General features: G+C 46.6%; 4 protein-coding genes across 4 annotated transcripts; all 4 read left to right on the top strand.

Annotated features, from left to right (window-relative positions):
- The first annotated feature begins 12460 nt into the window (after positions 1 to 12460).
- On the top strand, positions 12461 to 29954 carry LOC119444694 (cytochrome P450 18a1). Its single transcript, XM_049664705.1, has 8 exons — positions 12461 to 12481; positions 16330 to 16363; positions 17918 to 18178; positions 21428 to 21602; positions 24494 to 25008; positions 25741 to 26011; positions 26695 to 26867; positions 27552 to 29954. The coding sequence occupies exons 1-8, from the start codon at positions 12461 to 12463 to the stop codon at positions 27791 to 27793; spliced, it is 1692 nt and encodes a 563-aa protein (XP_049520662.1). The 3' UTR covers positions 27794 to 29954.
- A 6455-nt stretch (positions 29955 to 36409) lies between these two features.
- On the top strand, positions 36410 to 40031 carry LOC119445729 (piggyBac transposable element-derived protein 3). Its single transcript, XM_037710016.2, has 2 exons — positions 36410 to 36605; positions 38158 to 40031. The coding sequence occupies exons 1-2, from the start codon at positions 36410 to 36412 to the stop codon at positions 40029 to 40031; spliced, it is 2070 nt and encodes a 689-aa protein (XP_037565944.2).
- A 4712-nt stretch (positions 40032 to 44743) lies between these two features.
- LOC119444693 (tigger transposable element-derived protein 6) lies at positions 44744 to 59309 on the top strand. The gene is made up of 2 exons (XM_037709054.2): positions 44744 to 45992; positions 58780 to 59309. The coding sequence occupies exons 1-2, from the start codon at positions 44744 to 44746 to the stop codon at positions 59307 to 59309; spliced, it is 1779 nt and encodes a 592-aa protein (XP_037564982.2).
- Positions 59310 to 62062: 2753 nt separating this feature from the next.
- LOC125944330 (uncharacterized) lies at positions 62063 to 71713 on the top strand. The gene is given in 4 exon segments (XM_049664703.1): positions 62063 to 63256; positions 63258 to 63375; positions 63406 to 63870; positions 71693 to 71713. Coding segments are annotated over 4 exon segments (1539 nt in total). The 5' UTR covers positions 62063 to 62321.
- Positions 71714 to 72089: the final 376 nt, after the last annotated feature.

Raw genomic sequence — 72089 nt, 5'->3', positions numbered from 1 at the left:
TGCTCAACAGTAGTGCACTATGATCATTCACAGGCAATGTTTTCCCACGATCCTCAGGAAAACAAACACAACTTAAATAACATGGTCAAACCTAGTAGCCTATCGGTTTTTATATAAACCTCAAATCTCTATTAGGGGCGTAAATACAAATAACTCGCCAGAATATTTCACTCACGGTAAAATCGACAACAATCAGGCGTCCTATTTCACACACTGTCACTGCTTCCACAGGTGAACTTGAGCTATTGCGCAAAAAAAAAAATAGCACAACGTCCCGATGTGCCTGCCGCATGACAGACGCATATATACATTGTAACGCGGAAAGAATGATTGCACCATGCGATCCGTTTGCCCTCGACTCGCTATCTTGGTCTCCTGAACGGCATTTATATCGAGATCGTTTTCCAGAAACATACGACTCAGTTGATATTGCCGTCGCCTTGCGCTTAGTCCTCGAACGTTAAGCGTGGTACTACGGATCGCCGTGTTTAGTTTGCCTTCCATTATGATGAAGAACAATCGGGTCGGATAGCGCTTACCTTGAACGGCCCAGTCACTAAGCGCAATTTGGTATCCGCTATTCTGTAGTGGCTGGGCTTTACGTAAGCGATGAAGTGCAGTCGGATGCTGCTAATACACAAGTTAATTCGACCCGCCTCTTTCGTTCGGCCGTGTTCGAAAATTCCAAAAAGCACTCATGCATGCTAGGCAGTTCTTTTTATTTGCACAAAGTATAATTCTACATAATGGTGTACAGAGCGGTCCACGCTTAAAGGGAACACCCTGTTCAATCTTACAGTTGAGATACAAGAGGAAGACACCCAACCTATACGTACTCTCATGTATGGATGTCCGCCTAGCTCTTTCGACGAGACTTTCATTTCCGGTAAAGTTGAATAAATGTTGCTGTTATGTTCTCTTTATTGCTTGCCGTACAGCGTGAATCACACTGTACGTCTCGTCACCATTGAATCAAGGGACGTCGACTCTCACAAGCACTAGAGATGCGCAACATTCCCTCGATGGACTCAATCGGTGAAAAGGTGAGACCGAAAATGCTGAACGTGTCAAAGCCAAGCTCAAGTGTGTGCCACATGGTTGCAGAGTGTTCAGCCGATAAACACCCAGCAACGCAGCAAAGCTTCGAAGAAGCTGCAGTAGCTAGTCCTTCGACAACGGTAATAAGTAACTTAACTGCGTGCGCAAGATGTATCACTTGCGATGTTTTCTCCCAAGCGAAAATGAAATAGCGACAGACGCACGTTAGGGCCGTTCATGAGACATGTGGAACGTAGGCGTAAAGAAGGTTATCCATATACCCTTGTCGTCGGGGTGGTTGTTTTCTCGCCAAAGTAACTCGGCCTCTCCACAACTCAAGGGCCTCAGTCGAGCACAGGCGAAGGCTGAGATAATCATCGTTAATAATAACCCTGGAGTCGTCTCTTTATATATCATGATTGTGCAGTTGACAGCCTACAAGTGCGAACTTAAGTAAGAGTTGTTCATGAAGAATGTAAGCCAGAATTTGCGGCTCTCGCACATACGTTGCTTCAATAAGGACGTATACGCTTTCCTGCCAGATAGGACAGACAGGCAGGGAAGCTTGACCCAAAGGCGCCCGTCACCAGAAATGCATGATCGTGCGGGTATTCCTCGCCAAGGGGATCATTGTGCGCAAATGACGAGCGTGTCCAAAAGTTCAACAAAAGCACGTGAATTTCACAATGTAGATCTCTTGGGGTGCCTTTGATTTGACCTTTAGGAAGCATAGATGCCTCGTTAGAGTAAAAGACGCGAGCAAGGCAACTACAAACTCTGCTCTAAATAGCGGTGTTTCTCACGCATCCGCCGACAGTATTGAGGGAAGAAGAGTAAATTTAGTTTTTGTTGCTTCTTACATCGTTTTAGCTTGTTGATTTGGAAAAGACCATATTAAAAAGATCTTCGTAAACAGGTCATTCAAGAAGGTCATAACAACAATGAGTACACATGGCCCGGACAGCTTACAAGTCTGGCCCTTTCAGCCTTCACTTAGAAAAACTACAGGCTCACGCGAGACGATCTAGTCAGCCTGAGAACTACGAGTGTTAAGGAGACAGAACGGAGCTACCAAGTGCTTCTTTCACATTTGCATTGACGTGCCTATCTCACCGAGTTGGACCATACGTCTTCAGCTTTGCGCCCACACAAGCGCGTTCTAGTTCGTACTCCCCTTACGTTCTCCGTCAGCTCAGCTCGATCCAGCGCATTGCGCGCTGGCGCCGTGCCGTGGCGCATTTCAATGCGCGCACGTTGCGACAGCGCGTGGGTGCCGCGGTATTCGCCAGCAATCGGAAGAATCCGCAACAGGTGCGCGCTGTAGGGCAGGGCGACGCGGTATCGACGCGGCAGTCCCCTCCCCACCGGGCGGCGTACCAGTGGAAGAAAGCGCGCGGGCAGGCCGCTACTACGCAGGTTCGTTGACCTCGGCTTCTCCGCGCTCCTTGCCTGCCGGCCGGTCGTCGTCAATCCACGTCTCCCGGGGAGAAAACCGCCGCAGCCCGCAGGTGATCGGTGGGGCCGCCGAGGAGAAGCGCGCGCCGGTACGCAAGTGGAACGCGGCTCGCCGAGGAAGGCCGGGATTTCCTGGCCACCGGAAGGGGTGCCGTCGCCGACGCGCCGCTACTCCTTTGGAGCCATGACCCACTCCCGGCCTCCGCGGCAGGGGTCGACGACCGCCGCGCACATCACCTGGCCGCCGCAGAAAGGCGCCGCTGTTGCTGTTTCCCCCGAGGCGTTGCATCGCCTTCCCTGCTGTTGCGCGCCCCTCTCTCCTGCCCTCGGGAGGGCAATAGCGGGCGATGTCTCTCCAGTCGGTGCAACTGGAGTGGACGTCAGCCGCTTTCGGGAGACACCCGACAGTTAATCTCCTGGAAGCTTTAACGAAGCCGATGCACGCGTAACCTCGTGCGGATGCTACAGCGCATCGAGATGGTTCGGGTGTTTTGTCAAATCCTGAAACATGCGTATTCGCTCAAGGGGGTGGTGGCAAAGCAGAGCATAATTTTTCTGCGGTCATTTAGGATATTGAATGTTCTAGAACGTGGGCTCCTCCGAATAAGCTGCGTCCTTTACCAAGTCATCGTCCTTTCTAAAGCCCATTTGTGTAAGGGATAGCCACACTAAGGCATTAATGTCTTCCGTGCAGCCTTTCGAGGATTTCGAAGTCAAATGACTTCTGGAGTGGTACGCAGAAACATCAAAATCATCTGCAAAGCCTACAGCGTAGGTCGGCAAGCTCATTCATGAGTCGACTCAGTCAGACGCCTCAGTTGACTCAGTCAATCCACCCGTTAGTCTGAGTATACATATCAGTGAGCACGGCTGAGTAGGACTTTGTGAGTCTGAGTGAGCCCTAAGCAAAATATATTTTGTGACTGAGTATGAGGACTTCTGTTTATTTTGGCGACCTATGGCCTAGCGTTCGTCCGAAGTCAACTTGTTAATGGAGTTGGAGCGCCTAAACGCTCGTAATTTCTCGTGCAGTCTGCCTCGGTGTTGTGGGGTTCTAGCACATGGGATCAGCGCCCAGAAAATCTAATTAACTTACTGCCTTTCCTTACGAACAAGCCAGCCTCTTTCACTCATTCTGCCAAGAGCATTGGAATAGTTCCCCAATGCATCATCACCATTGCTTGCAAATGCTGTCATGAGATGTAGAAGAAACTTCTTCCTCTGCTGGTGGCCCTTTATAGAAACATCATTGTTTGTGGTGCCTGTGAACTGATCTGAAGCCCATTAGCTTACGGATTGCCACATCATAGCCTATCCGCCATCACAATGTCTTTCGTGGTGGGCGTGAAAAATTATAAAGCCGATAAAGCGTCCTTACAGATTCGGCATACCAAAGCGTAAAACTCTTCTGCCAAGCGCTGAGATCGTTCACACATTACAGATTGACGGGTCTAACGCCCCAATTCCGCACCTGCTTTAAGAAACACCTAATAGAAAGCTCCGGATTATTTTTTGCCACATTGCTTTCTTTATACCGGCCACTCAGATTTCAGTAAACGGATATGTGCTTACACTCTGTCCCCTTCGTATTCAACCGCCGTGGCCAGAAATATAGTGCTTAGTTCTAGAAAGACACAGATGCTGAGATACAGCAATGGGCGTTCGTGAATGATGCCAAAAACTGTGAAAATTTGTTTCCCTGATTGGGCAAATTGTGGTACATCAGTCACCGCTAGTGTCTTTCACCTATGTGCTAAGCCCACCCGCTCATTGTTTCACACATCAGGTCATTTTGTTTTTGTTTTCTTTTGTCGTGCAATTTGCCGATAATTGCAATGCACCGGAACGTCCACGCATAAGTGAATACAGTTACTGGTTTCCAAATCTATTCCTCTTCACGTTAGGCAGTTCTAAAATATCGGCGTTGTTAGCATAGCTCATCAAAGTCCCCAAAGTCGTCTGGTACGATCATTACAAATGATCTGAATCTTCCGTGCAATCTTTCCGTGGTTCAGCAATCTGCTAACTTCTTGAGCACATTTACCCCAGCGTAAAGCTTTCTTCTGAATCTATCCAATAAACATCCGTTACTGATGGGGTGGTGACAACGAAGCATCCAAATGCGTGGTAATTTTTCTGTCAATTGTTCACACGACCATCCGCCCCTGACGTCAATATTCCTGAACATTAGCACTGTTCGAAAAGGGGCATGAATCTCGTCAATTTCCTTTCCCGAATTCGCAATGTAAGTTACCGTCTGCAAGTCTAAAGATTCCAAAGAACTGAGTACCGATAATTGACTGTTCTCCTCAGACAAGTTGCAGCGTGTGAGCGAGCCCGCAGGAATCCACTCCGAATGTGCGGCAGTGCATCTATCCTCCGAGCCACCCGGCCTGTCGGAGAAAACGGTACGGCCGTGGTGTTCCCTTCCTCTATCTCGTTCTCGCTTGTTGCCCCCGCGACCGCTGTGCGCCCGGCCGGCACTAGTAACCTTCTTCGGCATACCTTCTCGCATGCCCGACTCTACCGCTACGCGAACGAATGTGCAGTGGCCGTACCTTGGGTGTTCAGCATCCAGCAGTATTGGGTGTTCAGCAGGGTACGAAGCGTGCAAGTTGTGATGCAAGATTCTCCCAATACAATTCCGATTCCACTGCTGACGCCCGTGACGACACACTACTTGCATGCTCGAGACTTCTGTTATAGTGTGTGCTTTGTTGGTTTAATTGTTCTGTTATTTGATATTTCAACTCGTTTTCTCCATGTTTTTTCTGAGTAGTGATTGGAAGGTAGGTGCTAAAAAAACCTACTTTCCCATCTTTCTTCACTTAATAATAATGTAGATCGATACAAGCAAGACCGATGTTCACACGAAGATTTCCAGCTTGAGGGGATATATAGTGGTCGAACAAGGAATATCGATGGAGCCAACGTAGTCGTCGAAATGTTTCGACAACGTTCCAGGGTAGTCGACCAACGTTTCAACACTTAAGTCCCCTTGTCGAAACGCTGGCTTCAGCGACATTCCTTGTTCGACAGCTGTTGATCGCACTAAGAATGAAACGGTTCCGAATAGTACCATCCTTTTCTGATCGACAAAGACTTCGCACGCAGCGTCGTAAAACCGACTTTGGAGTAAGGTGCGTGGCAATGCACGGCTTCCGATATGCTGCCCCAAGCACGCGGCGTATGCCCGCAGCCTCGGTTCAGTCTCTGCTGAAAGTTTCTGCACTTCTTGAAGCGTTTTCATTGGCCAAACACTTGGGCATTGTCCACTTTGACCTCTTACGTCCCTCCAGGTATTCTTCCCGCATTGCGAAGCGCACAAAATCAAAAAGACTATATCCGATTGAGGACAAATCCTAGTCACGTCATGGCAAGTGTAGCACAAGGCTGCAGGCAGGACATTCCGAGTGATGAGCGGCTAAAGACCGCCACGAGAAGCTATGGCCAAACGGCTGTTTCTGGCCAAACTCAGTAGCCTAGGCTTAGACGGCACTTTCTAGAAGTTATTACCTGCAGGCAGAGAATGCTGCATGCAGGCGACGCATATAAGCAGACGGCGACGCATGACGCATGCAGTACTCAAACGGCCAGCAGTCTTACTGCGGCCGAGTCGCTCAAGGAGAACAGGAGATTATAAAGCGGGGTGATGTCCGCGGCGCAGATGGCAGGAGAGGGTTCGCAATCTACATGTCCCGCATGAATCTTCGGCCCCGTTCATAATCGCGACTTCGTCCTTCCTGGCTCCTATATTACCGGTTGCGTACCTCCACACGGCAACGCTTAGCGGGAGCACCCGACGACCCAATCGAGATACAAGCGGCGAGAAAAGAAAAGAAGTGAGTGAAAAAAAAAAAGAAAGAACGCAGCACCAATGTCAGTGCCCCCGGCAGCCGCGGCTGAAGTGGCGGTTGTGCTGGGGCGAAGCGCGCGGGCCGTCCTCTCGCTTCGCCCCAAGCGGCCCGGTGGCCCGCATGGCGACCGTTCAACCCGCTGCCGGCCTTGGCTGACGGCGAAAGCGAAAGTGCGCCGCCGCTGCCGCCCCTTGCGTCACCAGCGAAGCGGTCGTTGGGAGGGGGGGGGGGGGGGGGGGGGCGGTGCGCTTAACGGGCCTGCCAACGCTGTCGGCACGCCAGTCTCCCTCCCAGCCAGACCCAGTCAGTATCGGCAGAGTTGCGTGCACCGCAACCATATAGCTGCAACGCCACGAAGAATGCTCTCGGAGACGGAATAAAAACGTGGAGAGCGAATTCTGCATTGTGTAATGACACTCGTTTAATCCAGCACCTCCGCTGCTGTCTCTCTCGGAAATGGCTTGCACTCGAATCTTTCAGTCACCGAAATAACAACTCCACCGGAACACACGAACCTACTCTGTACATACTTGCAACCTGTTTTCTTTGCTCACGGCAGTGTCCTCGAGAAAGATCGAGAAATTTCGGAGGGTTTCCCCACGCCTACGAACTCAATTTCAACTCATCCTGCTACGTCGCGAGTCCTTTACATAACGTTAACACTGCTAAAGTTCTAAGGTTATCCAGGCGTTACTGGACTTTTCAGAAAGTACGGGCCTGGACTGTAGGCTTTGAGCATGCCAAATTGCTTGCCATATGTTTTACATCCTCTTTCTCTCATCATCGTCACCCATCATGCGCCTCTTTCTTCCCTCTTCCCCTTCCCCCAACGCCGAGTAGCTGGCTAGAGGAATATACCTCAGGGCGACCTCTCTGCATTTCGTATCATTAAACTTCTCTCTCTCTCTCTCTCTGCTAACGTTGCACTGAGAGTACACATGAGCACCTTAAGCTTCTCGCGATTTGTGCTGTCAGTGCTGCGAGCAACTAAACAGCTTGCCGTCCGTTCAGAAAGCATTGCCTGTTGCCGCGGCGGTCACGCACCGACGTCGCCTCGGGGATCTGCCGCCGGTTGCCGCTGAAGCCCGGTTGCCGCGTCTTGCGCTGGCAACGACCAGCGCGGCTGCGTGGCCTCGCCGCGCGGTGATTCATTCGTGTCCTTTGGCGGCGCTAATCGTACCGCTGGTTACGCCAAACTTTAACCTTCCGGGTGAACGCAACCTTCGAGGGAACGCAACCCGGCCTCTACACAACGCTGCGCGCCACAACAGGCGGGTTTATGGGCGCGCCAGCCTTGCAGGAACGGGAATATAGAGAAGCAGCCACAAGAACGGCTTAGTGCGGCAGGATGCATAAGGGTGAGACCGGGACAGACCAAGGGGTGCCTGGCTTAGCCGACATTGTCATCCCTCCAGACTAAGGGCCCACTCACACTTGCGACTAGGCGAGGTCGCGCGACCAAATCTGTCGCAAAGCGACCAGTCGCAAGTATAGTTGCAAATGGTCGCTTTTCTCGAAATGCGACCGTTTCGGGCCAGTCGCTCACTGCTCGATTTTTCAGTCGCGCGACCGCAGTAGCAGAACAGCTGAACCAATCAGATGTGAAGGAACAGGACGTCTGTATACGCTGACGCTTATTTTACGCGGCGATGATATTTCAAGCAGACGTGAACGGCTATCGTGAAACATTTCGGTTTAGCGACTCGTCGGTCGCATTTGTCAATGCGAACATCGTTCGTCTTGAGTAGCTTTCTGGTCGCCAGTCGCAATCGGTCGCGCGACTAACACCACAACAAAGTGATGATGCCGTAGATGAACTAGTCAACAACGGGGGCTCTGCAGCGCCTAGTGGAATGGGTATTCAACATGAAAATATATGGATATTCTGTGCTAAAAAGCTGCTCTGCGTCGTTGGAAGTGTTGAGTTGCAAAGCATTACGCTGCGGTTAGAATCATCACCAGGGCTGTGCCTGAACGTTCGGTGCACACCTGCAACACTGAGAAACCAGTGGTGATTTGACTCTTGAATATGATTAGCACTAAAGACGCTGACTCGCTTAGAGATCGGTTGTTCATGTTTCAGGTCTGATGAAACCCTCACGAGCCTTGAGAAGAAAGGCCCTTTACTGTATGAAATGCTAGGTTATCGATGCTAAAATCCCACTGAAATGAGAACGAACTATAGGATATGCATTGCCTAGAAGAGCGGGTTGACTGAGCTCGATTCTCGCTTCAACCCAAACCCTGATCACTAAATTGTGTATAGGTATCGCCAAGAAGTGTCGTTTGTAAATGATGGAGCCTCGCTGACACTTTATAAGTTCTGAACACTAAAGGGTGTGCGTTGCCTGAAGATATGGATTGTCGATGCCCGAGTCTCATTTAAACACTACAGATTTTGACGAACGCTCTAGTCTCACTGAAACGTTACAAACCCTGAACTCGAACGGCTGTGCATTGCCTAACATGGCGGATGGGTTCTCAAAGCTTATCAAAGCATAAGTCTAGCTAACACCGTAGAGACAATGAGCATTAAACGCTGTGCATGGATGAGAAGAATGGGTTATCGCGGCTCGTGTCCTAGTGAAGCCTTACAAACCATGAGAACTAAAGCCCTGAATTGCCTAAAAAATTGGAATATCTAAGCTTTGATCTTACTTAAACCATAAAATAGTTTCATCGCTAGACGCTGTACATTGCTAATTGTCGGTTGTCAGCCCTGCAGTCTCACTCCAATCTTACAGCCCTTAATTGAACTATTGAGGCATTGTTTAGAAGGGTGGGTTGTCCGCGCTCAAGTTTCATCAATGCCCTACAAATCATGAGCGTCAAAAATCGTGTATGCGGTAAAAGAATGCGTTGTCAAGTTCAAGTCTGAGTGATGGCTTGCAAGCACTAAAGCCGATACATTGCCTTCAAGAGTAAGTGCCAACGCTCGAATCTGATAGAAACCTTATTGACTGCGGCACTAAAGGTGACGCCTTGTCAGGAAGTGTGAGTTGTCAACGCGCTAATGTCACTGAAGCCTTAGAAGTTTTAATGTTCAAGGCTGGGAATTGCCCAGAAGAAAGGATTCTCGATGCACGAATCTGACTGAAATTCTGGGGACCTTGAGCAGTAAAGGCTGTGTATTACCTTAAAGAGTGACTTGTCAGCGCTATCGGTACCCTGAGCACTAGATACATTGCCCTGAAGAGTGGGCTGTTGATGCTCAATTTTCACTGAAACCTAACAATCCCCCAGTACATGGCGTTGTTCACTGACAAAAAGTAAGAGTTGTAAACGCAGAAAAAATTACAGGCTTGATGTCACAAATGCAACTAACTTGTTTTAGAGGCACCGCAGTGAGTATAGGGAGTCTCCGAATTTCTTTCGATCACATGAAGTCTTATAGCGTGCACATAAATATAAGCTCACGAGCATTTTTGTTTGTTTGTTTGTTTGTTTGTTTGTTTGTTTGTTTGTTTGTTTGTTTGTTTGTTTGTTTGTTTGTTTGTTTGTTTGTTTGTTTGTTTGTTTGTTTGTTTTGCGACCATCAGCATACGACCACTGCGGCAGGCAACTAAACCTGTGACGCCGTGCTCAACCCTGTAAAAGCTGGAGTCTCACTGAAGTCTCTGAACAACAAAAGCTCTGATTGCCTATTAAACTGGGTTGTGATAATGCTCAAGGCTGATTCAAACCGCACAGACATTGAATAATAAAGGATTTGATGACTTGAAGAGTGGAATGTCAGTGCTGTCAGTGCCTTAAGCACAAAAAGGTCGTGCATTCCTAGAGAAATATGATGTCTATGCTCGATTCTCAGCGAGACCGTACAAATCCTGAACATGAAAACCTGATAATTGCCTAGAAAATCGGGTTTCCAATGCTCGAGTCTCATTAAAACCCTACAAACCCTGAGCAATAAATGCTGTGCAGAGGTTAGAAGAATAGGTTCTCAGTGCTGAAGTCTCACTGAAGCTTGCAAACCCCGAACTATAAATGATATGCCTAGAAGAGTGTGTTGTCGATGCTCTAGTTTCATTGCAGATCTTGAACACTAACATTTGTGCAGCTCCTTGGAGAGACGGCTGTCAAAGCTCAAGTCTCACTGAACCCTTAGAGGTGACCAGCACGAAAGGCTTGTGCGCCGCATGAAAATGCGGGTTTCAGAAACCCGAGTCCTCATTGCGTTACAAAGTCTGGAAATGAGACTTCGTGTGTGGCGTAGATGATCGTGTTGCCAAAATCCCAATACAGGCTTGAAATTCACAGCTGCTGAGCAGCTCAGGGCTGTGCAACGGTTGGAAGAATCTGATGCTATAATGTCTATATCTTTACTGAATATTTACTCGACCCGAGTGCCTAAAGGCTCAGCAGTGCCTTGCAGAATTATAACTCTACGTAATTTCGGATGCTCAGAGCATAAGCCAATGCCACAGCGGATTAAGTATCCACCCGCGATCGACCCTGATAGGGGAAGCCCGAGCTTCAAGTGGAGGCTAAAAACCATTCAGCACTAAGAACTTTACAGTGATTAGATGTGTAGGCTACCATGGTTTTAACATATTTAAACTATGCTTTAAAATATATCTTACCGGATATCCTGAACTAATTAAAGTGTTTTCTTTACTTGAGCAAAGGTCATAGATTTATGAGCAAAGTTATGCCTGGGGTTTAGAATCTCATTCGTCGTGAAAATATGGATACTCGGCGCTGACTGTATATTCAAGTGAGACCAACAGAGAATGGCGCTCTGCATACAAAAGAAGTCAATACAGCTTGAACAAGACCGATCTCGAGAAAAAGGGATCATTATCTTAAAGGTTACACGAGACCTGCAAGTGCCAAGCAATAAGCCGAACGAAGGATCCCATCATGCAATATGCCACCCAGTGCGCAAGTGACCTGGAAGATATTTAACTATCACCCTTCACGTTAGGTGCTATTGCCTTAAACGTGTGAACCTGAAGCAAGCAAGTTAAAGTTATACCTCGTTATAAATTCTACTCGCTATAAAAGGACAAAAAAAAAAAGAAGAAAGCAAACATTGCTATTCACACGGAGCTCTCTTGACGACTACAAGCAGCCCATTGGCCGACTAAAATGGGATGCTGGCAAGACTTATCCGATGTCGTAAAAACGCAGCCAAATTCGTCCTATCGAAACGGCCTCGGCGTGCTACTACGGCACACCGGCGCGGGACACGAAGTTGGGGTCATTGACCGATCCGTACGCGCCTTTCCTCGCTCAGCTGATCGTACAGCCGACGAGAGCTGAGCAAGGAGAGGAGAGGCCGGTAAGAGGCAAAAAAGCACCCCTAAGTGCTTACACACACCTCCGCGCACGAAATCCACGAAGAGAAGAAAAAAAAAGAAAACAAGAAATAATTACTGCCTTATTCCAGAGGCACTCCCGTCTCATGTCCACGCACCCTCTTTGGTCGCGATGCGGACGACGTTTCCTCTTCCGTCCGGAAACAAGGAAGAGGGAACACTCGAGCTACACGACGAAGCGAGGAGCCCGAAAAAAAAAACGAGCGGCATCTCGATGAGGCGAGCGGGCTGTGGTGGCGAGCAGCCGACCCGTGCGGTGAAGCCAAGCGACGGCCGGCCCGGTCGCAGCAGGGGGCCCTGTAGGGTGGGAGGGAACAGCCCGCGAGGTCCTTGCACCGGGACAGTGCAACAGCGCCCTTGTTGCGGACGGCGATGCAAAGCGCTCCAGAAAGCACGTGGCGCCTGCGCGGGCGGCTAGCCGGGCCGATCGATCTGACCGACAAAAGCCGTCGCGAGCTCGGCTGCCGGCCTTTACAACGCCACGACGCTTGCCTCCTTAGAAGGGGCGCCTGGCCACCGCAGTTTGTGGGACTGGGTCGTAGGCGCTGGCCGTGGCTACGGACTTTGCTTTAGCGGAATGGCGGGCTAGGAACGCCGTCCGAATGCAGACGGGTGGTCTTGGCTGTAAAATTCAAGGGGCGTAGCTTCGAGAGCGAGAAAAAGAGCGTGCCACAACCGAGTCGATATCAGAAGCCGGTTACGCCTAGTTACGACATCTTTAAAACTGGATACTCGAACGCGATAGTGCGCTAAAGATGTGTTACATTCCAAATTATGTACGTAATTCTAAGTATGTCTGCACGAGGCATACTGGTGCAGGCACACGTACACCACAAGGGCAATTTGAAGGCCGCGCATATATATCTTCCACTGTGACTGGCACCATGCTCTCAGAACATGGCGCGTGAGTAAGTACCCCGCGTTTTGCGCACGCACGAACCGTTGTCTGTACTCATGATTACAGGAGTTTGCGCATTTGTAAACTGATCTGTGTGCTCGACTCAACAGTTCACCACGAGGCGGCATCTAAAGCAAGGCTAGCATCCCCAGCTTCCTTGCTTCATATTAAAAGACAGACATCACACCTCATTTCACTCGCTGCACTGCAGTAAACGATTAGCCTTAACACATTCACCAAGACAACTGGTCACCGCCTAATCTGTAGTTCTTGCGCGTATAGTACATAAAACTAAAACAGTGCGCACCATACCTGTCGTGCAACCTTTTTAATGCTATTAGCACTCTTTGTGAACTTGTTACGCTCTTCATTGACACTCTCTGACGCTATCTTGGTTAGCGGGCTATTTTTCACTCGGTATGTGGCGCTCTTCAAAAAAATGTATTTGATTCTAACTTGGGTCGGGTATGTGTCACCTTTCAATGACACTCTTTCACTTCAACAGTTAACTGAGTATGTGCCACTGTGTATGTACCGCACTTCAATGAACCTTTTTGACACCAACCTGGGTCACACGGTATTTGCCATTGGGTATGTTGCCGCCTGTCTTAATAATCACTATATAAAACATATCATCACCATTTACCCATCAACCATAACATAGATTGCTAAAAGCATGAAAGTCACCAATCAGGATGGATGCACAGCCAACGTTTTTCGCTTCCTTCGTTCTGGTTTCACTTTTTTCACGTACACCAATGTCCTAGAAATTTCGCCTGCACCCACTCCTTTCCAGTCATGGCAGCAGATCTTTCACAACCTTATACCTACGGTGACATAGGCGGCTTGCACTCGAGCAGTGAATTAGTGCTCTCCCTGCCCGCCCTAGACAGATCTCGAGTGCGCGACGACAGTCTAGGCAAGGCCAACAGCATCCAGTGGAAGCTTGAATGTCTGCGTCAGTCTCGACAAATTTCTTATATAGGCTGCTTATAGTATGCATCGGCGTTTGAAATTGGCTTCGCGTTAATGCAACCAGCGTACAAAAAATTGCCACAGATTAATTTCGCGCCAGGCTGACTTAATGAGCCACGCCCTTTACACGGCAAGGTTTGTTCCCAATCAGAGCAATGTACGTATTTTTTTTTAAAGAACACTCTATATCAAAGCAAACAGTGTGCGTAGCCTCGCGAAACCGAAGCGCTATCAGTTGGGGGCAATCTGCAAGGCCACACAGCCTTGAACCTCCAGTCAGATATGTCATTTCGGTACAACAGAAACGTCCTTTAGTCAGTGTCTCACTGAAAACAGTAGTTATATAAGTTCGACAGCATTTAGCCATGTAGCAAAGAATATTAAAACAATCATAACACATCCTGATTTAAGCGTATTAGTTTCCGCTAATCGTTCACCGCGGATTTTATGTGCATCGGTCAGTGAATTCTTATCTACTTGATAACAAATTCCACTGAACTCTGTTTCTGTGTAACAACAAATTACCAATTGCCTAAGGCACTGACGCTCTAATGTAAGTTTCAAAATGGGTCATACAGTGAAGGTTATTGTATTTGTTATTCTCGCTGGCCGAGGCCAAGTTATGTTGGCGTAGTTAGGTTCGTCAGCCGTTGAAAATTCATCGAAGATCCGCGCAAGGGGACGTCAGCCGTAAGGACGAAATTTGTTTTCGGAAATCCTGTCTTTAGCGAGTCGCCAACCGTGTCGTTTAAGACGGTCACGACTAGTAAGTGCGGTCTTGAAATGTAATACAGCACTGTGCACTTGCTTGTGATACAAGCACGGAATTGCCGCACAACATGGTTGAATAGGCGCCCGCAATTTGATACACAGGTGCATTTTTGGCGTATAGTATGCATGGTGTTCCACGCAATTTGGGCCAAACATTTAAAATATGCAAATGCTACGTAGCTGGACAGAACCAAGGTACGTTTTTTGCCGTCGCTTGGAGATACTCAGATTATTTTTTGCATTCCGCCCAATTACATATTTAGTCTATTAATTAATAAACTTCTCAATTATTATAACTAGATGAAAAGTGTTAATGAGAAAATTGTAGAGCAACATGAGAAACTCCCGATACGGCTTTCTGTTGCTCAATACGTGCTACATAAAAGTCTTTCCGAGCGTGAAAGAAGCCCGCGAATACACGCAAAATTGCCAAGCGACTGGCCGCTCGAGACGCTTTGCGTGTATTCGCGGTCTCCTTTCACGCTCGGAAACACTTTTATGTAGCACGTATTGAGCAACAGAAAGCTGTATCGGGAGTTTCTGATGTTGCTCTACAATTTTCTCATTGACACTTTTCATCTAGTTATAATAACTGAGAAGTTTATTAATTAATTAAGACTATGTAATTGGGCGGAATGCAAAAAATAATCTGAGTATCTCCAAGCGACGGCAAACAACGTACCTTGGTGCTGTCCAGCTACGTAGCATTTGCATATTTTTAAAGTTTGGCCCAAGTTCAGTGAAACACCCTGTATATATAGTCCTTAAGTCCCATTTCCTGAATGAAGGCGATAATGGAACAAAAGCAAAACGTCAGCTGTAAAACACGGTTTTCTGTGGCAATGGCCGCGCTGTATACTACATGATCAGTATTCTATAGTTGGCACTCACAACAGCGTCCATGGGCACGAGCGGCGATGGTTATCCCCACAAGAGGACGCAGGTAACATTGTAGCTCCTAAATTAGGGCTGCTCTCGGGGCGACTCCCACCAGAAAAATGAACGCGAGCTCTCGAGCGATGTCGCGTACGCACGGACGGAAGCGCCGAAGGCGAATGCTACGGGGCTAATGAAAACACACACAAACACACACACACACACACACACACACACACAAAACGACACGCAAGAGAGAGATGGATGCTCGGATCGAGAACGAAAGTGAGCGTCTGCGCTGCTCCAAGGTTGCTTCGCCCAGCACCCCGGGGCCAGCATTTCTTTCCACTGGCCGCACGGTACTTTTCCAGGGAAGTGTGCGACCAGGCTCACGTACCCGTCCCACAACCCCGGACCGGTGGAGCAGCGACCAACGCCTCAAGTGCGTGAGTATTTATTGGGAGGCGCGCCCTACAAAGTACTGGACGCTGTACAGCGGCTCTGCGAAGTAAGACACGAGAAAAAAAACGGGCCATGGGAAGAAGAGGGGGCGATCCTAATAAGAGTGGCACGCTCCAGCGTTGGAGCCTTACTCCTTGGCTCGCTTTACTGCCCGGCCGCTTACGGTAATGACCGTCATATAGCCCTTCGACGACGCTAGCAACGCACCCCTGACCCGTGTCACCGAATGCGTGTTGGTGTTTACATGTTTTTTTTTTTTTTTTTTACCGGTTCTTTGACGGCGACACTGCTTCGCGCACTAAATGCTGCGCATTCGTCCCAGCACTGCGGAACAAAGGCCGATCGACACAGCGGATGCACTTACTATACGGCAATACTCGCAACACGAGTAAGCGGCTGTACACGAAAAGGTGGATGTATAAAAAGGTAAGTGTCAGGGACTTCAGAAGTGTATTTATTGAGTGTGGAGGCTTGAGCCGGAGCTCAATTCGCCTACACACTTTTTTTTATTGTGCAACCAATCATTAATTCAATATATAGGACGTGGGTTGGCCATCGAGCTTGCAAGGGGGGGGGGGGGGGGGATAGCCGGTAAGGGGGACTGTACCCCCCCCCCCCCCCCGGTTTCGGAGGCCCTGGCTAAGTTAAATTCAAATTCGCTGATAGGAACGTCAAATAGGTCTTTCTACTGTCATCGCTGGTGTCGCTACTCGGCACTAATGGGCGTTTTTTCGTCGCAAGACAAGATAGGCAACATGAGTTGCTTCTGCTTCGTTAAGCGCGCGAGGTCCATGGAAGTGTGATCCGAGAGGCACGCAGATCTCTGGTACACTATATTCGGCTTTTGTCGAGCTGGCAGTAGCTCGTCTTTGTTTATGAATAAAATGCAGCGACTGAAGTTCTAGAACTGTGTTCTCTCGTGGTTTTCATTCAAAGCAGCGTTTTCATCATTACCATCATCAGCCTATTTATGTCCTTCAAGAACAGAGGCCTCCACCGGCGATCTCCTATTACTCCTGAAGCATTTTAGCCTTACGACCATGCTCTCAGTGAAGACTACACCTGATGAAAACTAGTTCAAGACAGTGCACTGGGACTTGAATCAGAAGATTGCTCTCATCCGGAAACAATGCATCGATTCCACTTCCACAAATAATGTATACGAGTTAAGTGCGGCCGGTCACATTAATAGAATATTTCGTTGATTGGCGCCGAGCTGCGAGAAGGATCAGTACAGTGCAGCTACAGTGACTCTCCGCACACCTGTTGCAAAATTTCCCTGGGCATCATCATACTGAAAGTTGTGTTGATGGCAGCGCGCGAATTGCGCGCAAATAGCGCGGAAGGTGTTTTTTTTTTTTTTTTTCCAGGCGATAGCGTCGGCATACAGAGAACACACGTGCTTCGCTCGCGCAATGTAAACAATCGCGCACTAAACATCCGTGTCCCTCTTCCGTGTCATTGCGTCAAGAGCTTTCCTCTCGCCTGAAATCGCCAAGCACGTTCCGTATGTCAGAGCAATAAGCCAAGAGTATACCCGGTGGATTGTGTACGACGGCGTTTACCTCGGGCTCAGGACGCGCGCAGTTTCTCTCAGGTCGTTTTGCACAAAGCGTTGGAAAGAGCGAACAGGGAAAAAAAAAAGAAAAGCAGAGGCAAAGAAACGTCCCAGGAGGAGTCTCCCACCGCCTCTGCGAGCACCCTCCTCTTCCCACACGAACGCCGATTGAACGCCGCGGGAATCAGATAGCGGCGAAAAAGTGCGCGCAAGCCAGCGAGAGAATCGCGTGCATACGCGGACGCACACGCACCGCCAACGGCCGGCGAGTGACTATGCGTGCACCCTCGCCCCCACCTCGAAGGCACACTTGTTACGGCGGAAGGCGGCGGCACAGAAACGGAAACAAGGCGGGCACTCGGGCGGCCGGTGGCGACCGCTGTGCGGCGGGGAGGCGAGACCGACCCCCGGCAGGGGGTTGGGTGGCTGGGGGGGGGGGCATCGACTTGCCTCCTCTCTCAGACCCTGGGGTCCCCCGCTTATATAAAAGGGGGCGGCCTCCCCATTCGGAAGCCCCCGACCAGCAGCAGCAGCAGTCAAAGCAGCTCAGAGCAGCGGCACAACGCAGTCGCGGCAGTGGTACCGTATAGCTAGAGGCCAACACACGCCGCGTCATGTCCCTCCTGCTATTCTCGCCGTGGCCCGAAATCACGCTGCCCACATGGCTCGCCGTGTTCGTCGCCGTGCTGCTGGTCAGCCGCCGGTTCCTGACCTGGGGTCGCGAGCCAGCTACCGCTGCCTCCGGGACCCTGGGGATTGCCCCTGGTGGGCTTTCTCCCGTTCCTCGGCAAGGAGTTCCACCGTACCTTGCAGTCATTGGCGGTCACCTACGGCCCCATATACCAGATATTCCTGGGCTCCAAGCGGGTCGTGGTCATCAGCGACCCCAAGCTGGTGCGTCAAGCCTTCAGCAAGGCCGCCTTCTCCGGACGGCCCGACACGGAACTCACCAAGCTCCTTCAGGGATACGGTGAGGACCTGCTGGATTATGGACGCGCGGTCCCGTGTGGACGCGCTACCGTGGCCACCCTGCGCGATACCGTTCCGTGCACGTTGGGCGGCGTCTCGGAGGGTGGCGCGGTGACAGCCGACGCGACCGGCGGGCGATGGGGGGCGTGGCTGGCCGCCGCAGTCGAGGACCAGACTGCGGACCAGCCTGTTCTTCCGCGTCTACGCAGCGGAACGTCCGGCACTCGCTGCTGTGACGTCGTGCCACCAAGCCCGATAGTCCTTATTTGACCGGTATACGACCAGGAAGATACCATCAGTTCCTACTGTCGCGAGTTTGAGGAGGTCGAGATTCAGATTATCTTTTTCGGAAATACATTAGGGATCGGGAACAGTGTCATCTTCGCTGAACAGCAAGCCAAGCGCACATTCCTCGCACGTTCGATCACTTGATCTCGCAGTAAGGCTACGTTCGACAATGCAGTCTTGACCCACTCAGCTACATGAAATATGTCAAATTGGTCTTGTGGAGCCTTATCATTATCTGTGCTGAAAAAAAAAATGAATAGGCGTGAAGTGAACACGAATTGTACGTGCATTTTATAGCATGTACACTGAGGACGTGACATCCACGGAAGTCACTGCTCGCGCATGCAAAAGTGGCGTGTCGTTGTTGTTCCTTAAAATCGAGTAAATGTGACGATGTGATAGCGCACGCGATCACGAAAATACCGCTCTGGGTCTGCAATCTTCGAATTTTTTTTAAACACACCCTCCGGAACTAGTTCACGAGACGACCACCATTCCGGCACTGTTGGCAGCAGCAAGGAAAACGTAGGATGCATAAAAAAGAGGTGAGCGCTCGGTCTGGTCGCGAGGATCTACAAATCTTGCGCAAACGCTAGCGTGCATATACCTACAGTCAGATTATTTCGCCTTTCTCGAAAAGAGCAAAGTTCACATCGAATAGGAAAGCAGTCGCAAATTCTTATGGCTATACTCAGCGCTTCGACTCGCGGGTGGGGTCGAATCTCACAAATGAGCGTCACGCTAGCTCGTGTCCATTGTACTTCGATAGCACCCTTGTAACACAAGCGTGACTTCGATTAGTTCTTTTGACGGCCAATCAGCAGTGAGTCTATGATTGCATGTGCTGTGTATAGATCCCAGTATAGACGCAGTCCTTATCATGTATGTGTGCAGCGTTTGAATGCAGCGCAACGTATATCGCTGCTCCCGTGTATCTGTCTGACTGTCGGGGGCCGAAACAGCGGCACACTGCGTGGACCGCTGTTTTCTGTGCTTCACAAAAAAAGTGTTTCAAAGCCTAGCAGACACCGGCAGATATTGCCGCTGAACTAATGAGCGAGTCACTCGCGATCACTGCACATTAGCGTGAATCGGGCTGTACATGCGAACAAACGGTATGATGGATTACATAGTCGGATACAGCTTTACATTGGAACTGGTCGCGGTATAGGAACGAGCTGCGTCGTCTTCCCGATTCATTCCATGGAACTCGTGTACACAAAGAACACCGAAGCGGAACAAACAGAGCAAGGAGATCGATTTACAAAATGGCTAGAACTGGGGTTGGCGACACTTCGCAACGCATCTGGTTACATCGGATAACTGTTATCATGCTAACAATATTAATAAAGGTGCGCATTCAGACAAAAGAGGTTGACCGTGCTAGTTTTGATGTTTCGGTTACGTCTTTTCTTATCTAAAACGCCATGGGCAGCTGCATGAAGTAAAATTTACAGGAGGAATATGTAGGCAACTGCCGGTTCAAACACCTTGGTCTGACATGGCCCCAAAGCAGCGCCTGGGGCCGCAGTTACCGATTAGAATGCTCCAGTAACTTTTTTAAAATAAATCTTTAGACCTATGGAATAATTAGCCAGAGGCAACATGAAAAGCCACGGCTTTTGTTGTTATTTAAAGCAAGGAGCAGCTGCTATCTACAAATGTGGAAATCTGCACTGTTATAAAGGGTCATGATAAAAGTGCACCCATCATTTTGTTATCGATGTGACATCGTGAAATAAAGCAGGACGGCACCTCAGGATCGTTCTGCGACATGTATTACTGTAGCAATGCTAGTGCACCAGCATTCGCTCACTCGCTTCATGGAGTTTAACGTCCCAATGGCTGTGTTACAATGGCTGTGTGACCAAGCCGTCATGGGGCAAGACTGAATTTGACACTGTGCAGTGTTCGGTATACAGTAATTGTGAATCAAACAACTTTCGTGGACTTTAAAGGCCGACACATGTACAGCACTTTCGAGAGTTCAATCAGAATTGTCAGAAAAAAAGTACTGTATCTTCAATAGTAATAATTTTCATTGCATTCAAGCAACGTACATGTAAAAAGTAGTGGGAGCAAATTCGACAACCGAAGCCAACTGACTTCACTTTTGTACTGCACTAACTTTTGTGGCCAGATGTCTAAAGAGAAATTAACTAACCTAAGCAAAAAAAAAAAAAAACAGAAAAACAATTTCAAGGACATTTAAGCTTATCGTGAAATTCCAGGGCCTTAGAGGACTCAAAAATGACATTTCGGTTCAAGGGTCTCCGAGGGAACGGAACCCTACATATTGGGCCAGACAACGAGTATCTAAATCAAGTACACACGTATTTTCCGTACTGCCCAAGCACTTTGAAAGAAAAGATTACCGCAGAAATCAATACGCTCACTCGATCTCGTGAGTTTCACTTACCAACAGAGAAACAAAAATTAACACTGTGAGAACATGGCAGAGCATTACATTAGTCTATCGTCATTTCTTATAGAGCGCGCTTGAAGGCGAGTACGACTACTTATGCATGCCTGGTGTAACAAACGATTGTCTACATGGAAACGGTGAAGAAAAAAAAAATCAAACGGATATTTAGATAATGCGACATATGTTTGCACGCTTTATAGAGATTCGAATAAAAAACGATCGATCTCTGATATTTCTAAGGTCTCACGCGTTGCTTTCAGATGTCGATTATAATTGTACTTCGCCACGTCATCTGCTACAGCCTCGTGATTGCACTTCGGTTGATCTAGAGTAGTAACGGTGGTGGCACTATAGTTTGGGCGCTGGGCCAAGAAAAATGTTGCCAGTCAACCACGTGCTTCCAGCACAAAAGCGAAAGGGTTTCCGAAGAGGACACGGACTGTATTTTACATTTGTCTTTCTATCTTTTGTATGTGTGAAAGCAGTACGTTCAGACAAAAACGCTAACCTGACCAACCCCCCAACTGTCTCCCGCAGGGATCATCAACTCTGCAGGCGCCCTATGGCGTGAACAGCGTGCGTTCCTGCATCGCGTGTTCAGGGACTTCGTGCCTCGACACGGAAGGCCCGGCAGCGTGGCACTCGAGCAGAAGATGCAGGTGCGTTGCACAGCCGCTATTTACGCGCTCGTCAAATCCCACGCTCCTCGAAAGTTGTAGCGCAGAGCTGCGTGCAAGGGGCGCCAGCCACATGCAATGTTTTTGCGATCAAGTCGACGCGGTTTCGGTTGTTCAGCGGTAGCCGCAGCGATCGCACTTGTCAAGTAGTGGTTACCACCGAACAACCAAAGCGACGCCAGATCACGTGACGCTTATGAGCCACGCGACGGCTGGCGTATAGCGCGCGCAGAGTTTCACTTGTGGCTGGCGCTTCATGAATATGCGCGTGTTCAAAGGTCTGTAATAAGATCACAAATGAAAAATGAAAGCGTCTCATGTTACTGGCTCTTTCGTCCTACACCTACTCGTACAGTTAAGCGGCTACTACGTACGTGAAACGCATTTGAGGTGTGTTTTCGGTACGGCGTCAATAGGTCTGTTTTATCTCGCTCAGAGCTGTTATAAACGACTTAAATGTGTTCCGCGTTGTTCCCGGTTGCGATGGCAACCACGTGGTATGTCATTCAGGCTCGATTACAGTGTGGACATTGTGGGGGCTGATACTGACGCGATTACGGCACGCCCGATAACGTCGGAAATGGCCTCCACATGGTTGTCGTTTTACTGCCGGAAGGAGAGAAGAGGCCGCATTATCGATCGACCATTTTTCTTGAACTTTTTTGCGATATCGCTAATTTCCGTGCGTGCTGATCTAGTAAAACTGTATAAGTGAGCGTGACGAAGTGAGCGTGACACAGTCCATGACCGTTATTTCCGTAGCTGTCCAGTGCGTCGGACGCCCGTCGGTCGAGAGAGCCGTCATGCTCGACGTGACGTCATGCTAAAGTAAAAAAAAAATATATCCCTCAAGGTTACCGAATCGACATAAGATCCTCAGAAGGTGTTCGCAATCTTGGGGGTGCGGAAGCAATATACGGTGCTTTTGTACCGTTAGGTGTATTTTATAACGGTTTCAGCGTGCATTGTGGAACCAGGATGTTCTCTGAATTCGGCGCATATGTCATCCGCGCGCTGCACGTTTACGCCACGAAAAAAAAAAAAAAGGGGGGGGGGGGGGGGGGCTTTTTCGCAGCAATCATGCTATCCGTTTTCCCGGTGCTCACTGCGCGCGGTTGAGGACATACTGCAATTGAGTATCAGTACAGTTATTAATAATCTGCTACTAAATGCAGCTTGCTGATTAATCCGGCAAGCAATGTCTGCCTGTTCGAATAGTACAGCTGAATTGGTGATGTAAGCACTCTTTGAAGTTTTCCCGATGAAGCAAATGTTGGTTGAAGGTAATTTTTTTTAAAACTCAAGTGTGAAACTGACTACAATGACAAATATTATTTTAGAACATTCTGTTGGCGTGGTTCTTTCACGTGGCACCATAAGTGAACATATTCACGAATTGTCCGCGTTTCAACTGGCTCAGTAAAGAAAAAGCAAAATATTGCGCATTTGGACAGTTTTTTCGCATGAAAATCGTTGATGCTTCAGCCGCAATACCACTTTTATCATTTTTTCCCAGACTATTTTACAGAAGCGTTTAGGTGCCACCATCTTGGGCTGTTAACGCTGCTGTTTTCTGTCTTTAACAACAAAGTGTACGTTACTACAGTCGATTCGCAAGCATGAAAATAGTTGTATAAATGCGTTCAGCGCCCATGACCACGTTATGTGACTTAACTGCTCATAAAACTTGCAAAATGATTGCGTAACAGCCCAAGATGGCTGCGCCCATGAACCAAATATAAAATCGTGTATAGTTTATATGTAGGTATGTAAAAACGTTATTTTTTATCCGGCAAGTTAATAGGGTGGGCTTCACCCTGCCTAGGCATCCGCCACGAGCCCTTGGGCTCTGGCGGCGTCGTCGGCCTGCTGGACTGCCCACAGTTGATCTGAGGCTGAGCTGAGCAGCACAGTACACCAACGCGCGCGAAGGCTTTCGCTAGAGGCTGTTTCCCCGTTGCTACTCGTCAGCCCTTTGCATTCCCACAGCATATGCTCAAAAGTTGCTCTTGAGCCGCATAACTCACATTCGTTTGTCTTGTATATATATCTGGATAAAGTATATTCCACATTACTGGATTACAGTATGTCCTTGTTTGTAACGGCTGTCACTGGAAAGACTAAGATTTATTTAGTTTTTGATGAGGTGGTGCACTTATGCTCAAAATAATTTTCCACTATGAGATCAACTACTTATACAGAAATTACTTCCGATGTTGCCAAAAAAAGTCACTTTCTGACGATCTTCAGACCTAAAATAAGCATTAGGGCCTCCATATAAAAAATACTTGAGATAGCGCATTACACGCACTAACTCAGTTAGTTTGCGCCTGTGTTCGTCTTCCTTTCTGTTGTGCCGTCCCATTGCGCGCTATTTCAAGATGGTTCTCATGTCTAATACCAACTAGACCAACATTCAACTCTTTTAGAATATTCTAAAGTAACATTTGTTATTGTACCCAGTTTCATACTTGAGTTAAACAATTTACCTTCAACCAACAGTTGCTTCTTCCGGAAAACTTCAAGAGCGCTTACGTCACCATTTTTTTTTTCCGCGAAAAACTTTAGTGAAACCTCATTCACACAATAGCCAACTAGCCCGAATTTTTCCTAGAGAATTGGAATGCTCACGTTTAGCTTCTGGGCGTTTCGCACGGAATGACCCTAAATATAAACAGTGAAGAAGTCGCTACATGAGAGGACGGGTGGTGCAATCGCCAGAAAAGCAAAGAAACGCCTTTGTTCGAAACGCACTCGTTCGCTTTTATTCATAGATGGCCACCACCGCTGTTACGTTGACCTGTTACAATAATCGGGACAGGGAACACACATATGACAAGGGGAGGGGAGGGGGGGGGGTTGCACCGTTGACCCGTTAAAGGTAACGTTTAACGCAGCAGCGATGGAGGCCCACTGCAATAATTAGAAGCCCTGTCGGCTGCAACAAGTGTCTAAGCGTCAGCATGAGGCGTGCCTTTGCCACAGTGAGTGACCCGGTGCAAACCAATTGCGCGCAGGTGCACATCGGCGAGTTCCTGTCGTCGCTGGGTCCGTTCGAAGGCAACTCGCTGCACGTGCGGCGGTCGCTCGCGCGCGCCGTCAGCAACATCCTCGGCTCGTTCCTCATGAGCGTCACGTACTCGTCGCGCGACTCCAAGTTCGATCAGCTGCTCGCGCTCTTCGAGGAAGGATTCCGGCTGCTCACGCTCGCCGTGCCCGTGAACTTCATACCAGCGCTGCGCTACGTGCCGGGCTCCAACTGGGCCTACCGGCGCATTAAGCGCAACCGGCACCAGACGGCCGACTACTTCCGGCGCATCGCCGACGCGCACCGGTCGTCGTACGTCGAGGGCACCGTTCGCGACATCGTCGACGCGTACCTGGTCCAGCTGCGGAGGGACAAGGCCAGAGGCATCCAGCGGGAGGACACGTACTTCTCCGGTGAGGAAACCAGTCCGGTCTCTCCCTATCTCGCCAAAAAGCGTCGTCGTCGTATAGCCTGAATTCCCAATACTTTGGATTTCGTGTCCTCCAAAGTTCGTAGCAGTTTGAAGCGAAGATATGGCTCGGCCTGGACTGCTATGACGTCTTTCGGAGGTCGCGAACGCTAAGACGGACCACCAGTGTTATTGCAGCCACGTGCGTGCTCCATAGGGACAGGCCAAGGGCTTTCCATTAAATGAGACAAGGGACAGGCGTACAATTTCGGAGGAATAGCCGTTTCCTTGATTGAAAGCCTAGTGCAACGCGTTTGTCATCGTTACCCATCACCTTGCCTTGAAGTAAATGCGCTAAAGAGGTCAAGATCACGTATTTTCACTTCCGAACCATCTGCCCTCAATTTCAATAACGAGCATCAATGGCGGAGTGACGGTTTGTCAGGAAGCCCGTGCGCACGTTTTGGGGCGAGGAGGGTGACGCGTCACGTGGCAGTAACCTTGTTACATTATAGATTGTATTGTTCCTGGAACCGTCGGAACAAAATATGTTCTTCAGCGTCAGTACCCAAACCAAGTGCGATGTAGACACCCAGGTTTATGATTCGTGTACTTATCCCTCTGCCAGAATATTCACACCGGGATCACTCTCCCGTCCTTGCTTGTCGCGCTACCCTCACTGTACTGTGTCTCCTAACCCATTCCTTCCTGCCTCGTCTTCTCTACCTATGCGCAGAGGAGCAGTTGGTGCAAGTGCTGATGGACATCTTCAGCGCCGGCCTGGAGACCGTCACCTCGACCCTAGAGTGGGCCATCCTTTTGCTGGTGCGTCACCCGCACGTCCAGCGACGCCTCCAAGAGGAGCTGGACGCCCACCTGGCGTCTGAAGGCGAAAGGCCCGCCAGCATGGCCGACCTACCCGCCCTCCCTTACGCACAAGCCACCATCCTCGAGGTGCTGCGACGGGCCAACGTCATAGCGCTCGGAAACGCCCACGCCACAACCTGGTGAGCACGAAATGACCCTTGAACAACTCAAAGGTTTAGCTGTTAAAGCGCGTGTAGCGGCGCGCATAATATAAAAACAAGATCGCGGTTATACACCCAAAGTGAAAACAGTAAAACTATTTCATGCACGTCTTCACCGATTATGGTGGTGGCTGGTTCGGTTCTCGAAACAGGGAGAACCTTTCAGCAACAAAATTTGTCGAGGGAGTTGTACCGGTTCTCTTCGAAGTAGATGCACGCAGTAGGTGCACATATTAGGTGGATGACATAAATGTTTATTTCACGTGTCAAAGTTTTGCAACATAAGCGCTACCGGGGAGAGAAAAAGAAAGGACCACAATGTAAATCAGAGTACACTTTATGTATAGAGCGGTAGCAGGCGCCATTCTTAATGTATAATATGTAGAGGCCCGTAGACCAGCAACTTGAGCAACGCAAATACAGCCTTTCGAGCGGAGTTCCTTTATGAGCAGTGGCTTAGAACTTCTGTTGTTGTTGTTGTTCTGATCGGAACAGACAGATAGGCAGGCGCATTGTCGTTCTCTTCGATCTTTATTCTTCTCTACCATCATATGACGCTGGCAGAGAAAATTTATTGATGGGAATGCGTGCAGCAGCTAAAGCTGGCTTGAAGATGAGCAACGCAAGCGCATTGTACTCAACAACTCACGTAATTTGTGCAGCGACGTTGAGCTGGCGGGCTACCGTATACCAGCGGACACTCACGTCGTCTCCAACCTGTGGGCCATCCACATGGACCCTGACCTGTGGGAGGACCCGGAAGAATTCCGGCCAGAGCGCTTCTTGGTGAACGGACAAGTCCAAAAGCCGGATTACTTCATGCCCTTCTCCGTCGGTGAGTACAGTTACTTTGAATATGTACCGGTCGCGGTGGCCCAGCAGCTATGTATAGCGTTCTGCTGCACGCTAAGCACGGGGCCGCAAGTTCAATTAATTACTGGCAGCGGCATTTCGATGGAGGGCGAAATGCGAAAACGCTCGTGCACTTAGATTTAGGTCCACGTTAAAGAACTCCAGGTGACGTTAAAGAACTCCAGGTGGTCCAAATTAATTCGGAGTCAGCTCCACTACGGCGTGCCGTATAGTCAGATTGTGGTTTTGACACGCAAACCTCCAGAATGTAATTAAATTACGACCGTGCAGAGTCAACCGCATTCTTTCTCAGCAACAACTTGCGCCACAAGAACCACCAGCGTTGCCTAGACTGCTAACAGCATGGCGCGGGCTCCTTGAACGTTGGGAAGCAGAACGGGCTGGCTGAGGAGCCGTGGAACGGCTATCGCTCCTGCAATGGGATGTGGCACGTTCCGCGTCAGTTGTCGAACTCTCGTGTGTTGTAGCATTTGCGACTGGCGTGTTTTTCTCGTTTTGTCGTCAAGTGACTGCTGCCGAGGCGGCGCTGTGAAGTGAGCAATGCAATCGTGGGCGGAGCGTTGTACCTTTCCGCGAAGTTAGCCCGAAATAATGAAAGCGGGCCATTTCGTCCTCGACTAACCTCTCGCGTCTCCGTGTCGTGCAGGTCGACGCATGTGCCTGGGCAACCACCTGACGCAGTCCGAGGTGTTCCTCTTCCTCAGCAACCTGCTGCTGCGCTACACGCTCGAGCTGCCCGAAGGGGAGCAGCCGCCTTCCATGGACGGCCACGTCGCGGTGTCGCACACGCCCCGACCTTTCCGGGTCAAGATCACGCCCAGGAACAACGCTGCCCAGACCGCAACCGCCTTTGCCAACGTCGAACAACTATGCAGCGACCTTGGTTGAGTGGAGCATCTCGCAATCTCACCATTGCCCACCTATTACGTTCCTCCCCACCCGTTCCTGGCCGCTCCTATTCCTATAGGGCGCACTGAACATAACCCCGGTGAAAAAACGAAGACGGCGTGCCCGGCGGCCCTCGACCACGCAAGAATCCGTGAGCTGCAGCATCATCCGTGCTTCTCTTGAACAGTATGTCGCTGCCTACACCGGCACGTCACCGAGAGCAGCTAACTCCCAGCTGTAAATGTCGCCTTGTAGGCGCGACCGCCGTCCCATTTATTGCCTAGGTACAATCGGTGACGAAGAAAGAGCTGCGGGGACTGAAGCCAGCCAGAACGATAACTAGGCCTCAACTACAATAGTCTGCACTGAAGAGCTACCTCGTATTCATCAAAGCGTAGCCTGTCAGCCACGCGGGTGGCTGCGCATTCATCGGAGTACTATGTGTACAGTCCCGCAGACTGGGTGGCACGAGACACCGTAATTTCAGTACTCTACACGCCGATCAAGCTTACGCGGGTTATGCCGCACGGCGATATTATCTCAGGATGGAGACACGACGTAATCCTTGTTCGTAAAAGCAGCAGTTTCCGAGTAACATGGAGTGTAGCAGCTGCCGTCCACACGGTGTCAGGCTTGAGAATGCAGAGGGCGTACCAAGCAGACCGTGCAAGTCAGGTCATGACCATTGATTGCGCCGCAGAAAGTCATAACTCCGCCACTAAGAAAAGCAAAGGAACAGAAGCTGCTTCTAGTCTTCTGACACAGGTGTCTGATATGTAACAAAAGGCATGATCTACAGTGAAAAAAACAAAAAAACATTCTCACTCGGAGATACAAGCAGTGAAAAAGACCTATATATGGTGTGCATGCTGCTTTCAGTGAAGATAGCGAGACACCTAAAGGTTCTTTAAACGCACTGTAAACGTCCTGGGAGAACAGCCTAAGTTCATGTCAATCGCTATGTCAAGTGCACGTAACTAGAGAAGCAAGAAGGTCATGCAAAACTGGCACATTCAAGCGATACATTCATGTCTACTGGAAAATTACAAGTGCTACGACATATAGTACACCAGAATCCATTTTTTTTTACATTCCGGGTACTTTGTACATAAAAAAGCAGGGTATTCAGTTGCATAGATTAATCTCTTACTCATGAAGATAGGAGTCTGCAAGCTTAGTGTACGATAAAGTCAGAAATGAACCACCTCAAGCATGAAGTCCATTTACCACCAGTCACATCTACTCACGTTCATTCACCTGTTGTATTTCACAAGCAAGCCATCTCCACCCACTTGAGAGCTTTGTGTTTTAGCCATAGACACACTACCGTGAGCTAGTCAGTTGCAAGCAATAGCATTCTGCCACCAGAATACCTCAGAGTGATTTAGCATAGTGCAGACATATAGTACCACAATACTGGGGTGCACAGGCACAAACAGCAAAAAATATTTCTGGCTAGCTACAATTCATCACGACATCTCAAGATGTTGCTGCCTGCACCGAGTGTTCTCAGATGCACCTCCAAGTATTCCAGTACATGTCTGCACTACGCTATATCCGTTAGTAAAAACTATTATCTTGCAAGCAGTCTCAGTGGTTGTTGAACAGTGTAGCCTTTTTATTGGTCACTAAAAGCTGCAGCTGCTCAACTTACAGCTTATTCCAATTTACTAAACATTGCACATGTTGCATGGTGTTAAGACCGATCTCACCATGTTCAGAGTGCATGTGCACCTGCCCTGCCAACACCATGATGTCTGTAGTCCTTCACGCTTATCCACTGTACATTAGTTCAACACTATCTTGAGCAGAAACCCAATGCAAGCTCTACTGTGTATTCTGCCAGCAAATGTTTTCCAGTTGTACCACTCGCAGAAGCAGAGGGCAAACCTGTTCATATCAAGGTCAACATTAAGACAAGAAATATGTAATAACTCTTAAAAAATTTAGGGGCTTCGAATTCCAGTTGCCGCTCATTCCACTAAGGAATACTACCACTGGCATCATTTGTGCAGCACTGGTGTAGCAAAACTAGTCACGAAATTGGCCTATTGTAGTTTGAGTAGCTCAGATTAGAGCACTGCACGGGCCGATTTTTGCGGCCCGGGCCCGTTTTTACATTGGGTGGCCCGCCCGAGCCCGATCAAAACTTTTATGGCGAGACCCGGGCCCGGCCCGGGCCCGGAAATAATCTACGTTACCCGCCCGGCCCGGCCCGCCACCCATTTACCTTAAGCCCGAGCCCGGCCCGAGCCCGACTTGAACCCGGCCCGAGACCGAAAAATACATGTTTTTCAGAGTTGAGAAGCCCGAGAATAACTCGCAGAAAGCCCGAGCCTGGCCCGGGCCCGCGTCAAAAAACCCGAGCCCGGCCCGGGCCCGGGTCAAAAAGCACACGCCGTGCCCGAGCCCGGCCCTAGCCCGTGAAAAAACTCCTCTACCCGGCCCGGGCTTTCGGGTAAGCCCAAGCCCGTGCAGTGCTCTAGCTCAGATTACAAAATACTTGCACCATGTAGTGGCAGTGCTTTCCAACTGAACCTTGACAATTTTAACGGCTACAGCATTTAACAACCACTAAAATTCCTTGCGAGGCGCTTAAACATTTCCTTTGAAGACTATCTCCTTGTATAAACATACAATCACCCACAGGTTTCGTTAGCGACACTGAGCGAACCATGGCACATATAAGCTACAAATGTAGGACTTTTCAGCAGCTATTACAAATGAAGAGTGTTAAAGAACTGTATCCATGACAAACCAAAACTAAAGTACCATCTGCATTGTTCAAAGCAGGGGTAGGTGGTGCTACTTTGTCAGTGTAATGACTCAGGCAAACACTACTGAAAAACAAACTTATAAAGCACATGTTTATTCGGGTATTCCAATTTCTTCACAGATACTGCCACGTTTGAATGATCTTGGTACACTGCGTTCACAAACAATTCTCTCCTATGTTCACGCACTTTGCCCTACGCAGCTTGTGTCACACAAATCCAGATCTCTCTCAACACATCAAGTCCTTGAGGATCTCACACATACCACACATGCAAACTGAACGATCTCGTGTACATAGCCGTTTACACATGTTAAGAGACTGTTACACTGTTCATTCACTGTCTCTGTTGTCATTTTCACATGTGTGTACATACTGTAATGCTTTTTCAGTGTATATAGATAGCATTTTCACCTTGTTCTCCCCACCCTACACCTTTTATGTTTTGCATCTGCAAAGTACAAGAAAAAGAAATCATTTCAACAAGTTCATTTTGTGTGTGTGTTGTGCCTTACTTTTTAACATCTTCAAAGCAAGATCATGACACTGCGCAAAGGAAAAAGCAGTACGGTGGGCCATGTGCAGTCTACCAAGCCGTAACATCAGACAACATTTACGGAGAGTGTGGACACTGGACCATCTTATCTGCCACGTAGTTCTGATGCCTGAATGTCTCAATCAGAACTCACGGGCACCACCCTTGAAAAACACCACAGGCAATGTCGGACCACACTAGTCTCACAAACCCACTCATCAAAAAAACACTGTGGATGGGCCACAAGGATGACATCATGCAAAGAAACATTGATCATTAACACTTATGTTGTGTGTCGCATGCATAAACAAACAAAAAACTGCAAATCTCACTGAGAGTGCAGCATACAAAATGTATGGGTTCTAGTAACAAGCACATCACTGAAGCATAAAATGGGGCTAACGCAAGCTAGATCACAATAAGAAATATAAAAGCCGCACAACAAAGCATGCAACACACTGGGCAAAATAAAATACACATGTGAACATCCAAAATACCAAGCACTTAATGAGACACACGCAAAGGTGACTACCTCTAACTAATTTCTGTCCTTGGGAAATAAACAATTTCCTACAATGTCTTATGAAAGTCTTGGCAAACAAATAGTAGTCAAATGATATCCAGCCCGGCCTGTTACCTTTATACGAATAGACCGATCTCACCCGGCTCAAAACGAATATGCAACGGCCCTGTCGGCACAATGATGACAGTAGTCCTTGCCATTTTCTCGCTGAACTATCGAGGAAGTCAACGCCAATTTTAGGGGAAGTCAAGGAGTTTGGGGGGGGGAGGAGTCTTTTCAGCCAACCACACCCCTGCTGTAGAATCTTTTAAAGACGATAGTCTTTCTTGGGGAACTTAAATGCTGAAAATTTGGTCTGTCTGTCTGTCTGTCTGTCTGTCTGTCACCCGATTCAGCCACCCGGCCAAAGTTGGACCACTTGCTTACCGCCCGGGCACACTACTTAAACTGGTACGGCTGTTCATACTTGTGAACGTTATCGATCACAAAGTAAATATTACACATATCTGAGGCGCAACATCACTAGGTAAGTATTAGGAGGTGTGTTCCTTTAATAGAAAATACATAGATACGTAACTCTAAAGACCCTAGTTTCTTAAGCTGCGCTGAAAATGCCATGCTATGCGCGCCGACGAACGACGTTCCCCAACTGCGCGCCGACGAGCGCCCTCTGCCATGGAGGAAGGAAACCCTCTGCACAAGCTCATGTTTCCCGATGTATTGCCAGATGGCGTCCATGTCTCACGCAGCGCCTCCTCCATTTTATCAATGCCAGCCAGATGCGGCCGATTCAACATAAAGGAAGCGCTGTCTGAGGCAGGGCAAAACATAAATGGCCGCTTGATGAAATAATGCGGTAAAATGAAATCTGTTCAAACAATCCTCCATTGCATTTATCATGCCAGGACGGAAATGGTACGAGAACAGCATCACGGGTGGCCGCGGATCAGACCAGCACTCATGTAGTACGGCCGGCAGAAGACTATCGTCTTTCGACGACATTTGCAGCGAAGCACGCAGATACGCGGCAATTTTTTGATCCCACCTCCCTGCCTTTTTATCTCAGAGACTACGCAGGTTTTTCATGGTGCAAACACATTTCTCATCACAGCTGCTCTTGAGCCTGCTAAGAACTATACCACTACTGTGATAGTTTAGTGAAACTCATTGTGAAATCAGCCTACTCAAAAGTGTACAGACTAATATTGACAACCATTCAATATCACTATTCGTAGAACTGCAACATACGTCTATCACACTTTCACCACATGCACAACTAGACACAAAGTATGGCAGGCTGTCCTCTGGCTGCGTAACATTCAGTACATTTGAGGTCACCCTAAGGTGAAACATTATTTCATGTAACTACTGGATTTCTGTTTTAGAAAATACCTACACATGAAAGGAAGCAGCATGCACTTAGAAGGAGTGAGCAAGTGCACGCCCACATGAAGCTGTATGCTATCAAATGCAATGTCTGCATGGCTTGAATGACAAATAAAGTGAATCGCATGATTTATGTTCCCCAAGATCCTATGGCCTCGGAACATTAAGGTTAACCTACACTGATGACTAGCTGCAGTGTCACATGTTTACAAACACAATGCAAGTTAGAGAAACATGGGTATGTCTGAACCCCGACAACATTTTCAGGTATGCTAAAATACAGGACTGTTACCTCCTAAAAGAGCTGTAATTTTTACTGACAACAAACAACAGTGTCACAGACACGAGCAGAACAAAGCCAACACTAGTTTCATACAGCACATGCGAGCCATGGCACTCTAGCAAAAATTCTAATAGAAGTTTGTATTAGTCTAATAGAAATATCTATCAGTTCTATTGATTTACCTATAAGGCCCTGTGTATTCGACTTATTAATCTTATAGAAACAGTGTTGCGAGTCTGCTAGTTTCTCTATACGACTAATAAGTCCTATTGGTCTATACAGTTTGTTAGGCAACATGTATTACTGGAGTCTGCTGTTTTTGTTTGCAGCTTGTCCAATGCGAGGATAAAACTTGATGACAATTAGACTAGGGGACTTGCTTGCATCGAGAGTGTTTCTAATTAATCACTGAATCATTAAGAATCCTGCAGTACAAATGTGCGCAGCACACTGTATTCGCAAGTTTGCATTAGTTTCAGCGCACTAAGCTAGTGAAACTGGCCCCTATCTCTCACAACATACATGAAAGCGACGCGCGCCTACATGGTCTTCCCAATTTCGCTTCACTGATGTCGTTGCCTAACTGGGTCTCCGTTCTGACTCATCGCAATAAGTCACTGAGGAAACGGCTATTGTTAACAGCACAGCAAATACTTCCTTGCAAAAAAAAACAAAAAAAGACAACAGCTATATTTTGCAAAGCAGAGTCACAGTGCCGGTCAGCTTACGAACAATGGAACAATAGCGGAAACCATATTTTTCTGCCGCCATGGTTTGCCGCTGTTTTGTTAATCTCGTATCTTCTAACTGCCCATATAGCATTGGTAAGCTTGTAACCTAAATTGCCAACTTGTTACCACATATAAACAGCCGTAAGATTTATTGACATCAAAGAGCAGCATCACAGAGAAAGGAACAAGGCAGGCGGAAAAAGCATAAAACTGAGACTGTAGTCGGTCGTAGCTGCGCACGGCATGTGTGCATTGGTGGCTCCCATGTCAAGTTGTGCGTGTTTGTCAGTGGATGAATGACGTGTTTTTAAAGAACCCGTGGTGCCAGTGCCTGTGCAATCTCATTCATGCAGTAGTATATTTGGATAGTTTCATCCATGGATGCTATCGTGACTTCAAAGCAATGCAAGGCAACTGTTTTTACCTCTGTGCTTTGTGTATCCACCAGCACGCATCGATGTTCAGTGTCCTCCCCGATGTCGATTCTACCACTTGGAGGTAATTATTCTACATTTTTATGCTTCTAGTACAGTAAAAAGTTGTTTTCCTTTTTTATCCCAACGCTCAATGTACTTCAGTACAGTGTCATCGGCTCGATTGTCGTGGGAGTTGCAGCAATGGCATGCCCGTTTCCGACAATGTCGTGCAAGATTTTTGCCTAGAGTTGTTCCTTATATGCCCACAGTTTCGATGTAATACACAGAACATCTTATGTTGATTTTGTGTACTCTCTATTTGTTCTGTCATGTCAGAAGCTGCCAATTTTCATTATGGCAAACATTTCTAGCTAGCATATTACAATTTGCCCTAACATTAGTTTGGTAATTGGGGAGCTACGTTATTTCAACTTGGAAGCAAATATTGCCAGCTTATTATTTACTCAACGCACTTTTAGTGGGAAAACTAGCACCCCTGCTTTGAAATGTTTCTATATGTGAACATTTTCGTGCCCAGGTTTTTTAACCATTTCCTTAAAAGGACGTCCTCTGGTCGAAGTGGACCAAAGGGCTAAGGAAATCAAGCCTGCTACATTGAAGACCTCGAAAGCTAATGTGTAAAAATACATGCTCGGCTAACAAATGCTTCTAGCAAACTTTTCAATTCTACCTGTTCTTCGTTTTTCTGCATCTGGGGCATTCATATACACCGTAATGTAACTTTCTTCAAGTGGTATTGCTCCGCAATTCACGTCTATCAGTGTAGCAGTCTGAGGACCAATACATGTTGCAAATGCAACATTGGCTTTCACACCAATACATGAAGAGACTTATTAGACTAAAACACTAATAGACTAATACACTTATTAGACTAATACACTAATAGGCCTATTAGGCTACAATGATGCCTGGTATGGACTGCCAACCGACATGGTGCGTGCGGCGTTTTCCACATGCTGCATCTCAGTACTGCCGGCACCACTTCCGACTGCGAGCAGCAACAGTGGCTCACACGATGGCAATGACCGCAACTGCATCCTTCTCTCAAGTGACAAGTCGTAAGCAATGTCTCATGGACAAATAATTGTTTAATAATTGGCACCACTCGGGCAAATTGACTTTAAGGCTGTCCACTTTAGACCAACAAATGATTGAAACAGAAAGGGCAAGGAAGCTTCGACACCAAAGTGACAAAGGAAGGAGACGTCACAATTGTGAGGTGGCAGGACAGCGGTGTTGTCCACATCGCACCAAAATTTCTGGGTGTAAGAGAGACATGAAGCGTCAGAAGATGGAGAGAATCGCCTAAGGAACATGTGGACATTGAATGTCCTTAGCTGATCCAAAGATACTCTTCCATGGGTGAAGTAGACAAAATGAACTTTTTGCTATCGTTGTATCCTAGTAGGACAAAGAACCAACAAGTGGCCGGTAAGGTAATTTCCCATTTGGTTTCATATACAGTCGAGCCCGACTATATCGAACCCGTTTATATCAAATTATCCCGTATATCGAACAATTTCTAAACACGGTAAATTTACATTGAGAATATATAGCAAAAGTTACTGTTACATCGAACGAAAACAGCAACGACAAACGATATATCAAACTCCATGTGCCTCAAAAGTGCCCCAGCAAGTTGGCTTTCCCTCGTGGTGGCGGGGAAAACTGCCGGCGCCACCCTAGAAAAAGTGGTTTAGACCCAGCTGTGCACGGGCGAACACCCCCCTGCAAAAAATGATCCTGGCCTGCTCGCAGCGCTTACAGCCAATCAGAGGCCGTCGTGCCTTCTCCGAGGCGCGGAGGCGGTACAAGTGAGCGCCATTTTTTCTTTCTTTATGCTTGTGTGCCTGCTGCTGCCTCTTTTCCTCGAGTCCTCATTCAGCGTGGTCCGTGCTGGTGGTGTTGCCTGTTGGCGCTCTGTGAACTTTCTTGGCGCGCTGTCGTCATGGCTTGTGCAAAGAGGCAGAATTTGCTGTTCGCCGCGAAACTCGAAATCATAAATCGAGTTGAGCGCGGTGAGAAGAAGTCCGACGTCGCCGCCGCGTACAAGATCCCAAGGAGCACCTTGAGTACTATCCTGAAGAACAAGGCAGACATCAGGGCCAAGTCGGACAAAAGGCCAGGTGCCCATGGTGCCCGACGTGTGCGCACTGCTACCTACCGAGCAAACTCAAAAGCGTGGATTACCGGGGAGCTTTTCAGCAGGTGGCTATCGTCGTGGAACGATGATTTGGTAGGTGAAAATCGCAAGGTGTTCCTGCTCGTGGACAATTGTTCATTGCACCACTGCAGTACGACCTTCAGCAACATCGAGCTGCGTTTTTTGCCCCCAAACACTTAATTATGCCATATATCGCCATATCGAATTATGCCATATATCGAACTAATAAACGTTTTTTGGCGAGTTCGATATACCCAGGTTCGACTGTACAGCCGGAAACAGCTGGCAGGAGTATTTGAAGGATGCAAATGCCAATTGTTTCACACGTAAAAACGTGTAGGACCTGCTGGCTCTTCGGAACAATGTCGGGTTCACTCCGATTTTGACGAAACAGCCTACCACGAGAAAGCGGGGCCGCCCTTCTGCCAATGAGACCATGGAGCTACCGAGGAAAGTTCACAATGCGGAACAGTGGCCAATAAACACTGTGCACTATGATAGCATGAACCACTGGCCGGCACACACAACTCAAAAGTTTTGTACAGCTCTGCAAGACGGAAAGCTAGACAGCAAGAACCAGAATGCGATGCCGAAGATGCAATGCGTTTCTTTGCCTCTCTACAACAAGCGACTGCTTTTATACCTTTCACAACCAATAGCAGTGCAAAAGGAGAGCACGTTGAATGAAGACGACATTAGTTTTTGTCTGAAATAAATGAGTACAAGTGTTTTGCTACCCAAGGCAATCTTGTCTTATTGTATTGACTGGGGCACTGTGCACACGTGTAAGCACCCTAAGATTCATGCAAATTTGTATCGAATTCTTTTTTACTGTCTTACTTTTGTCATTGGACCTCAACTCACCGCAAAAGACTCGCTATGCATTTTTCATGCCACTACATTTAATTCGTGACTGAAGCGGCTATATACTATTCAGCAATCCTTCAACATTATCAACTTGAGTGGAGCGTGTATTCCCCACCACACCCACATCTCAGTGAAGAAGAAACAGTCGCCCTCGGCCACCTTCAAACAAACACATATATGCACGGAATCATTGCGCACCGCATGCACCCAACACACTTACCCTACCTCTGCCTTTTTTTTTTCTTTAGTAGGGCCAAATCCAGAAACTGGAAATGGACTCAATTTGACAGAAATACAAAGCACACCTAGGTTTTTTTTTTTTTTTCAATTTAAAATTTTCAGACGCTATGCACACAATTGTGTACATTTAATTTTTACGGTTTTACGAGAAAACAATCGAAAATTGAAAGTTTTTGATAACTTTGGCCGATTCGTGTGTCCCTTGTCTGGCAACACTGAAGTTTTTAGGGCCATCTGCTGGATAATAAAGGAATCATGACCATAAACAAACAACATGGCGGCGCACGGGACGGCTTCCGCAGGTGAGCTCCTTCGATGATTTCTCCTGCTTTTATTGTGGCTCTAAAAAATATGGTAACTGTGTCTTATACACGAATATGTGCGTATGTGGAAATACTCAGCGTTACTAAAGAGACTGCATTGAGTGCATGGTAACAATTGTGTACAAAGCGTGATAGTGGAAGAAAAGAGGGCCACACGCCAATTGCTGTCTAACCGCGTACGTCACTGCTATTTTTCAGATTTTATCGGCTTGCCTTGTGCCACTTTTTACAAAGCAAAGTCGCATCATGCAACCAAAGAAACAGCTGACAGACTACTAGAGAAGATTGCTTCCAGGAATGTGTCTGATATCGGTGAAAGCGACGATGAAGACGACATTCCACAGGAAGATGTTCCGCGGGAAAATTGTGACATGCCGAGTTCCAGTAAAGGCGAAGACGGGGACGACAGGTTGCCATTGAAAGAAATACATGTTGAAGACAACGTACCGAAGAACTTTCAGTGGAAAAAGAAAGTTTACGTGCCCCCATTAGACACCGACTTCAGCGGTCACAATGAGTGCCCACCGGACACGGATGAAACGTGTACACCGTACACGTACTTTTCGAGGTACGTGCCCGAGTCCATTTTCAAAGTAATAGCAGAAAACACGAATCAATATATTGTGAAAACAACTCTGCATAATGTGAACACCACATCCAATGAAGTAAGAAAGCTGTTCGGTATGCATATCCTGATGGGCGTCATTCACTTACCTCGGGTAAGGCTCTATTGGAACCCAATGATGAAGGTTTCGCTCATCAGCGAAACTATGAAGGAGAAGCACTTTTTCAAGCTTCGAAATAATCTTCACATTGTTGCAAAAGATTCTGGATTTGACAGTAAAGATCGCCTGTGGAAAGTGCGTCCATTTCTGGAACTCATACGAAAGCGATGCTTGGAGCTGGCTGTTGAACAGGAATGCTCAATCGACGAGCAAATGATCCCTTTTAAAGGCCACCTTTCCATAAAGCAGTATGTGAAAGGCAAGCCATCTCCCTGGGGCATAAAAGTGTTTGCTCTGTGTGGTAGGAGTGGTTTACTCTACGACTTCGCAATATACCAGGGGGAACACACGATTCCCGCCGACCTGAAAAAAGAATACGGTCTTTGTTCTGGTGTTGTCTTGCATCCATCTAAAAGAATTCCTTATGGATGCAATTGCCAACTTTACTTTGATAACTACTTTACATCAGTGCCTCTCCTTCGCCAGCTACGACAGTACAGAATTTTGGCAGCTGGAACTGTGCGAAAAAACAGGCTGGGCAAGTGCCCTCTTGAATCCAAAAAGGTGATCAACAAAAAGCCGCGAGGATACTCTGCTGAATACGTCACAAGTGATGATGTTGTAGTAGTGATCTGGAAAGACAAAAATGATGTGTCGGTCGCGTCCAACTTTGTTGGCATTGGTAATGAGGAGGATGTCAGGAGGTGGGACAAAACTAACTGTGACCACATATTTGTAAAGCAGCCGGAGATCATCGCCAAGTACAATAGAAGTATGGGAGGCGTGGACAAGATGGACTTTCTCTTGAGCTTGTACCGCACCAAGATCAGGTCAAAGAAATGGACGCTGAGGGCGATATTCCATTTTGTAGACCTAGCTGTCTGTAATGCTTGGATGGAGTATTTGCATGAGAATGCACACACACGGCGATCAAAGCTGCTTGATCTTCTGCACTTCCGTCTGCAAATTGCTGAGGCTCTCATTAGCAGTGTACCAAACACAAGAAGCATGGAAGGCCTTCCTACGAAGTCGAACCGGCGGATGTTCCTGAGAGGAAAGCCCGCATTCGACAGCCTTGCTCGGATGCACGCTACGATGGAACGGATCATTGGCCAGAAGCCCAGGACCAAACGCTTCCTTCTAGATGCAAGTATGAAGGTTGCAAAGGAAGATCGAGTTTTTTGCAAGAAATGTGAAGTGCCACTCTGCATGACCAAGGATAGTAACTGCTACTACAAATTTCACACTTGAAAGACTTGTTCCTGTTTCTTGACCTCTATGACGCTATGTACACAATTGTGTACATGACTGTAAAAAATAAACTGCTTTTGTACTTCCGTCGGAAGTCTGTCAGTTCATCTTATTTGGTCAAATATAGAGAGTTGAAACACAAAAAAAATTTTTTTTTAGATGAAAATAGCGAGTGGCGTCTGAAAGGGTTAAAGACATTTATAGTCAAAATGGGTCGATTCCTGTTGCAACTAAAAAACAAAAAAACTAAAAACTAAACTAAAACTAAAAAAAAGCAGTTTCGAATCAAAAATCGGTCAAATGCTGCACCTGTTTGAATCAAAGCGAGCTAGATCCAATTAACTAATGGGTGTGCACCGTGAACACCTCTTGACCAAAACAACCAACATGGCCGGCTCCAGTCCATTTCACGTGTGACCCAGTTGCTTTGTTATTGTGCTTTTGCTCCAAGATGGTGCATTTCAAATGGACGATGACGGAATTGAAAAGATCGGGGACAGGTCCATACCCAGAAAAAGAAGCGATCCCAAACGGCGGCACATAAAACCAGCAAAGAACGTGCAACTTCCGAAGTGCGTACACAAGAAAAAAAATTTTAAATGCACCCTTGTGTCTGCAAACTCAACAAATAGCTACCAAGAGAAAATCCAAGCGCTTCCCAAGGCCCAGCATGGTGCTTTCATTTTGATGTTTTGCTCACCAGGCCCTGTAAAGCATCGAAGGTCAACCGAGAACTCGCCCACTTGCCGTGAACTATCGGTGATATACAAGGTACGTCTTCTGAACACAAGCGTTGTTCTGGTATGTCAGGTTATGTGTAGTGCTGTGCTTGCAGTGGGCCACAGTACGGTGGCCACAGTACGGTGACACGATTGTTGAAGCAAAAGCATGAAAGGGGAGAGACCAAGCGTGATACACGAGGAGGGGACTGTAAAGTAAAACAGTGCGGACAGACGCGCGCTGCCATAGTCGGACTCACCAAGCACGTTTGAGCGAGAGTCGCATTACTATCGGATGAAACCAAAAATGTTTTACCTGTAGACAGAGCTGAAAAGCATTAGGAATGTTCGGCGCATATACGATAGTCAAGCTCCAGTGGACACGCGTGTAAAGTACAGCTTTTTTTATTGCATTTTCCAGACAAAATTCAACCTTTCCTTTGGAACTAGTTGTATTAAAATTTTTTGTGTGCGTTTTGGAACAAACAGCTTTGTCCTTAATTGGGTTCACAGAGGGAGTGCCTCAGGGACCCGTCTGAACCAATAAAAAAAAAAAAAAACTTGCATCACCCAGACGTCTGCTCAGTTTGCCTGAGGAATGCACATTACATAAAAAATGTTGAGGATGCTTCAAAAAGGCTAGAAGGCATGACAGAAGGCAGAAGGCATGACAGAAGGCATGACAGTATGTACCCATTAAAATACAAGGCCTTCAATGCTCTCCTGGGGGAAAGATGGCCAGACTTGGATGACTCTTTCCTTTGATTGCCAACACATATTGAAATAACCGAGGAAGGTGTGCTAAACCTTTTGCTCAATATAAACACTAAAAAGAGCCCTGGACCAGACGATATTCCTAATGAATTTTTAGTGACGTATGCTGAATGGGTGTCTAAGTTCCTTACAGAAATATTTAATTCGTCAGTATTGCATGCTTCTTTCCCTACGGCATGGAAACTAGCGAGAATAGTACCAGTTCATAAAACCGGGAACACTTCAGACATTAGCAATTACCGACCAATTTCCATCACAAGTACATGCTCTAAACTCCTGGAACACATCATATCCAAACACTTGTCACAATATCTTGAAGTGCATAACTTGTTATCCCCTGTGCAGCATGGTTTCCGTAAGGGACTATCTACGATCACTCAATTAGTTGAACTGGTTCATGACACTTCCCAAACGATAAATTCACGCGGACAGATGGACCTCGTTTATTTAGATTTTACCAAAGCGTTCGATAAAGTTTCCCACTCCAAACTTTTGTTCAAAATTAATACAGTGTTTAAGGATCCTAACCTCACAAAGTGGTTTACCTCGTACTTGCAGTGCTGTCAGCAGTACGTTCAAATAAACGAGCATACATCCAGTCTAGAACCGGTGTTATCTGGAGTACCTCAGGGAAGTGTCCTAGGACCTCTATTATTTCTTATTTTCATTAATGACCTGCCACACAACATTTCTGTTCCAATAAGACTATTTTCTGACGACTGTGTTGTTTATAATACTATAGAATCTCCCAGTGACCAAATTAAATTACAATGCAGCCTTGAAAACATTATGAAATGGTGTTCTGACTGGCAAATGGTTATAAACCCTAATAAATCAGTAAGCATGTCTATTACAAGAAAAAAGAAAATCCTGCAATTTCCTTATAGTATACATGGCAAGCAGCTTAAAAAAGTAGAGGAGCACAAATATTTGGGTTTATTATTTAGAAGTGACTTAAGCTGGAACAGACATGTAGAGGACGTAAGTAAGAAGGCGAATAATGCGCTTTGGAGCCTAAGGCGAAATTTACAAAGAGCAACCACTGAAGTTAAAAACTTGGCCTATAGAACACTAGTCAGACCAATCATTGAGTACGCGAAAATTGTCTGGGATCCTTACACAGAGAAAACCCGTAAAAAACTGGAAAGGATTCAGAGGTTAGCTTCCCGACTCATTTTCAACAAATATGGTCGACATCACTCCCCTTCAAGACTATGTCAGCTTGCAAATCTTCCCAATTTAGAATTAAGGACTAAGTATGATAGGATTAAGTTCCTGTTCCTTATTATCCATAATGAAATAAAAATTAATAGGACGAACTATTTCGAAATTTCTACTAATGAATCGTCTAGACATCGCCACAGCATGTATATTCCCCCACCAGTAACCCGTAATGACACATTTAAATATAGCTTCTTTCCTAGAACGATAAAAGAATGGAACATGCTTCCCGATTTTGTAGTCCAGTCTGCTTCTTTTAATAATTTTTTGAGTAATTTGCATGCTGTTATTTATTCCGAGAGCGTGGTGCGTTAATCATCTGACTTTGTGAATCATCTGATTTTATGATTTCGTTATTATATGTGTATGTTGTTCTTATTTTTACATGCCTCAAGGGATATTGATTGGTTTTTTTTTTCTGCTTTCTTTATTACAATGTATATGAGCTGCAATTTATTTTTTGTGCGTTGTACTCAGATGTATTGTATGCCCTGCGTAAATCAGATGTGTTGACTTTGCTTGTTTTATTTATGTTTTCTCCACTCCTGTAATGGCCCTAAAAAAAAGGGCTGACAGTATCAATAAACAAACAAACAAACAAACAAAAGCAAGCAATGCCCGAACTTCCTTACCAACAAACTTATTACAGCAGGCAGTTATACCAGTACAACTTGCGCACAGTGCGCAACCAGCCAGATGGCTGAATGGCCGAAAATGCAGTTTACTGCTACACGTGGAGCGAAGACGAGAGTGCGAAAGGAAGCAACGAAGTGGCGAGCGCACTGCGCAACACCCTGCGAAGTGCCAGCTACGAAGAAATTGAGGAGGTCCGCTTTGTGGCCGAAGGCTGTGCAGGCCAACACATTAGGATCTGTATGATCTTCCGGTGGCTGCAAGATGAAGTTTCAGAAGCGGTATTAAAAATTACTCTTGTGTTCCCAGTGACAGGTTTGCCACCACCTGACAGAGTCTTTGGTGGGATCGAGAAAGACATCAGAAGACACTATTGAACCCAGGCGCCTACAAAAAGATATTTGCAAAGCATGGCATGGTCTTAGAGCTAGGAAAACACCGGGATGTATACGACAGGAAATCCTACGGTGCCGATGTATTCAAGTCCACATCAAGCCTGCCTTTCAAGATCAGCACTGGTAAAGTGTTCGACATTCCACGGAGCAAGATTTGAAAAGGCCCAGAAATTCGAGCAGAACCACATTACAGATTTTCAGTGTCTAATTTTCATTCATACTTAAGTATTTATTTCAAACTTTCTTTCAGTACTTTCAGTACAAGTTCATGCGAGCAGCAAATTGGAAAGCGCAGCATATACCGATGTAGTCATCAGCATAGGCCCTCTTTATAAACAACAATGTTACATCATGAGTTTCGGCAATTGATTTCAGTGACATGCAACGTCATTGGCTTGTCTCGTCGTTCGTAAGACTCTTTACCGTTTACGAATTGCCAGATTTACGGTTTTCGCAGAGTTTGTACAGTGCACTCACCGATGTGACATTGCTTTATTGTACACATATACAGTAGAACCGCGTTATAACGAAGTGGGATATAACGAACTAATGGATATAACGAAGCAATTGTTATTCCCCTTGAAATTCCCATAGACGCCCATGTATTTAAAACCTCGTTTTAACGAAGCGAAAATTTCCTCACAATGAATTTAACGAACCATTCTTTGTCCACAACGAGCATTTACTGATCATTTTGGTATACGTGAATTCAATATCTTATAGCGCGCGACGGTTTACGTCCCATCACGGCTGCGGTAATTCAAAACTCGCGCCTTGCGCTCCCCAGGAGCCGCCTGCCAACACGCGCGTGGGTGCGCGTCTCCCTGCCTCCCCTTTCCTCAGGAACTAATGGACTCGCCCGCGCAGCAACTCGCGCGAGCGTGCGCGTCAGCCGGCCTCCCCTCTCCTGTGGAACTCATTGACCCACCCGCGCATCTGACCTCCTCCTCCGACACGAGATGGACACGAGATGGACAACGGCAAACGTAAGCGCAAAACTATAACAATCGAGCAGAAGTTGGCAATGCTGAAAGCCGTTGAATCCGGCGTCAAGAAAAAAAAAGTGGCCGAAGAATTCGGCGTATCGTTGAGCACGCTGTCGACGATCTTAAGCAAGAGAGAAGCTATTACCGGCGCTGTTGCACGTGGCGTCAAAGGCGACCGAATGAAGCTGCGAGCCCCCGCCTTCGAAGCTGTCGAGAAGGCGGTGTTCAACTGGTTTTTAGAAATCAGAGCAAGCGGCACTCCTGTGAGCGGGGCACTTCTGCAGCAGAAGGCAAGGAACTTCGCGTGCATCATGGGGCACGATGATTTTGTGGCGAGTGACGGCTGGCTGCAGCGCTTCAAGGAGCGCCACGACATCGTCGGCAGGGCTGTCAGCGGGGAATCGCTATCTGTGGACCGCGAAGCTGCAGTGGCGTGGATCGAGAAGAACATTGGGCAGCTGCTCGAAAAATACAGCCCCAGGGATTTGTTCAACGCAGATGAGACTGCCCTGTTCTATCAGATGTTGCCGCAAAAAACCTTGGCCCTCAAAGGTGACCGCTGCCAGGGCGGTAAGCAGAGCAAGGTCCGTGTGACCGTGCTACTTTGTGCGAATATGGACGGGTCCGAAAAGGTGCCGGCCCTCGTGATCGGCAAAAGTGCATCACCACGATGCTTCAAAGGAAAGCGGAAACTCCAAGTGAGTTATGTGTCCAACCGCAAGGCCTGGATGACAAGAGAGATCTTCGCACAATGGCTGCGTGAGTGGGACGAGCGGCTGGGCAAGCAGAACCGCAAGATATGCCTCGTCCTGGATAACTGCGCGGCCCACCACACTACAGTTGTGCTTAAAAACATTGAACTGTGCTTTTTGCCGCCTAACACTACTGCAGTTGTGCAACCCCTCGATCAAGGTGTGATCATGAACTTTAAGTCGGGCTACCGCAAGCGTGTCATCGACCGAATTTTGCTCAATATGAGCATGAAGCGCGAGACAACGATCGACCTGTACATGGCGATCGAGATGTTACAAGCTGCCTGGATGGCCGTCACTGCAAGCACGATCGCCAACTGCTTCCGGCATGCCTCATTTGGCGTCAGCAGCGGAGAGCCCAGCGAAGATCTCGGTGATGTCGCCAGTGAGGGTGCCGCGGGCGACCAGGCCCAGACGTCGTGGGACGCTCTCCTTGACGCCGGCGTTGTGCCTGACTGCGACACATTCTGCACGTACAGCGGTGAGCACTGTTAGGGTGAACACGCGAGCGCGTGGCCGACGGCACTGTCAGCGCCCCGTTACGGTCATCACTGGAAACATTGCGCATGCGCATCACGCCTTCCGCGAAATAATTGTTCCACCGCGCGCATGACGTCATGAATGCACTTGTTCGTCGTCTGCTAGCCGCATTTTTGTTTTCTAAGCCCATGCATCCTGCATTTTAAGATTATTTTAAACATCTGTGCTTGAACAGAACAAGACAAAAAAACTTGTATATCTATGGGGGCGTGTCTATTCGTTCCCTTCAAAGTTGTTGTGCATGCAACGCCGTATATAATACAACCAAACATCTTTCGCAGCCGTTCATTCTGTCGCCAGATCGTATTATGGCTAGGGTTCCCGATGATGAACGGCACTCAATTGTCGATCTTTCCCTGAAAGGTTATTCCCAGCGGTATATTGGCGCTTTAGTTAATAGGCCCCTGAAGACTGTAAACAGGATAATTCAAGCCTACAAGTATGAAGGTCGCATTCAGGATGCACCCCGCGCGCCCCGCCCTAAAGCTACCACAGACGATGAAGACGCCCTCATAGTTGCAGCTGCTGTTCGTAACCCTTTCTTGCCAGCCCCAGCAATACGCGAGGACTTGGATTTGGACGTTTCGGACACCACTGTTCGACGTCGCCTGCGTACTGCGGGCTTTCGCAGTCGCGTCGCAGCGCAGAAGCCACTACTAACGGCGGCAAACAAGGACGCACGACGGCAGTTCGCTGAGCTGCACGAAGCATGGACATCAGAAGAGTGGGGTCGCGTCATCTTTTCGGATGAGTCGACGTTTTTGACGCGACAAGACCAAAGATTGCGTGTTTGGAGACTACCAGGCACACGGTGAGGCAAACTTCCTGCTTTGAAAAGCAATTGTTTTAGTTAACGTCACAATGCCACGCAGGAACGACCCGGACAACGTGCAAGGTGTTTCTGCCAGTGGGAGATCGAGTGTGAACGTGTGGGGTGCTGTTTCAAGATATGGTTTAGGGCCCCTGCAACGTATACATGGACACTTATCGTCAGAACAATACTGCAACATTTTGGACAATGTGCTGTTGCCATATGCGAGCAGTTTATTCCCAGACGGTGATTACCTGTTCCAACAGGACCGGTCACCGATACACACGGCGCGGGCTGTCAAGGAGTTCCAGGCGGAGCAGCACATGCAGCTACTGGAATGGCCTCCAAAAGGAGCGGACCTGAATGTGATAGAAAACGTGTGGGGCCATCTGAAAGCTTCTTTGCCAAAGAAGCCCCTTTATTCCGCGACTTCGGACCAGTTGTGGGCGCAAGTCAGCAACGAGTGGGAAAGGCTGAAAGCCGATCGGGAATATGTTCGATCACTTTACGACTCGTTACCGTCCAGAATAGCTGCAGTCGTTGCTGTAAGTGGTCACATGACTCGCTATTAGATTTGCTCATGTTTTTATATTTGTTCTCATGGTCTTGTTTAACTTGAATTGCAAAAGTGCAATTTTCTTGAATAAAAAGTTTAATAATTATCCCTCTTACACTCACTTTTTTCCTTCACGCGCCAATCTTCAATCCAGATGGACCTTGAAATGCAGAAGGTATCAGCTCAGCGAACAAAAAATGCGGCTAGCAGACGACGAACAAGCGTATCGATGACGTGATGCGCGCGGTGGAAAGAGTGTTTCGCAAAGCACATGCTGCGCATGTGCAATGTTTCCAACGATGGCTGTTACGCGGCGCTGATAGTGCCGTCGGCCACGCGCTCGCGTGTTCACCCTAACAGTGCTCACCGCTGTACGTCGGTGCCGATGCTGACGCGGTGACAACCGAAGAGTTGTCAGATGCAGAAATTGTGCGCGCGGTGACGGGGGTGCATAATGACGACAGTGACGAATGTGTCGACACCCCGGAGCCTAATGTTGGCGAACCCGACGAACCGACGCCCGCACAAGCGCTGGATGCGACAGACCTGCTGCGCCGCTTCTTTGGTGCTCACGATGACGGCGAGGACGGACTCGAAATAGCGGCTGCAGCTGAAAAAGCAGTCATCCGCTTGAAGAAGAGTCGGCAAAAGTCTATTAAGGACTATTTTTCTTCGAAGTGATCTGCCAGCTGGTGTGCTGAATTTGGCGGAAATAAAGTGCATTGTTCTTTATTATTTTGCTAGTTTTTTGCCTTCCGACGGCCGTTTTGCGCTGCGCGGCGGGCTGCTGTGATATTCGGTGGTGAGTACATTCTCTCTTGCTGGCTAATTGTCGGTAGAAATGGATATTGGCTATAACGAACTAATGGTTATAACGAAGTAATTACGACTCCCCCTTCAACTTCGTTATAACGAGGTTTAACTGTAGTGTGTTGGTTCAGTAAACTTCAGTTAGTGCAGTGCTTATGTCTTTTTCTCTGCCTGCGAACCTGCATCTTTTTTTGTGCTGCCTTTACCATTCCAACTATGAATATATACCAGCATGCCCAACTTTGGATGCTTTTAAAAGAATTGGCATATGGGCAACATATTCAGCCACTTTTTGGTCCATAATGAATGTATCCCACAGAGAGCTCCATCACAAGACATTTCAGAACCATTTGAAGTTTGAGTTCAGACTTGCCAGCAAGACAGCAGCTGCTAATACTTTTTCTGATGCACCATGCACAATGTTTACAGCAGTATGGACGCTGCCTTCAATACATAGGTGTCGTTGGCACTGTGATAAGTTTTACACTGGACTGGTGCCAAATAGGTGCCACGATTGTGCGCTGAGTCCCGAACAAGGCAATTAAGGCTGATGATTGGAAGGCATCTCACATCCACCAAACGAAAGTCCAGATGTAAACTCCGGCAAAATGGAGATTGAGACAGCTCTCATACTATTTAAAAGGTCCCTTAGCAAACATAGTTTGCATTACGCAAATATTGTTCGGGACGGTGACAAACGGAACCTTTGTGGCAGTCTGCCAAGACAAGACTTGTGGATTGGAACCTTTGTGGCAGTCTGCCAAGACAAGACTTGCGGATTCATTCCCCCATTTACAAATAACCACATGAAGAAAAGAATGGCAGCCTCCTGATAGAAAAGGCGGCCTCACTCAAGGATCAATCAAGAAATTGGCAAACTATATTACAGCATGGCCCTGAATGACCACGACAAGGTTCAGAAAATGCAGAAAGCTGTAATGGCACCATTTTATCATGAAGCATCCACCAATGACTACATTATAACCTTTACCCACAAGGACCCCAAAGTTGGTGCTTACACCACATTTGGCAAAGTGTGCCACTGCAGTAAAGAACATCTACAAAGATATGAATTTCAGCAACCCAGAAAACCTTGCTGTCTCTAAGTTAGCACACCAGGGGACATACTTGCCATATAGGAGTGGCCAGTGTGACAGAAGCTTCTTTTCTGGATATCTGCTAGATTAAGCCATACTTTCAAGTTCCTAGCTTGGCTGTGAATGTCGTCCAAAACCCGAAAGGCCAGAATATCCTTACTGGAAATCCCAGCGATCTTGCCAATGAACACATCGTGCAAGGCTGGCCAGATGGAAGCAGCAGCACCAATGACTATTTCAGCACTTCCTTTTGCTTCATGGCTTTAAATACACAACCAAATGATGGTGACAGCAGGTCATATCCCTTTCACACGCCAATGAACTCTGTTGACTGGAAACCTACTTTCATCGCATTTCTTGCATATTCAGAATCATGAAAAGGACACAGCTGCAGAACAGGTTAAGAATTTTCAATTCCTTAGTGAGTTTTGTCAAGTTTACAGAACATGGACTCCATGCAAAAACTCACTACAGGAACATTCCATATGAGAACATCTAGTATTTTCTGTCTAGGAGGCTGAAAAAGCACCCTTCCAAGCACTTCAAAAGTACGCCTGATGCAACCCACTGTGAAAAACAATGAAATAAGTAGATCCACTACATACAACGACATACTCGCACCGAACATGTACACACCTTTTGTCTTTACTCTGGTTTTACTAAAACATTTTGAACCTGTTATTCAAACTTGCAACATGATTCCAATCCCAACAGTTTCAAGATGTATGCAACACATTTTATGGACCATTATATTTATAAATGCTATTGCCATTGGCGCACTTTCTTGGCATACACAGTTGTGTACACAGCGTCTTAAAGGGATACGGAGCCATCAATGAAGCAAAAATTTATGGCCACATACATGAGGGAAAGGTTGGCTGCGCAAATCGTGTACCAAATGCATGGAGACAGCGCTGCGGAACCTTGCACAGAAGCCCAAAGGGCAGAACGAACGGTGTATCAGTGGCAAATGCTGTATTATGTGCCTCATAATCAGAACTGGTTTTCGCACGTAAAGCCCAAGAAAGAAACCAGAATGCGTGTGCATTTTTTCTGCTCGTAGAACATGTAGACTAATTTGACCTGGCTACAATATTTTTATTCCTTCCAGAGCGCTATGAATTAAAAAGGTAAATTTTATATTAAACTATGACATTTCATTAACAAGTGTTGCTTTTGTCCAAGCATTGTGGACTCGTTCCCTATTTCGTTCAAGCATTGTGCACAGCTTGTTTGCCTATTTGCGTAGCCTCGAATTTACACCTGTGGTGCAAACCAATAGGTTCTCAAAAGCCATGCTTACAACTCTTTACAGATTTCTTTTTATTACTTTGTCAACTCACCACCCAAGGAACAGACTGCAGGTCAGCTTAGGTTGCGGCTGAAAAGGTTTGGCCACCACTTTCCAGGAAATTGACCCTGTTAGTGCAAGGAGCCACCAGTCTCTACGTACAGCACTGTTGCACTTCTTTTTTTATCCTACCATGTTGCAATTCACAAGAAAGTGCATGAATTAGCAGTGCAAAAAGGACATTTTTGGGAAGCTACATCATGAACCTATTCCAACCCATCCAGTTTTACTTCCTCACAAAAAAACAAAAAAAAAAAAAACGGTCAAGTATAGTTGCTTGGCTGACATGGCTACCAATACAGTTAAGAAGATAGATTTTATTTACAGGAAAGCCAGAGAGGTCGACCTGCACTAGTGCGCTCTAGTCTGCTGCTCTGCACTAGGGAAGAGGAAAGCTACTGGGAAGGACGATGATGAAATGCTTTATATGACCTGCCTAGAATTTTTCTATTCCTTCCAGAGAGCTATGAAAAAGCAGAGAAGGTGACTAGTAGAAGGATACAGATAAAGGTACCGTTAAAGGTAATGGTTAGGGCCTACACCAGTACTACAACCACATCAAAAATGAAACCCTTCATTATGTTTACCATATTACAATAGAAGACAGAGGAATGTGCAACCAAGCCACAAGGGATTAAAAAAAAAAAGAAAACCTGGTTTACCGATTGTTATTCATCGGAAGAAACGCAAAAGTCGGGACATTAGGACTGGGTCGAGTTGAGACATTTACTCAAAAGTCGGGACAGTTGGCAACTCTATTTGATGCCCCCGATACAGGTTATCAGTTTTATCAGTGTATCAGGCCTACTGTTCTACACTCAAATAGACCAATATGGGAGGCTATCAGTTTTATTAGTCTACCAGGTCTATTGCATAATACAATGGACAAAAACATGCTACCAGATTTATTGGTCTTTGAAGTCCTATTGTTTCATAAATAATCCAAGAACATGAAACCGATAGGAACCAATAAAATATTTCTATTCTAATTTTTTTTTTTCCTAGGATTCCGACACCGTGCAGCATTGCAGTGCAGTGACACCCGCGGTCACGGAAGAAGACACTGTGCTTGCATACCCTGCACTGCCGACGTGTGCATGCTACTCCACCACCAGCAGAAAAGTGCCCTGTGCATGCTCCTGAACGGTAGGTGCACCAAAAGCTGTGCAATGCTACTGTGCCACCATTTTTTGCTGCGGCTAAGCAGAGCGCAGCTTCTGGCTGCAGCACGCTTGCAGTAAGACCCCTCAAAGTGAGCCATAAGCCCGCAGCTGAAGCGCTGAGCAAGGACAGTGACGCAGCCGCAGAGAGCTCTTCCAGAGCTTAAAGTAAAAAGCAAGGTAGAAAAATCAAATGTAGACCCAGAGCAGCCCCAAGCAGCATTAACGAACGTTGACGTGGTAGGAAACAGCGTGGATGTGCTCCAGCACTTGTTGGTGGCAAGAGGGTGCACCACGAGGTGCGCATGGCCCACACCTGCTACTGGTGTTTCAAGGGTTGACATGAAAGCAAAGGGCATTAAACATGGGAGTGTTGGGAAGCACGACAAGGTTTTAGAAGAACAATAGAAGTACTGTCTCACAGACCTCAGCTGCTTTTGCCTGTGGGGCACTTCGTTCTGCTACCACACCATCAGCAAAAGTAGTGGCAGACAGAAAAGCAAGTCCTTAGTCAGCAGTTGCAATATCAGCTGAAGGCAGCGAGACAGTGAATGCCAGGTTCTCCATGTCTTGCATGCCGGTAACTACTGAAATGAGCTTAGAGGATAGTTTCCCAGTGTATGGGAGCAAGAAGGTAAAATGCCATCATAAGAAAAATAATAAGCTTGCAAAATTACCCCAGGGGCCACATTCTCACTAGTGGGGGATATCTTTCTATAGGTAGCAAGTTCATTACATACAAGAAGTTCAGGGCTACTATGACTGAAACTATGACTGAAAAAATGAAGGGTGCCATCCCATGCTTATTTCAAAATAAGATAAAAATCTATTTTGTACTGACAAAGATATAAACGAAGCAGAATTTCCATACGTTCGAGGTACATTCGTCTGCTTCTATGCAGGGCATGCAACTCCGAGGTGACAGAATATCCAAATCAGCGCTTCAGTGGGACAGGACGCAAGGTTTAGCCATGGTCTATGCCGCAGTCATACTATGAAGTGATCATACTATGAGGTGCAACACCAGAAAACTGGCCCTCGAATTCTAGTATGGCATGCTATGAATCGTGCACTGACTGCATCAGAAAAAGACCAAGTTAAAGATTTGATTTTCTGTTATGCAAAACCAAACACATAATGGAGGCTGTTCTAAAAAAAAGAAAGAAAACAATTTTATAGGATGCCAGAAACTTTAAGCAAGAAACAGTTCAAGAAATACAAAGCAATGCATATCATGGAGCACTGCTGCTAAAGAATAGTGTTTTCGGAAAGCTCTCAATGGAAGGAGTATATTGTAAAAAAATTACGATAATGATATTTTTTACCTACTGCTGAAGGCACATTGCCCAATCAGCAAAAATATATCCTGAAGTACTGTTTTATGATAGCACCTATAATGTGAACAAAGAAGGTTATATCTTGCATTCAGTTCTCTATGAGGATGCAGCTGGCATTGGTAGGCCCACATGCATTTCTTCAACTGGAGACATGTGAAATATTAGAGTTTCGTGAAGACATTACTGTGCACGAATTCTGTCACAAAGAGCAAGTGCAAAGTTACAGTAATAGTCAAAGATTTAAATGAAATGAATATAATTACTCGGCTTCTGCCTGAATGTAGAATGTTATGTTCATGGTATGTAGTATTAAGATATTTATGCACCAAAGTTATGCTGCATGATTCAAACAGCCTAGATAAAAAGAGTGCAAAAGATGCAATTACCAAACATTTTTTTCATACATTGTGGACATATTATACGAAGAGCACTTGCGGAATTTGGAAACAGCACTTAATGACAAAACCCTTCTGGAATATTTTAATAAAAACTGGCACAGGTGCAAGAGTATGTGTATTCATGCCTATCATTCCAATGTACACAGTTTGGGAAATAATACTAACAATTGCATGGAAAGCCATAACAATATGTTCGAGATATTTAAGAAGTGAAATGCACTTGATTGAAGCAGTGAAAGCTGTGACAGGCTACGTAACTCATGATGCTCTTGGATTTGGCCATGCCCAATACAAAGAATTGAAAATATGCATTGACATCAGTAAGACAGATATTTTACATGGAAGTGTAAGCAAAATGTAGAGTATGCCGAGAGATTGGTATGTAAAGAATACAAAACATACATGAAAAATCCTGGATAATGTTCAGTCTTTGGTGACAAGCCCATTGTTTTTGTTGACAATAGGTGTTACTGAAGTCATCAAAAATGATGAGAGCATGCATATGTGCATTTACCGTGATGTACAAGCTGCCTTGGAGGCATGTCCTTGCAGCTAGGTCACGAGAAAATGAGAAACTTTTCGAAGACAGTTGTGTACTAAAGCGCTGGTTGAAATCTGTTTTTGTGCAAACTTGATCTGATGATGTTACCAGATGAACCAAATGTTTTAATAAGCATGAAAAAAAAAGGCACAGCCAAAACTTGCTTCCCTTTCCTGCCCTGCCTACACAAATGTGTGGGTACACAAAGAAATTAATTTTGGCTATTCGGTCAATTCCACACGCGTTGAAGCCCAACCCTCACATTTGTGGGGGTTCACTGAATTAACCGATCTAGGCAGTTCGCAAACAAGCCACCAGGTGGCCCACCATCGCATTTCCAAAATGGCGCAGACCTCAAGAAGCAAGCGGCCGCCCACCACGAGACTACAGTGGCTAGAATACTAGAAGTGTGATCACCGCCAAGCGGCTGCAATGGGAGGTAGTGACGCCACCTTACGATGTTTCCGCTAGGTGGCGCGCGCTGTTGTATACACGTCAGGCTCTCAGGCCGAGTACGTTGTTCAACGCTGCAACTCGCCGGTCAAACGCGATTCTTTTGCCTGTTTTCGCTGTTCTTTCGTGCTGAATTTGTCAGTCCGAACAGCCTTGTCGTGTTTACGTTATGTCTTTTGCGGAGTGTGTGCCATGAACAGACGTCAGAGCCACTGTTTTGTGCCCAGATGCTCAACTGGGTACAAATCGTGCAAGCAGAAACTTTCATTGTTTGGAGTCCCGAAAGACGACCATTTGTTCCAGCAATGGCAGCGTAATATACCAAGAGCAGACAAGCCTTTGGAAAAGAATGCTACCGTTTGCGAGCTCCACTTCGATCAGCAGTTCATCTCGCGCTACCTCGAGCACGTTATTAACGGTGAGGTAGTGCGTTTGGACAGAGCTAGGCCTGTACTATTGCCGCATGCCGTCCCAACGATATTTCCAAATGCTCCTTTCTACCTTTCGAAACGTGTGGCGCAAAAAAGAAACCCCAAGGAGCGATCACACCCACCGCTTGTGATTCCTCAGAAAAGGCGTCAAAAGGACGACGACCGGGAGCCGCAAGAGGAGCCGCAGGATGAACCGGAGCCACCCGACCTTCCAACTGCACCTGTTTACGACTACAAGGACGTTCCACTTCCTTCAACTCGGTGGGGAAGGCATGTATCTAGTGAGGAACCGCTAAATGTTGCCTACAGCTTGTGCATGCCTAGCCCGGACATGAGCCTTCTACACGCAAAGAAACTTGTTAAATTTTGTGCCAGTGGAAGTGCCATAACACACGAAGTACTTGTGCGTGGTGTGAAGATTTCGATGAATGGGCCATGTGAACCAGCTTCCCTTCTGGAGGCTGTTGATGCCATGCCAGTGTGTTCAGGGGCAAGCTTGTTGTGCGAGTTTCCTTTTGCATCGTCTGGTAAGAACTTGAAGGTCTGGAATGGGAAGCTCTACCAACACAAGTGTAAAGGTACCTCAAGTAAAGATGAAAGACGCTGCATGAGTTGCAAGTACTTGAGGAAGCTCCTTGTCAATCAGAGATATCGGAAGAAGAAAGCAGCAGGCAAACTGTCCCGTGCAACAAAGCTTAAAGCTAAAGATCAAACAGTTCACTGCCTTAGAAACAAGGTGAAGACTCTCGACCAGACCATTGCACAAATAAAGCTATAGAATGAAGAAATTGAAGAAGGTGCACTCTTGAGCAAAATAGACAAGCTCCCATCGAAACAGAAAAACACTATAATGCAGTGTCTTGAAGCTGCAAGGCACAAGTCCCTGAATGGCATGCGCTACAACCCAGAGTGGATGTTGGAGTGTATCATCATGCACATGAAGAGCCCGCAACTTTATGAGCATGTGCGTAGGGAGAAAATTCTTGTGCTGCCCAGTCGTACATGCCTCAGAGCATTCATGAAGAAATACGACACGTGCTTTGGTTTTAACGAATGTGTCCTCTCGGGCATTTCTAAGAAGACTGCTAATATGGGAGACTTTGAATGTCATGGTGGACTGATCATTGACGAGATGAAACTTGCAGAAAACTTTGGTGTTCAGCGGGGAAGCGGAAAAGTTGATGGATTTGTGGACCTTGGTTCTTTCACTCCCGAGGCTGACAAAAGTGTTCCATGTGATCATGGTCTTGTGATGATGTTTCAACCTTTGTCAGGTTCATGGCACCAAATCTTGGGGGTATTTGCGTCGAGAGGCAATGTGAAAGCCCCACTGCTTTCCAAAATCATTTTAGAAGCAGTTGTCCTGGCAGAGAATGCTGGCCTCAGGGTAGACTATGTGACATCGGATGGAGCATCTTGGAACCATGCAATGTGGCATCGATTTGGCGTATCTGGTTCGGCATCAGCTATCAAGCCTTAAGCACCTCATCCAACTGACGTCAAGAGGCGGCTTTTCTTTGTCTGACTTTCCACATTTAGTCAAGTGCATCAGGAATGGCTTCATCAAAAATGGCTATAAAACACCAGACAGGCATGTTGATGTTAGGCCAATCATGATAGCTCACGACTTGGACAAGTGTGCTACAACGTTGAAAGCTATGCCGAAGATTACAGAAGTGCACTTGAACCCCAACAACTTTGAAAAGTGAAAGTTAATTATGCATTTCATCTCTTCAGCCTTGAGGTTACACGCGGGATTTTCTTATACAAAGAAGCAATCTCAAAGTCATGTTCATATAGAGAAGCGACAGAACAATTTGTTCGCTTCATGGAAAAGCTAATTGTTGTAATGACATCAAGAGTGCCTTCAACGGCGCTGAGAAAAAATTCTGAACAGGAAAGAGTACTGCAGGGTGTTCTAGCATACTTAGACCATTGGGAAGCCTGCACCGGACCTACGAAGGCAGGCTTTTTGTCTGCTAGCACTGCAGAAGGTCTAAGAGTAACTCTGCAAGGCACTTTGGAACATTTAACATGCCTGTCAGAGGAAGTGCACTACAAATATTTGTTGACTTCACGCCTCAGCCAAGATCCAATCGAAAAGCTATTCGGGATAATTCGTCAGTTATCCGGATGCAACGATCATCCCACATCGACCCAGTTCCTTACTGCCGTGAATTCCCTTAGCTTTTACAATTTGGTAAAAGCACCATACACGGGCAACTGTGCAGGTGGCACACTTACGTCATTAGTTGGAACTGATGAAGTGGCCAACCATGTCGACAATTTATTGGACACTGGAAACCTGGACAAAGCTTCAAGTGTACTACAGGCATCGACTCTCCTTTCTGACCATGTGTATCCTGTGCAAGTTAGTGACGCAAGACTGGTGTACTATTTGGCTGGCTATGTGGCACGGAGGAAAGTTATGGCAACAAAATGCCGGGACTGTTTTGAGCAGCTGCTCACATCCCTCGAGAACGCAGATAAGGATCTTGCGTCACTCACAGCATTCTGTGATGTTGGAGGGCTCTTGTACCGTCACCTGAACTATTTTCATTTGTGGAGGCACTGGAGGACACATTCACATTGTGGTTCAGTTATAATAAGCTCCAAAGGGACACTATAGTTGAACTTCTTAACTCAATGCAGACCGTACTATCCGTAGGGTGTGACTCACACAAGCAAGATCTGACAACATAATCAAGTTTTATGTTTTCTCACACGGCTTCACTTCATCACGAAACCTCTAAACAGAGAAGTTCTGCAAGAGAAAGATCAAAGCACCTTAAGCTTCAAAGAACGATGTGATGTGCATCACCCTGAAGTGTGCTAGCTTTGTTCCCTACTTTGATGCCCCCAACTTCAAATAAAACGTGTAAGAAGAGTAAAATGCTCTCCCATTTTCTGTGCAGTTGTTAATTGAAAAATATTTCCAGCGTGAATACGCAAGAATAATTAAGTCCTTAAAAACTATCTCATGCAAAATGTTAAGTATAACAACATGAAGGAAATTGATATCAATGTCACAGTAGCATTTTGTCGTGCTTCTTGAGGTTGGTTATAACCTTGTGAAATGGCAATCCCCCCAAAATGTTAATCGGTTGCATTTCTTAGCACCAAGGAACGATCGCAAGCCGTGGCAAGCTTAGCTGGCCCCCATGTTTGCGATTTATCTAAAGCTTCACTTGATACTGTGCGTACGGTCATACCATACGGTGATAATGTTTTATAATATCTGCCGCGAAGTTCATTTATATATGATGCACTTATGCCCTGCAATATAGTAGAGGCACATAAAATTTACGGTGCAAACAAAACCATATCCACCACAAATCAGCCTTGACATGGCAACTTCACTGCAGCGAGCCGAGCTAGCGACATGTAAGCTACAACCAGCGCCACCTAGACAGCGCCGGTCGAGGCATCAGTGGAAAGTGTCAGCGCAGGCGGCGCGGTCTGCACACTTCCCCTATTCTAGCCACTGTAACGAGACGTAAGTACCAGTTAACATTGATACTTCGATTTTTGAAGGGCATGCAATTGTTGAATATGCATCTTGAGTCATCACGGAACATATCTGTCAAAGAATTGAGCAAAAGTACGCTTAAATTAACCCACAAGCCGTACTCGAAGTGCAGCCCACACATATGTGTGGGTTGGGCACATGTGACTACGAACGCGCTCCCGAACGCAGCTACCGGCCACTGGTGTTTTCACGTGCTTTTTTTTGAAGCGCAGAATTCTCGCTTGCATTGATTGTGTAAAAAACCTGTACTGCAGGAATCTTCAACCCCGAAAACGATGATGACATGGAGGAAATGATGAAGATGTTGGAATCATCCGACATTGAATGTAGCAGCGATGATGATGGCCCGGACTGGGAGTTACCAGAGCGCCATGTTGCGGCTGCCGATGACGAAGAGGAGCAAAGTCAAGAAGACCTTGATGATGCTGCTGGCACGATCGTGCAAACTTCAGCATGTGCTACACAAAGTGCGCCACCAGGCAAATATATCTGGAAGGAAGAGCCCTTTGAAGAAAAGTCGCTCCCATCCTTCGAGTACGATCTCAGTGAGCCGCCGAGCAACGTGCGCACGCCACTTGAATATTTTTCTGAATACTTTGACGACTCTTTCTTCCAAAATGCCGCTGAGAAGACCAACATGTACTGCATGTCGACAACTGGTAAAATACTGAAAGCAACTCCACAGAAAATTCGGCAACTTTTTGGCATGCACATAATCATGGGATGTATCCGCCTTCCAAATATTCAATGTATTGGCACAGGGGCTATCAAGTCGACCAAGTGACTAACGTGATAATGTTTTATAATATCTGCCGCGAAGTTCATTTATATATGATGCACTTATGCCCTGCAATATAGTAGAGGCACATAAAATTTACGGTGCAAACAAAACCATATCCACCACAAATCAGCCTTGACATGGCAACTTCACTGCAGCGAGCCGAGCTAGCGACATGTAAGCTACAACCAGCGCCACCTAGACAGCGCCGGTCGAGCAACTCCACAGAAAATTCGGCAACTTTTTGGCATGCACATAATCATGGGATGTATCCGCCTTCCAAATATTCAATGTATTGGCACAGGGGCTATCAAGTCGACCAAGTGACTAACGTGATAATGTTTTATAATATCTGCCGCGAAGTTTTAAACTCTTCACGTGATGCCACGTGAAGAGTTTAAAACGCTGAGGTCATGCCTTCATTTCGTGGACACACAGATGTCTCCAAATAAGCCACAAGAGAACCGGCTGTGGAAAGTGCAGCCAATCATTAATGCTGTGCACAAGCGCTGTCACAAACTGGACAGAGCACCTGTCAGTTAATCAATCGACGAACAAATAATTCTGTTCACCGGCAGATGCTCGCTTCGGCAATATGTGAAGGGAAAACCAAGGCCACTTGGCTTGAAAAACTTTGTTTTGACTACCTCTGCTGGATTGGTGATGAATTTTGAGGTCTACCAAGGAAAATCGACTCCACTTGCAGATACTGCTCTCGGCCTCAGTCCAAATGCTGTCCTCAGGCTGGTGGAAACGTTGCCAAAACACTCATCGGTCCACTCTGACAGATATTTCACAACTTTAGGATGCACTAATCGACAAAGAGATTCACGCTACTGGAACAATCATGACAAACCGCGTCAAAAACATTGACTTTCAAAGTGACACGACGATGAAGCAATGAGATTTTACAGGAATTCAGAAGAGCGGATGGGAAAGCTGCTATTGGTAAATGGAAGGACAGCAAGTCTGTTACAATTGCCTCTACATGTACTGGCGCGAGTCCAGTGGAATCCGTGAAGCGGTGGTCCAAAAAAACCAAGCAGTACATTGATGTTCAATCACCAGCTGTTGTTCGCAGATACAATGCCTTCATGGGAGGAGTTGATGTCTGCGACCAGCTGTTAGAGTATTACCAGGCCCCAGAAACTCTCGAGTTCACCAAATGGCCACAGATGGCGAAAAATCAACCGCGGCGCGTTCCAGCATAAGCGCGCAAGTGGAGCTACTGTAATTTGGTCGAATACTTTAGTTTGTATTTTTTCTGCTAGGGGCGCTGTTAGGCCGCGCTTCTGTCGAACATACAAAATGGGCGGTGTAGGGCTGCATGATTTTTTGTATATATTGTCGCAGTGCCGCAACTTGCCCACGTGTTTTATGAATAGGGAGGCGGTCACTCCCCAGCGCGTCCGAGCAGCAACCGTTTGTTTTTGAGGGGTCGAACGGCCCGCGTGGTGTCGGGTGACGAGACGCGGCGCGCGCCGGGGGGGCGCGGTGCGGATGCGGAGAACGGATTCGGAGAACGCGGTGCCGCAACTTGCCCACGTGTTTTATGAATAGGGAGGCGGTCACTCCCCAGGGCGTCCGAGCATTAACCGTTTCTGTTTTTGAGGGGTCGAACGGCCCGCGTGGTGTCGGGTGACGAGCCGCGGCGCGCGCCGGGGGGGCGCGGTGCGGATGCGGAGAACGGATTCGGAGAACGCGGTCTTGCGCGCACTGGGTTGGCATTCTGCCGATGGTCATAATAGGTCAACGCGGACAAACCTCGAGGGCAACGGCTGTACGCGGTGTTGTGGCGCCGGCCTCCGAGTTCCCTGAGGGCTAGAGACGGCGCCGAGGTTTATGGCCTAGCATTGTTGACCATGTGTTGTGCGTACGGAGCGGGGGTCCACTCCCCTACGCGTCCGGGTGGCAACCACGTGTATCTTGTTTTAAGCGCTGAGAAAAGCCCGCGTGGTGTCGAGTGTCAGCTTGCAGTGCGCGCCATAGAGGCGCAGTGCGCATGCGGGGATCGCGTTCGAAGAACGTCGTCTGGAAAACACCGGGTCCGAATGCCGCCAACGGTCATTATTTTTCCACGCGGAAAAACCTTGAGGGGGGGACTGCGGTACGCAGTGTTGTGACACCAGCCCCCGAGCCCCCTGCTGGCTAGAAACGCCACCGAGGTTTGAGATGGCCGAGCAATAAATCGTGCGTGCCTGGCGTGTTTGCTGAGGCCGTCACTGACCACGTGGAAATGACAGAGGGAAACGGAGTTGCGGAAAGAAGGAAAACAGCGTTGTTTTCCAATACATTTACTTTTAATTGTAAGCCCATCCCTCTGGGTTGTGGCTTAACAAACTTCCAGCTCTCATTGGCAACTGCTTCCGTGGGATGGGCCAACGGTCCTACCGCCCTTTTTCTTTATCTCTTTCACCTATAACAATCGAGACGAGGTGCTTGTTCCTCAGTCTAGACTGTAATCATTAAACCTGATAGATCAGTAAGACTCCGTACGATGCAACGCTAGTCTGGGCCGTAACCACTTAGTGGTAGAACAGTGAGACTCGGTTGGTCGTATGTAGTGACAGTTGTCCTAGGCTCTAACTTAAGACAAGTCGAAGAGTAAGGCGCTGTTTACTTGTGTGTTTTGCATCAGTGTTGTTTTGCCAACTCTGCATTTGACTGTGTAAATATTTTCGTTGCAATATATCCTCAAGTTTTGTTACCTCCAACCTGCCTCCTGCTTCATCAACGCCGATAAACACCTTAAAGAGACTTTCATCGACTTCAAGGACAAAGAACAAACTTAACTGGCGCAGTCGACAGGGATCGGCGAGCTCTACAACATCGAATGCTGGACCAGTGGTGAGAAGATCAAGTCATCCAACGGCCACCTCCTGCACCTTCGAGAAGACCCCAAAGCAGCCAAGTCCGGCACCGTGGAGGAGATCCGGAAACGGCAGTGCATTCAGCAACGGGTGAGCAGGATTTCTTGCGTCTTTCTCAAGTTGGCATGGCAGTTGGTGTGTAGAGCTCATGGTGAGGACACGCGGGGGCGCAGAGACAATGGAGTCTAATGGAGTTGAGGGTGCAACTGTGGCGGAAATGGATCGGAATCAGGAGTTATCAAATGACGGTATTCTAAATTCCGATAACTCAAATGAAGTGAGAGCACCCAATCAGAGCCAGGAATTGTCGCAGCAGGTATCTCAGCCTTTGCAAATTCCAAATGATACAAGAATGCTCGAGCTCGAGGTTCAAAAGCTTCAACTTCAGATTGAGTACGAAAGGCTGTTGCAGACAAGGACGAGTGCTGAACGTCTCAATGGTTCGTTGCCGAGCACTGGGTCTGAGCGGGGCGATCAGAGGTGGATGGGTTTCGATTCCATCGAGCAATGCGCAAAAGTGCTGAAAGGGTTCCGCCTGCCGTGTGACGCGGATGTACCATTATGGTTTGAGGAAGTAGAAAAACTTTTTGCTACGTACAGGGTACCGCATGAGAGTCGCGTGCATCTGGTCATGCCAGCGCTAACTGAACGCGTCCGCTACCTACTGCGTAACCTCAACCAGGAAGAGAGTACAGATTACGAGTCAGTTAAAGAGGCAGTGTTGATGGAACTGAAGCTTTCTCCGGCAGAGTATCTGCAGAGGTTTGAGAGAGCAGTGAAGCGTAAGGAGGAGACGTGGTCACAGTTCGCTTCGCGAGTGAAAACGTATTTGTCTTACTACCTCCAAGTGAGAGGGGCTGACACTGTAGAGGTGATGGCAGAACTCATGGTAGCAAATCGTATAAAATCGGGCCTTGGTATAGAGGGTCTCGGGTACGTGAGGCTACGAGAAGGCGAGGGATGGTTTAAGCCACCTGAGATCGCCAAAGTGCTACAAACTTTTGAACAGGCGAAAGGCAAGGGGTACGCTTCAAAGCCGTCAGCGGCAGACATGGGGCAAGAGCCGCCCCCGAGTAGAGAAAGGCGCCCTCAAATGTCACTTGTGTCACGGCTCGGGCCATTTCGCTAAGGATTGCCCGAAATCTAGCGATAAGATAAATCAATCAAAGAGGGCTTTTGAGCCAAGGCAGAGGGTACAAAAGGTGGCGATTGCCCATGAGACGGTAGGTGAGATACCTGAGGGAAGTGAGATTCCTGATGGAATCCTTACTGCAAATATAAAAGCCGTGAGACGCAACTGTGAAGGGATGACTAAAGTACAGTTAATTCCTATCTCGTGCGAAGATGTATCCACAGTTGCGATTATGGATACAGGGAGTGAAATAACTGTTATACGGGAGAATCTGCTTCCGAAAAGTCTCGTGGAGCCGTCAGGCACGGTAAGATTGGTGTCTGCTTTTGGGGAAATTATCCAGGCAAAACTGGCTACGTTGCCGGTAAGGTTAAATAGCCCGAATATGGCTGAGGAACCTCAGAACGTCGACCTACTCTGTGCGTTGACTAATGAGCTCGTCAAGGGCACGGATTGTTTGTTGACCCATGAAGATTTGGAACTTTTGATGAAGGCCAACAGCTCTGTGCCATCCCGTGGAGCACCGACCGAGCCTGTCCATGTGTTAGAACAATCAAATGAGTCGGTAAGCCGGACAGAGGAGTTCCGTAGAGTGCAGCTAGCTAACTCTACCCTAGAAAAGGCTGAGCTGAAAGCCAGTTCGGAAAAGTGTCAAGTTGCACAAGCCCACATTCATCGCCTCGGGCATATTGTCGGCTCAGGGACGCACGCACCAGATCTAGAAAAAATAGCTGCAATTAGGAATCCGGTTTCACTGTGCACCAAAAGGAAACTACGCAGCCTGCTAGGACTGTGCGGCCACTATCGCGAGCACAGCCGAGGATGTGCAGAGGTGAAGAACCGGCTCACGCGGTTAGCAGAGAAAGCGGTACCCAATCAGATACGTTGCTCGGAGGAAGCTCAGACGGCATTTGAGGTTCCGAAACTTTCCCTCTGCGAGTCCGTGGCACTCAGCACTCCGGATCCATTTGGGCCCTACTGGCTTTTCACAGACGTATCAGCTACGGCTCATGGAAGCCATCGTAATAATATAGTGCCATGCCAACTGGATGGGCGTGAATGTTCCTGCTCACCTGGCGCTGTATATTGTGGACTTTGAGAGTGCCGATCCAAGACACAGAGACACTAGAGTGCTCTTATAGCTTGGAACTGCAATCGTGTGCTTAATTGTTTACTGACATGTATTGTGCATTTCTCTTTCCTCTCTTCTTGCTTTGTCATTTTGCGGGTTGGTTTGTTGTTGTTGATCTAATTAGGCCATGGTGTGGTTAGAAAGTTCGATTACGCAATCGCGGCAGTGATTTATCGTATCACTGAGCAAAAATCAGCCCAGTATACTCTTTAGGGGGGACATGTTAGGCCGCGCTTCTATCGAACATACAAAATGGGCGGTGTAGGGCTGCATGATTTTTTGTATATATTGTCGCAGTGCCGCAACTTGCCCACGTGTTTTATGAATAGGGAGGCGGTCACTCCCCAGCGCGTCCGAGCAGCAACCGTTTCTGTTTTTGAGGGGTCGAACGGCCCGCGTGGTGTCGGGTGACGAGCCGCGGCGCGCGCCGGGGGGGCGCGGTGCGGATGCGGAGAACGGATTCGGAGAACGCGGTCTTGCGCGCACTGGGTTGGCATTCCGCCGATGGTCATAATAGGTCAACGCGGACAAACCTCGAGGGGAACGGCTGTACGCGGTGTTGTGGCGCCGGCCTCCGAGTTCCCTGAGGGCTAGAGACGGCGCCGAGGTTTATGGCCTAGCATTGTTGACCATGTGTTGTGCGTACGGAGCGGGGGTCCACTCCCCTACGCGTCCGGGCGGCAACCACGTGTATCTTGTTTTGAGCGCTGAGAAAAGCCCGCGTGGTGTTGAGTGTCAGCTTGCAGTGCGCGCCATAGAGGCGCAGTGCGCATGCGGAGATCGCGTTCGAAGAACGTCGTCTGGAAAACACCGGGTCCGAATGCCACCAACGGTCATTATTTTTCCACGCGGAAAAACCTTGAGGGGGGGACTGCGGTACGCAGTGTTGTGACACCAGCCCCCGAGCCCCCTGCTGGCTAGAAACGCCACCGAGGTTTGAGATGGCCGAGCAATAAATCGTGCGTGCCTGGCATGTTTGCTGAGGCCGTCACTGACCACGTGGAAATGACAGAGGGAAACGGAGTTGCGGAAAGAAGGAAAACAGCGTTGTTTTCCAATACATTTACTTTTAATTGTAAGCCCATCCCTCTGGGTTGTGGCTTAACAAACTTCCAGCTCTCATTGGCAACTGCTTCCGTGGGATGGGCCAACGGTCCTACCGCCCTTTTTCTTTATCTCTTTCACCTATAACAATCGAGACGAGGTGCTTGTTCCTCAGTCTAGACTGTAATCACTAAACCTGATAGATCAGTAAGACTCCGTACGATGCAACGCTAGTCTGGGCCGTAACCACTTAGTGGTAGAACAGTGAGACTCGGTTGGTCGTATGTAGTGACAGTTGTCCTAGGCTCTAACTTAAGACAAGTCGAAGAGTAAGGCGCTGTTTACTTGTGTGTTTTGCATCAGTGTTGTTTTGCCAACTCTGCATTTGACTGTGTAAATATTTTCGTTGCAATATATCCTCAAGTTTTGTTACTTCCAACCTGCCTCCTGCTTCATCAACGCCGATAAACACCTTAAAGAGACTTTCATCGACTTCAAGGACAAAGAACAAACTTAACTGGCGCTCAACACGACTCAATATTTGAGCTATTAATGTACATATAATAACCGACAAACACAATTACAGTGTCATTTTTTTACAAAATAAGGAGTCTATTGTATTTATTGGACTTCTGTTATTAAAGTCCGTGCTTCGTTACTTGAATAAAGGTTTTGAGGCCTGACTGACATGTGATTAGCGGCAGCCCACTGGTATCGATTGCAGTCCGTGCCATTTATCGATTCAAATTGTACGGCGGTTATACTTGCGAATGGGGTGGTCGTTTCCTTTGAGCAGCATCACGCAGGTTCATTTTAATTAGATATCAATAATACCTCAGCCAGTTCATGCGTCCAACATTCGATAGCTGCCACCAAGCGAATGTGTTTAAAGACTGTGAACTTTCTCAGCTGCGGCGTTTTACTGGCGGCTGCATGCACGGCTTCCGCCGTTTGTGATCTGCCGCATCTGGCCGCGTTGCGTCAGGTTGCTCGAAAAAAAAGTGCTGGCCAGCACGAAAATTAATTGCTGGAACCGAGCACAGTCTGCTTGAAGACTACCCACGAAAGCGGATTAACCTTGCAGCCCCTGGGCTTGTGCGCCGGTGAGTAAAAAAGCAGTGCTTCTCATTTTCAACTTTGAATTTCTTTGCATGCGAGACGGATAAAGCAGATTCCTGTCGTCATTTCTTAAAAGTAGAAAATAGTAATAATTCTAAAGTTATTGCCCTTCCAAAGCAATTCAAACGAGGCTCTTGCTACTTTGCCAAGTTGCTAAAATTGCTAACATGAGTACAGCATAAATAATAAAGTTTTGGCTGTTTCTGCATAAATGATAAACCGCGATAATTCACTGCACATTAGTGACAAGTGTACTTCCGGTGATACAGTTAGATTAATTGCATCTGAGACATAATAAAATGACTGTGTTTATTACTAGTATCTGGCAGAAACAATTGTCATCTAATCGAGACTTGACTAAGCACAGCCTACACAAGGACACCACTGAAAGAAATGCACACTCAAAACAGTGTTGTGTGTGCGTGTTTGTGTTTGTGCGTTTTTCTGTCATGAAGCGTTTCGTGCACTGTTCTCTGTCATACATGAATCACAAACTCACGCACACTTCCAGCATAGTAATTGAGGCTCTTTTTTCTTTCGACTCTAGCCTCCAAGACGCTGCTCATATTTGGACTCATCCCTTTGGTCTCTATTGTCTCTGGACATAGAAGTCAACCGTGAACGTGTCTCCACTGGAAGTAACATCAAGGGCCAGAATCCTCACAGGGTATGTTTCTGAACACTTCAACTAGAACCGTGATTTTTCTTCATTTATGGGACTAACTTTTGTTTCACCATTTTTTGCTTACATGTGTGTCATGGCTTTGTCATTTCTCTTTTCAGGAAGACGGACAAAAGAGAGATTACTGGTCTGCAAGCTGCCCACGCTAAGCCACAAGATGCTCAACTGTCACCACAATGACAACAGGTCCTCTTGAACTACATACCTCACTATGAAATGTTTGGAAGTTTACCAGATAGAGAGGTGTGAGCCCTATTAGGAAAACAGCAGTCTACAGTTCTGTATCATACTGAGCGGGAATGAGAAATTTGACATACAAGTTTAGTTGCTTTTAAGGGCGCTTTATGACAATCGGAGAAGTAACATGTTGAGTCCCAACTTGTTTCTTTTGCAGTCATTATAGCCATGACGACCAGAACAGAAACAATGTAGCAAGCTCCTACTTGCTAATGCACAAACTCTGTCATCTGCTCTTTGCAAATCAATTTGACGGGCATTAGTACCACGAAGTGTCACATGCTCCCTCACAACGATAATTTGTTACATGAAAATGCAAAGAATTTTAAAATGATCAAAAGCGCTTAATGGCAATTTTAAGGAAATTACACTTCATGATGAGTGAAACTCATTTTATTTTTTGCTTAAAGTACCCTCAGGGCCACAGGTATTAAAGAGGGGACTGGTTACAAAGCAGTAGAGTAAAACAAACAAGTGCAGTGAGTTCTTGTAACATAATGATTCTCCTGATTATACAATGTTAGCTAATGTTTTGCAAAAAAGTTTGTTATCTGTGATGGCTACGATACTTGGTGGTTCCATTTCTGAGATGTACGGGGCATGAAAGAAAGACTTCGTGCTCCATAAATCAATTCCTACCTTACTGCGATGATCGACGCAGTTTGAAATGCACTGAGGCTGCAGTATGAAGTCGTCATGAAGTGTGGTGTGATAGAAAATTTTATGAAATAGCAAAAGATGGCCGACTTGGCAGCGATTAGCTAGTGGAATGAGTGCTAGGCCAGTTTACATTGGAGTTATACTCGCGGTACGGTTATAATTAGAAATAAAAGTATAGTTATTTTGTACTAGTTCAAGTGAAGGAATAAGATTAACACGACTGGGATCCCATATTGCAGATGCATATTCAAGTTTCCAGCGAATTAGGCTTGTAAAGCTGTAGTTCTAAAGCTGTAGTTCTAAAGTAGACGGTGCTTTGGAAAGGTTGCACCATAAGTACTCGAGCATGTGATTAGCACTGCTAATGACGTACTCTATATTATTGGTCCAATTTAAGTTATTTATATGACATGACAAAATTTAAGGGAACGTTGGCATGGCAAGTGCTAGGATTAGAATTAGATCTGGAAATGCGCATGATTTTACATTTGTTTACTACAAGAGGCTCATATACAGTTTGCATGAAATCAATAACTAGGCTAGTACTGCACCATAAGAGATAGCTAGAAAAGGCAAGCTCACACAACCGGCCAGCCTATTTCACACTTCACAAACTTGAGAAATCACTAAAAGCAAATTTTCTGTCTCTTCAAACAGCAGATGACAAAACCTGCGCACAGTGTGCTTCCAAAAATATTTTGAAATGTACCCGCAGAATAAGTTCAGCCTAACATTCAGCTAATCAACAGTGAACGAGCAAGGGAAACCTCAGCGTGGGAACTTGTCTTTGTCTCGGCCCTCACAAATATGTTTGCTTGGTGAAACGTTGGCTTCAAGCTGAGGCTTCCCTTGGTCACCTCTGTTACTCAACTGAAGTGTTCATCTCCTTGCAACCTCTTTGCTGTGTTTGAATACCTATACCGAGATTCTTTTTCAACATGAAACCACAAATTACATTTTCCAACGATCTGTGAGCATTAATTGGGCTTGCTTATATGTTGATTTAGTGTCCTTGATTATTCACACAATATTTCCAGAAGTCCTTGTAAGCACTGCTGTCTCCATAACGTTTCTTGGTTGATTGTCATTGTTTATTTCACCAAAACAAAAACATCGGTGAAAAGGGGGAGACGGCGAAAAAGCTGCGGATACTGCAGCTTGACTAAGCACCGTCCACCCTGTAGGAGCAATGACAGGGTTAATATACAAGCAAAAAGCGAATAATTATACAAGCAAAAGTGACTAAATAAAGTAGCAGGATAAACACACAAGCGAAAACATAATTATTATACACTAGCACGAAAAAATATTAATAGTAGATATAGCATCATTTTCGTACATAATAAAGCAAGAGAAGACAAATCGGATCGTAGTTCTATGCTTAGTGAAAACATAATGATATAAACAATACAATTTAAGGAATGCGCTATTACAAAAACAAACTAATTACATTGGTGGGGTTTAGTGTTTTGATTTCGATGTCTTGCTGCTCATATGCGTTAAGAATGCTTGGTAATGTGTGGCTAAGCCTTTGCGTTCCGTAAATAGTGCGTGAGAATGGAGTTTTCCAGCGGGGTTTATAACGATGGAAGTAAATACTTTGAGTATGTTCAAGATTTGCAAGTGTAAGAAATGTGTCAAGCTTCCCGCGATTTGCACTAATGTAGGATTGTAGCAGCCTGCATTTGTATATATCGTTCGCCATAACGATTTTATGCTTAATAAAGAGATGTCTGGTGTGTTCAAGGTATGGTATGTTCTCTATTGCCCTAATAGCTCTTTTCTGAAGTATTTTTAGCTTATTCAAATTTGTTAATGTAGTGTTTCCCCATATTAAAGCACAGTAGTTCAAGTGGGCATGGAAGAGAGCTTTATAAATAAGTCGCTTTACGAAAAGAGGCAAAAGACATCGACAACGATTTAAGGCACCAACCACGCGCCTCAGCTTTAAACTAATCTGATCTATTTGCTCATTCCAGGATATATGTTCATTAAAAATTACTCCAAGTGTCTTAATTGATTTGGTAACTGTAATTTTGTATGGGCCTAGGGTAATTTGGTTAGGTAGCTGTAGGGATGTGCCAAGGGCTCGAAAAAGGACACATTTTGTTTTTGTTTCATTTAGCGTTAAATTGTTTTTAATACACCAATCGCGAAGCTTATAACATGTGTTTGCTGCTAGCGCCTCGAGAGTACCTAACTTTTTCCCAGTAAAAAATAGTGTGCAATCATCAGCATAAATTATGAAGTTACAATCTTCATCAATGTTGATTATGTCGTTGATGTAAAATAAAAATAATACAGGCCCTAGTATGCTGCCTTGTGGCACCCCGGTTTCAATTGGTTGTGTGCGCGATTTAAAGCCATTTACTTCAACATACTGAGACCGCGCACTCAAATACGACTGAATAAGTTTCAGTGAGATTCCTCTAAATCCATAGCATTTTAATTTATCTAATAACAACTTATGACTTACGCGATCAAAGGCCTTACTGAAGTCCAAATATAACGCAAGTGTTAAAAGCCTCTTTTCGATATTGTATAATATGATTTCTTTCTGTGCTAATAGAGCACTTTCAGTTGAACGTTTCTTTCTGAAACCATATTGACACTCGGTAATAAGATTGTACTTTCTCGAGAAGATATCAATTCTATCGTTTATTATTTTTTCAAGACATTTCGAGAAAATAGGGAGTACAGATATTGGCCGATAATTGCTTAAATTGTTTTTATCTCCTGTTTTGTATATTGCGGTAACTTTTGCTAGTTGCATGAGTGTAGGAAAAGTACCTGTTGATAACACCAAGTTATAGATATGTGTTAGTACTTCTGCTATGATGTCTAATACATACTTTATTGGTCGCATTTCTATGCCGTCAGGATCACAGCTGCAACTATTTTTTATTCTACTAAATAGTGTAATTACTTCAGAACTGGAAGTTGGTTTAAGAAAAAGCGTGTTTGGTATCGGATTTATGCCGGTTGTTGTTTCTGCGCTGTGGCTGGTATTTCCTATTTTCACGAAGAAATCATTAAATTGTTCTGCGAGCTCAATTCCGTTCAACGTTTTGCCGTCTATTTCCAGATTATCGATTTTAGTGGGAGTGGCTCCTTTATTCAGTATTTCGTTCAGTTTTTTCCACATGGTATTACGTCGCTCTGGACGTTGTGGATCAAAGATGTGGTAGTAGTAGTCTCTTTTCGCCCTTTCTTTTTCTTTATTCAACTTATTTCTAACACTCTTGTATTCAGTCCACAAGTTCGCATTTCGTGTTTTAACAAACTGCTGGTAAAGTTTATTTTTATGGTTTATCTGTCGCTTGAGGTAGTTTGTTATCCATGGTTTCCGCGATTTCCTTGGTCTGTGATATGTCTTAAGAGGAAACGATTCAAAGTAAAGTTCTTTAAAGGTTCTTATAAAGTTATTATACGAGTTGTTTGCATCTCCATCAGCCAAAATATCATTCCAATCCAATTGCTCTATACGGTGCCTAAAGTGTTCCAATGTTGCAGGTGTCACTGAGCGGTACGTGAATTCCTCTGGTTTCACGTACGCCGGGTTAGTGTGCATTTTTAGTAAAATAAATATAGGCAAGTGATCGCTTAAGTCGCAACTTAGCACCCCTGAAATTGTTTCTTCTGTTATAGAGTTGGTAACAAACATGTCCAGCAATGACATTGTTGATTCAGTAACACGTGTTGGCATAGTAATGACATTTTTAAATGAGTTGCACTCAAGCACTGATAAAAATTCATTACTTGTAACTGTGTTCTTCAAGACATCCACATTAAAATCCCCACCAACAGTAAGCATATAATTCATAGCATTTGCATGGGACAAAAGACGATCAATAAATGTTAGGAAATCAGCCAAAGAACCGCTAGGAGGGCGATACAGAACGGCGAATAC

Source organism: Dermacentor silvarum, chromosome 3 (genome assembly GCF_013339745.2).
Source record: "Dermacentor silvarum isolate Dsil-2018 chromosome 3, BIME_Dsil_1.4, whole genome shotgun sequence".
NCBI classification, from domain to species: domain Eukaryota; kingdom Metazoa; phylum Arthropoda; class Arachnida; order Ixodida; family Ixodidae; genus Dermacentor; species Dermacentor silvarum.
This window is presented reverse-complemented; position numbering and strand designations above follow the sequence as displayed.

Coding starts and splice junctions, on each gene's coding strand:
- LOC119444694 (XM_049664705.1), top strand. CDS start 12,461: ATGTCTGCACGAGGCATACTG. Junction 12,482..16,329: donor TGTCTGCACGAGGCATACTG/GTGCAGGCACAC, acceptor AACGTCAAATAG/GTCTTTCTACTGTCATCGCT. Junction 16,364..17,917: donor ATCGCTGGTGTCGCTACTCG/GCACTAATGGGC, acceptor CCGCCGGTTCCT/GACCTGGGGTCGCGAGCCAG.
- LOC119445729 (XM_037710016.2), top strand. CDS start 36,410: ATGGCTTGTGCAAAGAGGCAGAATTTGCTGTTCGCCGCGAAACTCGAA. Junction 36,606..38,157: donor AGGTGCCCATGGTGCCCGAC/GTGTGCGCACTG, acceptor GACTGCATTGAG/TGCATGGTAACAATTGTGTA.
- LOC119444693 (XM_037709054.2), top strand. CDS start 44,744: ATGGACAACGGCAAACGTAAGCGCAAAACTATAACAATCGAGCAGAAG. Junction 45,993..58,779: donor CACATTCTGCACGTACAGCG/GTGAGCACTGTT, acceptor CCTGTACTGCAG/GAATCTTCAACCCCGAAAAC.